Source organism: Tasmannia lanceolata, unplaced genomic scaffold, assembly GCF_043159265.1.
Source record: "Tasmannia lanceolata isolate RefF3 unplaced genomic scaffold, GAP_Taslan_0.1 ptg000003l, whole genome shotgun sequence".
NCBI classification, from domain to species: domain Eukaryota; kingdom Viridiplantae; phylum Streptophyta; class Magnoliopsida; order Canellales; family Winteraceae; genus Tasmannia; species Tasmannia lanceolata.
Window position 1 is genome coordinate 20,808,853 of NW_027518680.1, and position 72,089 is coordinate 20,880,941.

At 38.2% G+C, this 72,089-nt stretch overlaps 1 protein-coding gene and 1 pseudogene across 1 annotated transcript in view; one reads left to right on the plus strand and one right to left on the minus strand.

Moving 5' to 3' along the window:
* Positions 1-21,778: 21,778 nt before the first annotated feature.
* Positions 21,779-54,088, plus strand: LOC143867019 (aspartate aminotransferase, cytoplasmic-like; annotated as a pseudogene).
* Positions 54,089-70,276: 16,188 nt separating this feature from the next.
* Positions 70,277-72,089, minus strand: part of LOC143861861 (rho guanine nucleotide exchange factor 8-like) — a 4,798-nt gene continuing 2,985 nt past the window's right edge. Inside the window, exons 6-7 of the mRNA XM_077372816.1 lie at positions 71,091-71,411; positions 70,277-70,979 (exon numbers count right to left, since the gene is read on the minus strand). Coding sequence (XP_077228931.1) covers positions 70,545-70,979; positions 71,091-71,411 — 756 coding nt within the window. The 3' untranslated portion in view covers positions 70,277-70,544. The remainder of the gene's footprint in view (positions 70,980-71,090; positions 71,412-72,089) is intronic.

Consider the following 72,089-nt stretch of genomic DNA (forward strand, 5'->3'; position numbering starts at 1 on the left):
TTTTCTAGCTTTACACTCTCCAAACTTCCCATGCAGAAATCTTTGACAAAGAGCCTGACGCATGTCGGGGATGTCTGCCGGGCCAAATTCCCAAGGGGCACTGCAATAAAGATGGTCGATGAATTGTAGAACAAACAATCCATAGTCAAAGCTGTATGATAAATAATGGAAAAAGCAGTGGGAAAACTTTTACTAAATTTACAATTAAACAACGTTACAACAAATTTTCTATTCTGACTAACCCATTGTCTTGCTGTGGGCAATCACTCCTCTGTTCATACGGAAACTCATCTATATTCATACCACGATCCTTGAAATACTGCTTTATGCAGTCTATCTGAAAAAGAAATTAAGGTGTGATACGGTGTTATACAAATAAATTAGGGTGTCAATCAAACGGTGTTATACAAAAGGTGTTTTACTTACGGTCGGTGTTGCCAGTTCCTCAAATTTGAATCCCATCTCTGAATTGAACTCGACGAAGGATTTTTGGACCAAGTCAACCCCGAGAAGAGCCCAGTGCATGTTTTGACATAACGGGAATAAGATCATATCCAACTGGGTCAGATCTTCATCCCCAAGAGCATCGGCTAAAACCTTCTTCCCGTCCGCCCAGACCTCCTGCTTCCTTCTTATATCCATCCACTCACGGCCAACCGTTAGATACCCCTGAACAACCGTGTATGCAGATATTAAGTTGGAAAGAAATGAACATGCATATGTAGAGAAACCCTCTTACATGGAGTGACGAACTGACTAATGCAATTCGGTTCTGACTGGTTAAACGGTAGTTGGAGTGAATGGCCTTTACGCATATGTCTACTATCTGTTAAAAAAGGATTCGAATTTAATTCAAAACTACTATTGGTGCTATTGCGAACCAAATTTGAAGAGAGGAGTGCAATGCCACTTACAGAGGTTGCAAGGTACCCTATAAGGCTCCAGAGTTCGTACAAGTCCTCCACAATTACCCTAGTGCCATCATCGCAGGTAATGACTTCCAAGCTGCATAATCATAGAGCTGTTAAAATTGCAACACAGTCGCATTACCGTGAGAAATAAGTCTATGTGCTACAACCTTGCATTTACGTACTTTTTATTAGACTTTATGAGCTTCTGAATAGCTGCGCTTCGCCTGCCCATCCCTCCCTTCTTCGTTCTGGGGGCTCGCTTCCCCTTCTTGGGGGCTGCCTTCATCTCCTGCTAATCGGTTTGAGGTTCCACGTCAAAAGGTGATTGTTTGAACCTGCTCGTGGCCCTGGTCCTTCTCCGTTTCACTTCCTTTTCAATACTACCCATAGGAGGTGCTTCGGCCTGCTTCATCTTCAGAGGGCTGTCCTTAGTGTTAATAATGAATGGTGTACTCTCAACCTCTAGAGGACTGTCATTAATGGTGACAGCCACCGTTTCCAAGACATCTGGAATTTGTAGAGGACTGTCAGTAATGGTGGGAGCCACCTTTTTCAACATATCTTCAATCTCCTTCCCCACTACATCTTCCAATACACCAACTCGAGCGTCCTCCAACACATCACCATCCTTCTCCTCCAAAACGCTGCCACCCTCCTTCCCCATTACACCAACTATTTCCTCCTCCAATGCACCAACTCTTTCTTCTATTACTTCTTCACTCCCTCCATCTCTTTTAGGAAAGCTTCCCTCACTTTCCTAAATTCTTCAGTCTCCCTCCTAAAGGAAGCTTTCTCTTCTTCAAAATTCTCCCTCTCTTTTCTCAGCTCCTCTTTTCTTTTTTCTACTTGTTCCCTCTCCTTTGCTACCTCCTCCGTCTCCACCAACTTCTCCTCCTTGTCTTCCTTATGTCCTCCCTCTCCTTCCTTGTCTCCTCCCTCCTTTCTCCTCTCTCCTTCCTTAACTCATCTCTCTCTTTTCTTAGCTCATCTCTCTCCTTTTTTGTTTCGTCCTCTCTCTCATGAGGATCGTTAAAGTCACCACCACCAATTGGCTTGTCTTCTCTCTCATTTTCTCGTCTCTCGGGTGGGTTGGCAAATGCAGGGGTCGTAGGGGAGCACGTCGGCGATAGAAGAACCTCTATCGAACCCAACTCATCATCCTCCTGCCATACAAAAAGAGTAAATAATAAAAGGATAGTAAGGGGAGAAATAAGCGATGAAATACAGTGATTACAATATAAAGTGCATTACTTGGTAGCTTGAGGGCAGGTACCGTAATTCCTCCCCATCCGGAGTTAATGAGAGGACCACCTGATGATTTCAATAACCTATTATCATTGTCTAACCTCATTTAAAAATAACAATTAATAAACAATCTATGCTGGTTATGTCTCACCTCATGTCCATCGATGCGTCTTTTTTCGATCGATTGATAATTCGGCGACTCCTCTTCTGACCCTGACTTAGTATTCCAGTCCCACTTCAGGAGACGTGGTTGGGCTTCTGGATTCTTTGGAACCCATAATTTGGTATGCTCATAGAGCCACACCTGCATAATACACCTAATCGTCATATAACTAGTGAACATATAATAAACTATATATAATGATTTAAAGAAGCTGAAATGACACCATACCTGAATTACCAAAGAGCAGCCGCCGAGGTATTTTCCAGATGACAGGTACTCAACTAACCAGTCATATACTGCGTAGCCCCAGGCATAGTCGCCTATCTTCTGCAGGTCCTCTATGTAGGGCCAGAACATCTGGTTTGCCCGATGTGCGGTTTGCGTGAAGAGGACCGTCGCAAATAGGTGAAGGAGAACATACTTCACCATTGCGTCGATCGACACTTGGTCTTCCCTGTTCACTACCGTCATAATCTTCTTCTGAATCTCCGGTGCCATCGCAGATGCTTTGGGAAACACCCAATCCGGCACAAGAGGAGGGGGATTCCTCTTGTCAGTAGGAATTACCCTAGCTATGTTTACTCTTTGTCCTCTCAGTGAGAGGCCTAGCGCCAATGCAACATCTGTCGCTTCAAAGGGAACTGTGATGCTCCCTAAAATAAAGGACTTCGTATGTGCATTCCAATTAGAATGCAGTGCTCTGATTAGGGGCTTGTGCATCACCACATCTTCTAAATTCATCAAATCCTTGAAGGGAGTCATCTTCAGAGCATTCTTATGCCATTCCCTCAGCTTCATCCTCCCCATGCCAGCTATAAAACATGCAGGCGAACATCGTGCCAGCACGTTTTTAACCTGCATGATAGGTTAAGTCATCAATGAACATAAAAGAACTACTAATACATCAAATAGTAAACTACAATAGAGTACACTTACATGTTTCTTCCCTCCCTTAGCCATATAACAAATCAACAAATATATCGAGGTCTGTACAAACATCATCAAAAAGTTATAAACAGCCCACATTAAAGAAACAAATGAATGAATGAATTCAAGATACAAATAAATAAATTCATTCAAATTATGTTGCCTTCTAACTAGACTGAATTCATTCACGATACAAAGAAATGAAAAAAAGCCCACATTAGAGATTAAAAGAACTGAACTGAATTCATTGCCAACATAATCAGTAAACATAACCCACATCAGAAATCAGCACATCTAAACAAACATATGAAAATGACAAATAGAAGAACAAGAAGAAGAAAGATGGGTTTTTTTGGTTTCATACCAGAGGTATAAACAAATAATCTATTAGTTTGCCTGTTCGTATTGTGATCTAATTTTAGAAAACTCACAAGTAATTCAAATGGATAATCTAACGGCAAGGCTTATAAGTTTAAACAAGAGTTATCCTATCATACAGAGGGGTTATCCTATTATAGACAAAGCTTATCCAATTATACATAAGGGATGCCAAGTTATACATATGGGATGCCAAGTTATACTGAGGTTATCCAATTCTATACTGAGGTTTATTCTATAATGAGGTTATCTATACAGAGGTTATCCAATTCTATATTGAGGTTATCCAATTTATACTGAGGTTATCAATTTATATACAAGGGTTATCCAATTCTATACAGAGGTTATCCAATTTATACTGAGGTTATCAATTTATATACAAGGGTTATCCAATTCTATACTGAGGTTTATTCTGTACTGAGCTTATCTAGACTGAAGTTATCCAAATATACAGAGGTTATCCAATTTTTACTGAGGTCATCAATTTATAAACAAGGGTTATCCAATTCTATACTGAGGTTATCAATTGAAATTCCACTTAACAACCCAGGAGGGGGTGAATTGGGTTTCTTTTCAAATTTTAAGAATTTTGAAAACTTAGATTGCACTAGTTTTAGATTGAATAGAAACTCAAAAATAGTATTTAAAACAATAGTAAAAAGCTTACCACAAGAGAAGAGGTGAAGAGACAATGAAGCTTTGACACAATGACTTTTATAGTGGTTCGGTCTTAGCTCAAGACCTACTCCACTCTTCTCAAGTTACTCTCCTTGAGGATTCCACTATTTTCTCCAAGGAACTTAAATACGGCGTTCCTTCCGCCTTGTACAAATCGAGCTTCACGCTCCAAGGGTCTTCTACGGCGCCCTTTGTGCCAAATACAAAGAAGATGAAATGAAAAAGCTTGCTTGCCTCTAGATAGGCTAATTTAAAGTAAAGCTCACTCACTCTCACAAGAACAAGATGAACAAATGAAGGTCCTAAAGTCTCTCAAGAATAATCTAAGGTAAATGGCACAAGAGAGAGATGGAGAGTGAAAATCTTCAAGAGAAGGAGAATGAATGCCTTTTTGTGCTTGAAATAAACAAGAGGGGGGTGAATTGAATTTTAACACTAAATTATCCCTTTTAAAAATTACTTGTGAACTTAATTGGAATTTTCTTCACTTAATTAAATATTTGGTTAGTGCAAATAATTAGAAACAAAATGAAATGCCAAACCAAAAATTAATAATGGAAATGCAAGACAAGAAAGAACACACCGATGTATAGTGGTTCGGGCAAAGCCCTGCTCCACTCTTCTTAAGATCGTCCTTAAGGATTTCCACTATTGGAGACCTCCACGATGCCCGGCTCCGAGGCGGTTACACTTCCAAGGGATATTAAATGAGGATGCCCTTACACCTTTACAAAGACTCTCCTTCTCCGCCGAGTTCTAAGCGGTTGCTCTCTAGGGAATTAAAATAAGGAATGCCCTAGCCACCTATACAAGAAGTGAAGATTGAATAGCTTGGCTTCTTCTTGAAAGCTTGATGCTCTTTGTAGATCCTTGATTGCTCTTCAATGATGGTAGTTGCAAGTGAAAGCTCTAAGAATCCCAACTCAATAAATTTGCAAGTGCAAGGCAAGTTTGGGAAAAATCAAATCTTAAGCACAAAATGGGTTGCAAGTTTTCTTCAATGCTTAAGGAGGTTTTCAAATCATCAAGAGAGAGAAAATGAATCCTCTAGATGTTGTATATATAGCCTCACCAAAGAATATGACCGTTTGGGGGTGTTGATATAAAAAATCACAAGTTAATTTAAATCCCAACGGCTAGTTTTTGGTCTGTCGCGAGGTTCTCGGAGTTCAAAGAAATGTTCTCGGAGTTCCGAGACAATGGCCTGAAGAAATCAAATTTCTACTGGACCATTTCTCGGAGTTCCGAGAAAATGTCCAGACGCTACTGGACCTTTTCTCGGAGTTCCGAGCTCGGAGCTCCGAGAAAAATCTCGGAGTTCCGAGAAGCCTAAAAATCTGTATATTTTGAGATTTTATTTCTTGTTTGATTTTTGGCTTTTGGAACTCAAGTCCTATGATTATTTTGGAATGCTTATGAGGGTCCCAACATGTTGGTCCACCACATAACCATTCACTAATCCATTTTAAGTTATTAAGTGTTCTTTGAAAAACAATTTGAAAATACTTTGCCTTGACTTGGAAATCTAAAGAGACAGGATGTACAATGATACCTATGTAGGTTTCAACTTCTCTTTAGTCTAGGTCCTCAATTGATCTTCCATCTTGTGTATGCTTGCTTGAGAGATAATGTGAGCTCCACTTAGCTCCTTTGACTCTTGTGTTGGTACATCTTCAAGCATGACCATGTTGTGTGTTGGTTTCTTCAATGTTCAATCCTATCTTAAACACAACACTTCAAAGCAAATTGATTAGTATTCAAAAAACACAATCAATTATGTTTAGAATCATCAAAACAAGATTGGAGAGTAGACCCTTGGGCTTACAATCTCCCCCTTTTTTATGATGACAAACAAAATTGATTATGAGGTGTGTGTGGAGTGACATAGTAGGCAAGTGAATACTGGAACTCCCCCTTAATATATGCACGCAGATAAATGATAGAAGTTATAAGCATGTGGTGCATATAGTCAATTGAATAGATAATCAATTTCAAACCTTCTCCCCCTTTTGTCATCGACAGAAAGGGTGTAAAAAAAATTTAGGAGTAGATAACTCCCCCTAAATCAATGCTTATGGTATAGAAATATATAGCCAAGTAATGCACATATACCTGTTCATGATCAAGATGTTGACAAATGTCAAATTGTTAGGTATTTTTAATTAAAGTGAAGATACCTCTCCAACTTAGAAAACTAAGAAGGCTAAGAGTATCAATTGAGTGATTTTTAAGATTAATATTTGACATCTCATTCATGCAGATACTACCAAACAAAGATGATATGTATAAATACTATATAGATAAGCTGGTGAAAGGCACAAAGTATTTATTTGGCAATTTCTTTGACTTGATCCGCACTCCAAATGTTTAAGGCACTTCGGATATAACAAATTCTATCATCACTAAGGGGTTTTGTAAAGATATCCGCTAATTGATCTTCAGTGTTGATATATTTTAAGCAAATATCCCCTTTTTGTGAGTGATCTCTGATGAAGTGGTGCCTTATCTCAATGTGTTTTGTTCTTGAGTGTTGTATGGGGTTCTTTGTTAAGCTTATAGCACTAGTATTATCACATTGGATGGGAATATTTTCCATTTTGATTGCATAGTCCATGAATGTGCTTTTCATCCATAGGACTTGAGCACAGCAAGCTCCAGCTGCCACATATTCTGCTTCTGTTGTGGACAGAGCTACTGAATTTTGCTTCTTGCTAAACCATGAAACAAGTGATTTACCCAAGAATTGGCAAGTCCCACTAGTGCTTTTCCTATCTACTCTACATCCAGCAAAGTCTGCATCTGAATATCCGATGAGAGTGAAGGAAGATGATCTTTCATACCACAGTCCTAGACTTTGGGTTCCTCTTAAGTACTTGAAGATCTTCTTAACTGCTGATAGGTGAGACTCTTTAAGATCCGATTGAAATCGAGCACAGAGACAGACAGTAAACATAATGTCTGGTCTGCTGGCTGTCAAATAGAGCAAACTACCTATCATACCCCTATACAATTTCTGATCCACAGATTTTCCAAATTCATCCTTTTCAAGCTTAGCAGTAGTACTCATGGGAATTCTTGATATCTTACTGCTATCCATGCCATACTTCTTTAATAACTCCTTTGTATATTTTTCTTGATTTAAAAATATTCCATTTTTGTATTGTTTAATTTGGAGTCCTAAGAAATAGGTTAACTCACCCATCATGCTCATTTCAAATTCATTTTTCATTAAGGTTGCAAATTCATCACACAATTTTTGATTAGTTGAGCCACTGATGGTATCATCCACATAGATCTGAACAAGGAGGATATCTTGATTTTCTCTTTTGATAAACAATGTTTTATCCACCTTTCCCATCTCAAATCCTTTTTCAACCAAGAAAGTGCAAAGCCTCTCATACCAAGCTCTAGGAGCTTGCTTTAATCCATATAAAGCTTTATCAAGCCTGAAGACATGATTTGGATGTTTGAAGTCTTCAAAACCTGGAGGTTGCTCAACATACACTTCCTCTTGGATATAGCCATTTAGGAAGGCACTTTTGACATCCATTTGATATAATTTAAATCCTTTATGGGATGCATATGCCAAGAGTATCCTAATAGCCTCCATACGGGCAACAGGAGCAAATGTCTCATCATAGTCTATTCCCTCCTCCTGATTGTACCCTTGGGCTACCAGCCTAGCTTTATTTTTAGTGATAATTACATTTTCATCCAATTTATTTTTATACACCCATCTCGTGCCAATGACTGGATGATCACTAGGTCTAGGCACTAGCCTCCACACCTTGTTCCTTTCGAATTGACTTAACTCTTCTTGCATAGCCATCAACCAATATTCATCCTTTTCAGCTTCTTTGATGGATTTAGGTTCTAATTCGGATAGGAACGTCAAATTGTTACTCACACTACGATAGTATGATCTAGTTCTCACTGGCGATGTGGCATCACCTAAAATTTGGGATTCAGGATGATCTACCAATGTTCTCCTATCCCTAGGCAATGAGTCATCATTTTCATTTTCTACTTCCTCACTAGGTAATGTATGACTTGTAGATGCATGAGGAGAAGCACTCAATTTTGGAAAAAGATGTTCAATGGGTTCATCCTCATCATGTGGCATTTCTTGAGGTGTTGGCTCTCTTTCATCAAATGTCACATGCATGGATTCTTCTACAACTAGGGTTCTTCGATTAAATACTCTATATGCCTTGCTATGTGACGAATACCCTAAGAATACTCCATCATCCGACTTTTTATCAAATTTGTGTAAATTTTCTTTAATGTTCAAAATGAAGCATTTACATCCAAACACTCTAAAATAGCTTATATTTGGTTTCAAGTTTTTCCAAAGCTCATAAGGTGTTTTCTTAGAAATTGACCTTAAATATACCCTGTTTATGATATAGCAAGCGGTGCTAACCGCTTCCGCCCAAAAATATCTAGGGAGATCATTTTCATGCAACATAGTTCTAGCCATTTCTTGGAGAGTTCGATTCTTTTTTTCTACTACTCCATTTTGTTGAGGTGTTCTAGATGCGGAAAAATTATGTTTTATGCCATGTTCATTACAGTAAGTGTCAAAATGTATATTTTCAAATTCCGTTCCATGATCACTTCTAATATAAGAGATAGCAACACCTTTTTCATTTTGTATTTGATTGCACAATGTAAGGAAGTTTCCATAAGTTTCATCTTTGTGTGCTAGAAATATGACCCAAGTAAACCGTGAGTAGTCATCCACAACTACGAACACATACCTCTTTCCACCTAGGCTACTTGTCTTCATTGGTCCAAAAAGATCCATATGAAGTAGCTCCAAGGGGTAGGAAGTTGAAATCATATTTTTAGGTGCAAATGAGCTTTTCAATTGTTTTCCTAATTGACAAGTTCTACAAATGTGATTTTTGATGTATTTGAACTTAGGCAATCCTCTAACACTTTCTTTTGAGGAGAGGGTCGAAATGAGATCCATTCCGGCGTGACCCAACCTCCTATGCCATAGTCAAGAATCCTCACTAATGGCATTAAGACAAGTCACATTTTGGAGTCTAAGATCATCTAGTCCAATTGTGTAAATGTTATTGTCTCTAGAACCTATGAATTTTACTTCTCCATCTATCTTATTTTTAACAATGCATTTATCGGGATTGAAGACAACTTCAAAACCATTATCACATAATTGACTAATGCTAATAAGATTATGGGATAAGCCATCAACAAATAGTACATCATGTATGGGAGAGGTAAAGTTACCTATGGTGCCTTCACCTTTGACTTTTCCTTTCTTATCATCTCCAAAGGTAACGTCTCCACCATCCTTGAGTGATAGGGATGCGAATTGAGTAAGGTCTCCGGTCATATGTCTAGAGCATCCACTATCAAGGTACCATGTGTTCTTCTTGTTATGGCTTTTAAGGCATACCTACATATGAATAGGCAAGTGAGATCCTTTGGGTACCCAAATCTTCCTAATCTTGCTATGTTCATTTGTTTTTACTTTAGAGTTCAATTTAATTTTATCTTGTTTAGCATGCATGCAAGCAACTTTATAATGACCTTCTAAACCACAATAAAAGCAAGTTTTGGTACTATTATAAGAAGCCTTTAAAATTTTGTTTTTATAGTTGGATATTGTAGTATTCCATTTAAGACCAAGTCCACTTTTCTCATGTGGCATTCTTTGAATAGCTGCCGATCGCTTCTCATTACCGTCCCTGTGAGAACACCTTGATTTATTTTTATTTATTTTTACTTTTTTTTCTATGTGTTCTGTTTCAAGTTGGAATTGAATTGGTCGCTTCTCTCGATTTGATTTTTATTATTTGGGCACTCTGCATTATCTCGTTTGGTTAAAAGGGGCTTCAATCACTTGTTTTGATTTGCATTTCTTTTTGTCTATTTGGGGCTTTGATGACATTATAAGAATGAAGGAGTTACTTTTTGAATTGTCTCTTCGTTGGGTCTGGTAAGAGAACGTGTGTTGTAATCCCTGCAATTTGTCCCCCTCTCTTTATTAATCTTTTCAATTCATAAGACAAAGTGCAGGAATGACATTTTACTGATTCTCTTGCTCTAAATCTCATTTCAATTTCTGTTTTGTGTTCCTGAGCCATGCCAACTAAAGATTCAACCTCCAATTTAGTCCCATTTCAATTTCTTGTACAAAATGCATCCCTGAACTATGCAACCATAAGAACTGATTTTCTAATCTTGCTTTTGTACTCAAGAGTATCTAGAAGTGTAGGCCGTATTTGGATTATTAAGATCCTTTTACTCCTTTGTAACCCTCTTATTAATTCTTGTGAGAATCACCATCCAATATGTTTTGGCATGCTACAAATTTGCTTGATCTAAATCTTTCATGCACTTTCAATTTATTTTTGGAAATTCTCAGGCATAGTTGTAAGTATAATTTCTTGTGATCGAAGCAGCATTTGGCCTAGAAGTTTACTCTCTTGGTTTTAATCACGATGCAAGTCATGTATATGTCTATAAGAGTCTTCATTGGATAAGCTTGCTTAATTGGCAACCATATTTTTATCCTCTCATCCGTTTGCATTGGCCTTATGAATGCATGAATCAAATCCTTGGATTTTCATATCAAATGCAATTTCTTAGTTCCGAATCAATTCATTTGATGGGTATCCTTGTGGGCGGAAAGGAAGGAATTCAATTAGACTCATCCTTGGACTTCAATTCTTCCTTGAAGTGCCTCTTGATTGTGTCTCATTTCTTAGAATTGCAGACCCACTTACTGGGTTATTGGCCGTTAAGCATCTCGATATTCGCTTTCTTCATGGATGTAGTCTGTCTTCACTTTCGAGATCATTTCTTGCGCGTTCCTTGGGATCCTTTTTGAGTTTCGGGATTCTCTCGATTTTGGGAACGCTTTGTCGGGTTAGGCAACGATGGAACGTTTCTTGAGCCAGCCTCTTCCCTTCCTGCCTTAGAGTTTTCGCAGGTTAAGGGATTCTCTCCTCTTAGAGTGTTTAGCCAGTTAGAACCCTTCTCAGGGCAATGATAAGGTTACTTGGAGCCCGTCTTTATGTTTTGTGGAGAAAAATCTTTGTAAACTCCTTAGGTTGTGTTCCAAGAGTCCTTAGGTTCATATATATAGAGGGGAGAAAAATACACAATTTTTTCGCTCCCCAACGGTCCTCTCGGACTCCGGGCTCGGAGCTCTGAGTCTATTTTTTTTGAACCTGGAACAATTCTCGGAGCTCCGAGAAGCCTACGACAGCAGATATTTTCTTATATTTTTGCTGTTTTTGTTTGGGCTTTTAGAACTTTGATTTATCAAATTAAATGGAATGTCATGAGGGTCCAACAATGTTGAGACACCACTATGAACATTCACTAACCAATTAAATTCTATCTAGGTTGATTTTAACTCTCTCCTTTGTGCCATAGACCTAGATTAAACATGAAGGACCATTTACATTCTAAATTTACTTGGTCTTCAATCTTGTTGGCACCTTGTAGAGGCCTTGACATGTCTTCACTCAGCTCCACTGATGCTTGAGCCAAGCTTGAACTTTTGAGTTGATTATCATTCTTGTTAGGCTAGAGTTCAACCTTGTCTTTGAATACCTTTGAGATGGTGATGCCTTCTTCATGCCTTTGATTTCACTTTGAGCTTGAATGATTTACCATTTGTCATGCACTCTTGAGGATGCTATGCTGTGAACATTATAACTTTGCCAATGGAAATTATTAGTGTAATATTTTATAACAGATTGAGTTTGTTAATCATCAAAACATTTCAATAGGAGTACTTGTTGAACCCTTGGGCTAATAATCTCTTCCTTTTTCATGATGACAAACATAATTTGTTTTAGGGTAGGAGCTCCCCCTTTAGGGATGAATAAAACAATTTGGGCTCCTCCTAAGAGTTTGATTTAATTGAACATTTAAGGCATTAAATTAAATGATTGAAATTTGATTGCAACATTATAAGCATAGTGCTTTGCTCCCCCTTAATATATGCATGATGTTATGACTTGGGAGCTCAAATATTCTCCCCCTTTTGTCATCACCAAAAAGGTGGAACAAAAGGAAAGAGTGTAGGTGAGAGCCAATGAGACAGGTGAAGTGCAACGCAATAGAGAAAGCAGGCATAAGACAAGGTATGCAGGAAAAAAAAAGAACAGAGAAGCACACCGCACAGTAAACCAAAGAGATAAATATATATAGATGATGTGAAATGGCATACAAAAAAGGTGCATATAACCAGTCAAGGGACATAGCATTCATGACACATCATAACAGCGACAGAAGTAGATAAACCGAATACATCCCAAAAAAAAGATCCAACTAACTAGAAAAGCATCTAGCTAATAGGATTCATACAACCAACAGATAATAGAAACAGATAGATAAGCCTAAATCAGAGCAAAATGGGATCCATCATCAGAGAACGAGAGCCATCTACTGCTGCGGAGGAGGCGGTGGCTGATGAGAAGAACTGGCTGGCGCCTGGTCCCACTGGTCACCGGAGAGGTAGCGATAATAGGCGGCCCACTGGTCATCAACATGGGTAGTCAAGGTCTGGAAGCGAGTCGAAATCTCAGAGTCGACATGGGTAGACAGCCGCTCAAACTGTGAGGCCATGGATCGCTCAAGAGCCTCTTGTATGTGAGCCAAATCCTGACGAGTGCAGAACTGAGAGGTATCCTGTGATGGCTCGGGTGCTGGTGCAGCCGGGGCCTCTGCTTCGTAGCCGCCTCCATCGTCAGAATCAATATCAATCGCTGCTTGATTGAGAGCCATGCGGTTAAAGGTCTGAACATCAAATGGGGCAGTTGGAGTCATGGTCATCTCTCCATCCAAGATGATGCCAAAGTGGCAGAAGACACGAGTGAGAATCATGCCATATGGCAAGGAAGAGCGGTAACGGCCAGGGGTCTGAAACATGTAGCGAAACATGATATAAGGCAGACAGAGCTGGCGGCCCTCTAGGATGCTGTAGATAATATAGGCCTCTAAGGGCCGAAGGGCTTCACGCATCCCAGCACGAGGGATGAAGATGTGGTACATGAAGTTGTGAAGCATGCGCGCAACCGGAATGAGGTCGGCAGATTGTACGGGCATATTAGGGTAGTAGCGCTGGGTGATCCGACCATAGACAGTGTCATAATCAATATCATCAAGTGAGTGTGTCCCATCTTCCGGCCAAAAATAGTGTAAGTGGCCCTCATGGCTAATCCCAAGAAGTGTGGCAAAGGTATGATAGTTGAGTTTGAGGACTGTTTTCTTGATCTTGGATTCTATTTTGAAGAAGGAAGGGGAAATGGTGAGATTGGCATAGAAGAGACGCACCAATCGAGGGTAAATAGGTTCGTTGAGGTGAAGGATGGGTGTCCAATGAATGGCATCAAATTTTGCCTTTAAATCAAAATTTTGAAGGACATGGTGATCAATGTACCTGCCGGTGAGGATGCCCCTAGTGCCGACGTCGGCTCAGAGTTTCTTGGCCTTATCCCCAGTGAAAAATGAGTTGGGCACAACCTCAGCCGCCACAGCCTTGGCCTTCGCCTTCTTCCGTGAAGGCCCTTCATCCTCGGGAATTTCGCTCCTGGCCCGATTCTTGGAGCTCCGAGAAAAATCTCGGAGTTCCGAGAACACGTATTTTTTTTCTACTGGACCTAATCTCGGAGTTCCGAGAAATTTTCTCGGAGCTCCGAGGACAACCTGGACGAGATCTCGGAGTTCCGAGAAATTGTCTCGGAGTTCCAAGAACCGTTCCAGGTTCCCTCTGTCCATTTTCTCGGAGTTTCGAGACAAAATCTCGGAGTTCCGAGAATTTTATTTTTTATTTTTGAATGGAAGGAGAATATAGTTACATATGATGTTTCAAATTGCAAGTGAAACCATGATCCAATGCATGAATCACACATACGACTTACCGAAGGTTTAGATGATGGCACATGGCCAAAGTTTTAGATATCTTAATTAAGGGTGATGGTACCGACTCCCCCTTGAAATGAAGTGGGCTATGAGTACCAATTGAGTGAGTTTTAGAGTTAGGGTTGGATCATCTAAAACCATGTAGTCACTATCAAAACAAGAGATATATATGGATATATATAAGGAGAATTTTGTCTTCTATTCATGCTTCATGTGCAAACTCTTTCACTTAATCCAAACTCCAAATGTTGAGTCCACTCCTAAGGTCACAAAATCAATCCTCATTAAGGGGTTTTGTGAAGATATCCGCCAATTGTTCATTGGTGTAGATGTACTTAATTTCAATATCCCATTTTTGAGAATGATCTCTTAAGAAATGATGCCTTACCTCTATGTGCTTAGTTCTAGAATGTTGAATTAGATCTTTTGTCAAGTTGATGGCACTTGTATTATCACAACGGATTGGAACATTACTAAATGCAAGATTGTAGTCCATGAGAGTGTTCTTCATCCATAGAATTTGTGCACAACAAGCGCCGGCCGCAATGTATTCTGCTTCAGTAGTACACAAGGCTACCAGGTTTTATTTTTTGCTAAACCAAGACACTAGAGACCTTCCAAGAAATTGACAAGTGCCACTTGTGCTTTTTCTATCAATTCTACAACCGGCAAAGTCGGCGTCTGAAAATCCTACTAGGTTGAATTCATTCGAGCGTTCATACCATAAACCTAAAGAAGGAGTTCCTTTGAGATATTTGAATACCCTCTTAACGGCACTCAAATGAGACTCTTTAGGAGCCGATTGAAACCTAGCACAAATACATACGTTAAACATTATATCTGGCCGACTAGCGGTTAAATATAATAGACTACCTATCATTCCTCTAAACTTTTTCTCATCAACCGGTTTGTCAATTTCATCATTTTCTAATTTGGTGGAAGTACTCATAGAAGTTGGCTTGATTTGTGAGCTATCCATGCCAAATTTATTAAGGAGTTCCTTAGTATACTTCTCTTGGTTAATGAAAATTCCATTTTTACATTGTTTGATTTGAAGTCCTAGGAAATACGTAAGCTCTCCCATCATACTCATCTCAAACTCTTTTTGCATGGATTGTGCGAATTCTTCACACATCTTATCATTGGTAACACCAAATATTATGTCATCTACATAGACTTGAACAATAAGCATATCTTTCCCTTTTCTTTTATTGAACAAGGTTTTGTCAACCGTGCCCATTTGAAAGCCACTCTCTAATAGGAAGGAGCTAAGCCTCTCATACCAAGCTCTAAGAGCTTGCTTTAGACCATACAAGGCTTTGTCCAACCTATATACGTGATTAGGGTATTTGAAATCCTCAAAACCGGGAGGTTGTTCAATATAAACTTCCTCCATAATATACCCATTTAGGAATGCACTCTTTACATCCATTTGATACAACTTAAAGTTTTTATGGGATGCAAATGCAAGTAGCATCCTTCTGGCTTCCAATCTAGCAACCGGAGCAAAGGTCTCATCATAATCCATACCTTCCTCCTCTTGGTTGTAACCTTGGGCTACCAATCTAGCTTTATTCCTTTGAATATCTCCATGCTCATCGAGTTTGTTTCTAAACACCCATTTAGTCCCAATAACCGGGTGATCACTAGGCCTAGGAACTAACCTCCATACTTGGTTTCTCTCGAATTGGTTTAGTTCATCTTGCATAGCAATCATCCAAAATTCATCCTTTTCAGCTTCTTTTATGGACTTGGGTTCTATTTGGGAGATAAAGGCCGTGTTGGCACAAACATTCCTATAGTGAGATCTTGTCTTAACTCCTTGTGAGGTTTCACCTATGATTTGAGTTGAAGGGTGACTAGACATGATTCTACTATGTTTGGGAAGACCTTCAACTTGAAGTTCTTCTATAGGTTAACCTTCTAAATCAAGATTTTCTAAGGGTTGAACAATAGACTCTACTTGGCTATGAGGCTCTAGAGGATTGACACCATCATCATCTTCATTAATAACTTTAGGAGGTTCAAATGACTCATCAAATTTGACATGCACGGATTCTTCCACAACTTGAGTTCTTTTGTTGTAGACTCTATAGGCTTTACTATGGGTTGAATAACCTAAGAAGATACCTTCATCGGATTTTGAATCAAACTTGTGCAAGGTGTCTTTCATGTTTAATATAAAACATTTACAACCGAAAACTTTGAAGTAGCTAACTTTGGGGGGTGTTCCACTCCATAATTCATAAGGTGTTTTGTTAAGGTGAGGTCTAATGAGCACTCTATTTAAAAGATAGCAAGCCGTGTGAACGGCTTCCGTCCAAAAGTTTCTTGGAATATTGTGCTCATTTAACATGGTTCTAGCCATTTCAATAAGTGATCTATTTTTCCTTTTAACTACCCCATTTTGTTGGGGAGTTCTTGGAACCAAGAAATTGTGCTTGATTCCATTTTCATTACAAAAGGTATCAAACTCAATGTTCTCAAACTCGGTTCCATGATCACTTCTAATTTCATTTATGAAAACCCCTTGTTCATTTTGAATTCGCTTGCACAAGTTGACAAATTTCTTGAAAGTCTCATCTTTACTAGTTAAAAACAATACCCAAGTGAACCTAGAGTAGTCATCAATAATCACATATACATATCTACTGCCTCCTCTACTACTAGTCTTCATGGGACCAAATAGGTCCATGTGAAGGAGTTGTAGTGGACAAGAGGTAGATAATACATTTATGGGTTTAAAAGAGTCTTTAGCATGTTTTCCATGAATGCAAGCATTACAAACTTTATCTCTAATGTATTTGAGTTTAGGTAACTCTCTCACAAGATTCTTAGAAGATAATCTTGAAATCAAATCCATATGAGCATGACCAAGTCTCCTATGCCATAACCAAGGGTTATCATCCATGGCGGAGAGACATTGGATGTTTTGATTTTCAAGGTCTTCTAATGCTAATGAATACATATTGCCATCTCTATATGCAACAAATTCAATTTCATTATTCTTAGCATTCAAAATCTTACAACTATCTTTTTCAAAAAGAACTTTGTGACCAAGATCACATAGTTGACTAATGCTTATTAAATTAAATGAAAGACCGTCAACGAGCAAAACATGTTCAACCTTAATGTCCTTAATTTTAATGGTACCTTCACCGATGATTTTGCTTCTTGTATTATCTCCAAAGGTGACATTTCCTTGATGACTCATGGTGACAAAGGCGAACTTGGTTACATCTCCCGTCATGTGCCTTGAGCAACCGCTATCCAAGAACCACTTGTCCTTTGCGGGTTTTCATTTCAAGCACACCTAGAAGAATCAAAGCTCATGTTGAAGTTTTAGGTACCCACTTTTTCTTGGGTCCTTCAAGGTTAGCAACATCATAAAGCTCATCTTTTTTAACCCACATAAATTTAGATGCTCTTGATTTGTTAACATTGCATGCAAACCTTAAGTGTCCTGTTCTACCACAATAGTGACAAGTAGGAATAAACGCACTAGTGTTAGCATGGATGTGAGAGGAATTCATCATAAACTTATTTTTGAATGAGGCTTTTCCTTTAGAAAGGGGTTGGTAACCAAGACCATTTTTTTCTACAGAGACAAGCTTATTTTCAAGAATTTCATCTAGTTTGTTTTTGCCACATGAGAATTTTTAAAATGTTAAATCAAGTTCTTTGCATTTTAAAACAAGTTTCTCATTTTCCTCTTTCAAGCTTTTGTTTTCAAAGATTAATTTGTCTACTTCTTCATTTAAAGCTTTGTTTTCCAAAATCAATTTTTCACTTGTATTGATTTGTAAATCGAATTCCTTTTTCAAGAACCCAAAATCCCTAGTTATATCTTATAAGGACTTTTTCATTGTTTTATTTTTGGCAAGTTGTAAATCCAAATTTTCATGAAGTTTTTCACAAGCAAATATTAGTTCATCATTAGAGAATTCATGAGATATATCATCAACATCATTTACCTCGGATACGGAGATATCTTGTGTCACATTGGCGAGTCCCATGAAGCAAAGCTCATCTTCATCCTTTCCATTTGATTCATTTCCGAATGAAGCACTCACTTCATCCCAAGCCGCCGCACACAAGGCCTTTTTGCCATTTCTTCTATTCTTCCTATCCTTGTCATTGTTGTTGATGAGTGGGCAATTTGGTCGTACATGACCAACCTTGTTGCACTTATAGCATCTCCTTGAATCTCTTGGTGAAGAGAGCAAGATCATCGTGTGTGTCTTCTTCACTCTCTTCCTCTTCACTCTCAACTCTTGCTTTGAAAGCTATTCCTTTCCTTTTTGTATCTTCCTTTTGTTTGTTTAAGGTTTCTCTTCCTTTTAAAATCATTTCAAAAGTTATTAAGGAACCTATTAAGTCTTCTAAGCCCATTTTTTATACGTCTTTTGCTTCTTCAATGGCGGTGACCTTGGGATCCCAATCTTTAGGTAATGACCTAAGTATTTTGGTAACTAAGTCCTTGCTAGACAATTGTTTACCTAATGATCTCAACCCATTTGTTATGTTTGTGAACCTAGTATGCATTTCGGCAATGGTTTCATTTGGGTCCATCATGAATAGTTCATATTCTCTAAAGAGAAGATTCATCTTGGACTCTTTCACTTGATTTGTCCCTTCATGAGCTATTTCTAACATATCCCAAATCTCCTTAGCGATTTCAAGAGTAGAAACTCGATTGACCTCCTCGGGAGATAAGGCACAAATTAAGGCATTCATTGCTTTTGCATTGATAGTGGACTCTTTTATTTTATTTTCATCCCATAGTTCCATATCAACACTAGGTTCATTATATCCATTTTGGATATTTCTCCAAACATCAAAATCTAAAGATTTTAAAAACACTTTCATTCTAGCTTTCCAATATGGATAGTTTGAGCCATTGAAGAAGGGAGGTCTAGTAGTGGATTGCCCCTCATTGCTATGAGAAAAGGTTGCCATTTGGATCTTTCCCTTGTAGGTTTTCAAAGAGAAATCCTATGTAAGAGCCTATGCTCTGATACCAAGTGAAATTCCACTTAGCAACCCAAGAGGGGGTGAATTGGGTTTCTTTTCAAATTTTAAGGATTTTGAAAACTTAGATTGCACTAGTTTTAGATTGAATAGAAACTCAAAAATAGTATTTAAAACATTAGTAAAAAGCTTACCACAAGAGAAGAGGTGAAGAGACAATGAAGCTTTGACACAATGATTTTTATAGTGGTTCGGTCTTAGCTCAAGACCTACTCCACTCTTCTCAAGTTACTCTCCTTGAGGATTCCACTATCTTCTCCAAGGAACTTAAATACGGCGTTCCTTCCGCCTTGTACAAATCGAGCTTCACGCTCCAAGGGTCTTCTACGGCGCCCTTTGTGCCAAATACAAAGAAGATGAAATGAAAAAGCTTGCTTGCCTCTAGATAGGCTAATTTAAAGTAAAGCTCACTCACTCTCACAAGAACAAGATGAACAAATGAAGGTCCTAAAGTCTCTCAAGAATAATCTAAGGTAAATGGCACAAGAGAGAGATGGAGAGTGAAAATCTTCAAGAGAAGGAGAATGAATGCCTTTTTGTGCTCTTGAAATCTTTGTAAACTCCTTAGGTTGTGTTCCAAGAGTCCCTAGGTTCATATATATAGAGGGAAGAAAAATACACAATTTTTTCGCTCCCCAACGGTCTTCTCGGACTCCGGGCTCGGAGCTCTGAGTCTATTTTTTTTGAACCTGGAACAATTCTCGGAGCTCTGAGAAGCCTACGACAGCAGATATTTTCTTATATTTTTGCTGTTTTTGTTTGGGCTTTTGGAACTTTGATTTATCAAGTTAAATGGAATGTCATGAGGGTCCAACAATGTTGAGACACCACTATGAACATTCACTAACCAATTAAATTCTATCTAGGTTGATTTTAACTCTCTCCTTTGTGCCATAGACCTAGATTAAACATGAAGGACCATTTACATTCTAAATTTACTTGGTCTTCAATCTTGTTGGCACCTTGTAGAGGCCTTGACATGTCTTCACTCAGCTCCACTGATGCTTGAGCCAAGCTTGAACTTTTGAGTTGATTATCATTCTTGTTAGGCTAGAGTTCAACCTTGTCTTTGAATACCTTTGAGATGGTGATGCCTTCTTCATGCCTTTGATTTCACTTTGAGCTTGAATGATTTACCATTTGTCATGCACTCTTGAGGATGCTATGCTGTGAACATTATAACTTTGCCAATGGAAATCATTAGTGTAAAAAACCTTTATTTTATAACAGATTGAGTTTGTTAATCATCAAAACATTTCAATAGGAGTACTTGTTGAACCCTTGGGCTAACATCAATTTATCCTATTATAGACAAGGGTTATCCAATTCTGCATAAGGGATTCAAAGTTAAACATATGGGATGCTAAGTTATACATATGGTATGCCAAGTTCAAAGAGGGCATATCATCTGGTATTAAGTATAAAGAAGGGTTATCCTATCATACAGAGGGGTTATCCTATTATAGACAAGGGTTATCCAATTGTACATAAGGGATTCTAAGTTAAACATATAGGATGCCAAGTTATACATATGGTATGCCAACTTCAAAGAGGGACTATCATCTGGTATTAAGTATAAACAGGGGTTATCCTATCATAGAGAGGGGGTTATCCTATTATGGACAAGGGTTATCCAATTCTACATAAGGGATGGCAGGTTATACATATGGGATGCCAAGTTATATATAGGGGATACAAATTACAAAGATGGCATATCATCTGCTTATTAACTTTAAGTACGGCTTATCAACTGGTTATTAAGTATAAACAAGGGTTATCCTATTATACAGAGGTTATCAATTTTAGACTAAGGTATCCAACTACATACTGATCTTTATTCTATACTGAGGCTATCCAATTCTATACAGAGGTTACCCAATTTATACTGAGGTTATCAATTTAGAAACAAGGGTTATCCAATTCTTTACTGAGGTTATCAATTTATACCATAACAACTTCTTCACAACACACCAACAAAATGAAACAAAAAATTTAAATATCAGTTATTAGTTTTAAAATAGGTTTGAGATCATAAGAAAAACAACTTTTCCAAATATAAATGGGAATTATCCAATATTTACATGAGGTATCAATTCTAAACAACGGATTATCAATGTCAAAAAAAACTTTCACTTACTTATTTATGGCGGGAAACTAAATGCCGGAAGGAAGCGGACGGTGACGGTGACGGCAGGGGCGAAGGCAAGGGTTTTGGAGGAAGAACAAAACAAGTGGAAGTTTTGATTTTGAAGGAAGAAGAAAATGAGTGGTTGGAAGAAGAAGAAAATGACGGCGACACAATGGTTTTGGAGGAAGAAGAAAACGAGGGCTTCAAAACATATAAAACAGAATCTAAATCTCGCCCCTTTTATTTCGCCCACCACGGTTTTGAGGAAGAAGAAAACGAGGGGTTTTCGGTGGTGGCAAAATAATAAAGGGAAGTAAAAAACAAAATGTAAGATGGCTTGGAAAGAAGAAGAAGATGGCTTGGAAAGGAAAAAGAGGGAAAAATAAGGTGTTCAAGAAACCTCTAAAAATGGAGGTAAAAAATGGCTTGGAAAGAAGAAGAAGATGAAAACAGATGGCTTGGAAAGAAGATGGCTCTAAAAATGGCTGTAAAAAGAAGAAGAAGAAGATGGCTGCAAAACTTGCTTGGAAAAAAAAGAGGATGAACATAGGGTTTACTTGAGGGAGTTTGTAAAAACCATTTCGATTTGACAAGGGGTATTTGTGTCATTTTTTCAGGCGGCAATTGGGTTTCAACACCACTTGGACATGCGCAAATTCGCTGACTTCACTTGGACATTTTCCCATTTTTCCGACATCACATGGAAATTTTTCCTATTTTTAACTACGATTTTGAATATTTTAGTCTTATAGATGCTATTTAAAACTTACTATTAGATGCTATTTTAGCCGTACTATTAGTTTCATCAAGTTAAGTTTTATGATACTTAATTTACACATGTCTTTGTGTCTTAATTTCCAAATCCATATCCTAGAATTTTGGAAAATGTCGTTTCATATCTCCTTTCCTGTGTTCGTGTTTGTATCCGTATTTAGGTATTATAAATGAGTAGCCTCATTATTGGATTATACCTTCTATTCATCTCATGGTTGGAGTGGTTGACTTGTTTTATAAGATTCCTGACCCCTCAACAATCAGAACACACACACACACACATTTGGGTCGGTCTTTTAAATCTTTAATTTTCCATCTTTGTGTTTTCACTACTAATCTACTCATTGTACTTCTGTCACTCTTCTTGCCATATCTACTATAAAAACATTACAAGTCCGTAGGTTTTTTTATTTTTCTGGACTGTCATGTTACATGTTTCTCTTATTTCGGTTATCTTTCTTTTAATTATTTCCATACTTATTTCCATAATCGTTCAACTGGCCACGTAGAATTAGACAAGTTGTGAGTTGGAAAGTTTATTATCACAGGAAAAATTTCCTCACACCTTCCTCCCATTGATACTTCTAGTTTGTTTTAGAAAGAGGTATAGAATCATTTTTCAGCAGTGTTTGGTCAAGTCTGAGCTTTCAAACTCACTGTTGTTTCTGTTTAAGAACTGAACGCTGGCAATTTAGAGTGGTCATTTTTCATTAAAATACATCAAAATATGCCCCCCTCCCAAAAAAAATAAAAATCATTGAACTCCCAATTTTAAAGCTTACCTAGGAACTTTGGTGAGCATTCTATTTTGTATTTTCTCTATTTTCTTCTTGTTTTCAGATGTCCTCAGCAATGTAATTCCTACAATAACTCTTTGTTGTAGGTCTGCAAGACAGCTGATGTTGCCATTAGGGTCGAGAGCCAGTTAACTTGTGATCAGGCCCATGTATTCCAGCCCTCCAATTCACAGTGCATCAATTGTGGCCACAATTCTCAATGACAGGTATACATCTAATCTAAGGTAACAAGGACTATATTTTTTTGAAAACAGTGCCACTTAGGAAATGCATGTCAGACCATGTTATAACATGCTGACATGGTTACTTGGCCAATGCATAAGTTTATATGTTAATTTCTATAATTGTTTTGATATTTTTAATAGTTTATTGTGCTTCTATTATATGAATACATTTTTATCTTTCACAGGCAAATATTTTATGTAATGGCTTATCTTTCATAAAAAATATCTCAGAGGTATATTAAATCATGTTGTTGGCAAGTATCACATTCTATGAAATTGATTATTGTCGAACTATGTTGAACTCCAAAATGTACAACATTGCTCTGGAAAACAAAAAAACTACCATTGTTCATTGCATGTAAAAACAATTTAAAGTGATTGTAGAAGTTGATCAATTTTCAATCTGATAAAATTCAAGGTTATATTCATTGTTAAATTCACCGGGATGGTTTCTAAATTTGGTTCTTGTCAGTTCTGCCTATAATCACTGTTTTTTTTTTTTTTTGAATGGTAAAGATAATTTCATTAGCTCAAGAAGGACAAGACGATCCCAAAATTACAACAGGGAAAGAAGGAAACAAAATAGAGGAAAAGAATCTAAAACTAAGGAGAAAGCAAATTGAAAAGCTCAATACTCTCCCTAGAAACTCCTTCTTTGGCCAACCTATCTGCCTCGCCATTAGTTGATCGCCTTACATGGTTAAAAGAAATAGATGCAATCCCAATGCTATCCTTAATTTCATCAAACAGGACGGTGAATCTCCAAGGGACCAAAGTTGAACCCCTTAGCCATCTAATGATGTTTAAGGAGTCTCCTTCCACCACCACCTTATTTAGCCTGTAATCACTGTTACTTGAAAGCAGGAGGAACCATATGATTGCATTAGCTGGAAATGAGGAGATTTTCAAATACATAAAGTATATGAAGAATAAAATAAGAAAAATATGAAGTGGCTAAATACATAAGATTTCTAAAAAATGAAACGAATATTTATATATTCTTTATGAAAAAGTATTTTCATGCATCTGACAGTTATCATATTTATTTTTTGTAATTTACCTGTTTGTTGATTTGATGCCATTGATCTCCATGCGAAAACTTATCTGTGCCGAGTCTGCAGGAACATGTATCATGAATAGACGATTGAGTTGAAAGCTATGGCTGACCGGATTATTAGCATGCGTCAACAGCTTTTCGATGCTTTACATGCCAGAGGTATGCAACTCAGTCATCTCTATTTTCCCTTCCACTCTTTCAAAGTAGTCTTGGGCCAAAACTTCCATATTAGATATCACAACAAACAATCAGGGAAGGGATTCTTAAGAGGAACCCCAGAGCACCACTTGTCCATCCAGAATCTAACGCTATCTCCTCTATGCACTCAAATGCTTGTGCCTTCCAGTAATTTTTGCTTAGTCTTCAATATGTCTCTCCACAGGATCAAGGCATAGCTTCTGTATTTATGATCTAAAATCCAATTCACAAAGCTTGTCTCATACTTACTCTCTATAGCTTTAATATAGCTTTATTCCAGAATTGATCTCTTTCCTCCCCAAACCTCCATAGGCACTTGCCAAGAAGAGCGGTGTTGATGAGTCTCAAGTTCATAATTCCCAATCCACCAAATTTGATAGGCCTGCAAACATATTCTTTACACACAATGTGAATCTTCCTCTTCTCATTGATCCCCTCGACATAGAAAATTTCTTTCGATCTTTTCAATTCGCTTGATCACAGAGATGGGGCATGCTAACAATGAAAGTGGTAGATGGGTATATTTGCCAGAACTTCTTTACCAAGAATGATTCTACCATCTAAAGACATAAGATTTCATCTTCAAGTAGATAATCTTTTCACAACTCGTTCGACAATAGTGTCCCAAGCTCTCTTCTTTGGATGACCATCACCTAACAGAAGACTGAGATACGATGCAGGTGAGTATTCCATAAAACACCTAAGAAGGCCTCCCGACCAGTTTGGACTTTAGGAAGTTTGACCTTTGCCCTGTAATAACGTCATAGTATCTAAGCACTGCATTAAGCTTTAGCACTTTCTCTCTCAGCCTTGCTGAAGATAAGGGTGTTATCTGCAAACTATAAGTGGGTTACTTCACCTTCGGATGATCGATAGACAGATTTCAATGAGGCGACCTCTGCTTCCCTTTTTCTATCATTCCGCTTAGAGTTTCTCCAACTATTAGGTAGAGGAAGGGGGAGAGAGAGAGAGGGGGGTCTCCTTGAAAAAGAACACAAGAGGATTTGAAGTATCCTTTTAGGGAGCCATTTACTAGAATTGAGAACTGTTAGAGTATGGAGATCTCACTGTTAGATCATCTTGGTTGCAGATTAGGAAAGTAGGTTAGACGAGGCAACCAAAATAAATTAGGATATTTGATTTGATTTGATTTGATTTGATGGTAGGCTAGATTAAGTAACTAGATTATATTAGGATTATCTTCCCAAATCTTGCCATATCTCTTTCTATGTTTATCTTCTTGAGTGTTCTATATAAACACTCATTGGGCTTCATTGTAATACATCCAAGAAAGCAAAGATTAGTGAAATTTCTAATTTTATCATGTATCAAAGCGGGTCGATCGGACCACACACTAAGCACATCATTAAGGAGCCTGTCATCCTGCGGATGGCAGATCTAGCCGTCCGCCGGACACCAACACCGTTGCAAGCCCAAACCTCTTTTTTTTCTCAACCAGAAGCCTCTCCTCTATTTCTTTCTCATACACTAAGTAGAAGATAACCATGTTGTGCCTCCTTCCGTGCTATCCCCTTTCTGTCCTAGCCCTTTTCAATTCGGATCTTCATGAATTTTTTGTTCTTTCCCAAATCAGTAATGATGACACTTGGTGAGAATTAAAATCATGGCATGCTAAGAGCCAAAGATCTCTCATCGGCAAGAAGGTGATAATTAGCCCTGATGAGCACATTTATGTGTGAATTGTAGGTAGAAAACACTTGCATTTTTCTCATTTAAAGCGGTACTACTAAGGTATTTTGCTTGTTTTTGGTGTTTCAGGGACATTTCAGGATTTTCTTAGAAAATAGAGCTAAAGAGATGAAATTTCAAAGAAAATTGCTATTCACACCTTTGCCTCTCTTAGATGTTCACACCAATGGGCCGATTGTGGGTGTTATAAAGTGGATGACTTGGATCAGCTATGGACATGATTTAGAGGGTGCACTTGATTTCCATCGTGGCCCCATCATATGTACGGTTTAGATCATTATATGGCAATGGGTTAGGGGCGCTAATAATTACCCTACAAATGAGTGGTTTGGATCACCCTACAGAGAGGATTTGAGGAGCACGAATTGCTCACTTTGCAGCCCATCACTTGAACAATTTGGATCAGGCCATTATGTGGGCCATACACAAAAGTAGGGAAGAAAAATGGCTGAATATATTATTTCCCTATTGAGGTGCAAGTGGGACCCACCCTTGCCTTTAAAAAATAGATTTTCTAACCTAAGAATGGGTTGTACCCTTTCTTTTGGATGGTTTGGATTAACTCTTGACGTGCAATTTTGTATTGTTTGTAGCACTAAATCCATGCACTAACATAGAAATCACAAGGTCTGCATGGATTTGATGACGTCAACATGCATGGAAATAGTAGCAAAAGACAATGACCGAACATACAAGGCAAGAAAAAGGACTTGCTATGTTTGGATGGGTTGGATGACATGCACATGCCTATGCTACAAGTGGCAATAAAAAAAAAAGGTGTACACGAATGAGAATACCATGGGATGCTTTGCATCATCCATCTAATAGAAAAAGGTAAGGAGTGCTGTTATTAAGATGAGAAGGTCAACATGGAAATAGGGGCTACCAAAAGGAGGGATGTATTTTGAGTTAATACCGTGGGGCCCACTTCGGATTTAAGCATTGATTTGTTTTTCGGTGGGGACAAGTCAATTTCATTAGGTGGAGGGGTTGTTTTAAGAAAGCAAAAACCAGACGTTTCTTTTGGCAACGTATCTTTCAGAGACAATTCAGCCGAATTGACAATAAAGGATATCCAGCTAATTTAAAATAATTTCCAAGATGAAATAGTTGCTGAAAATTATGAAATATACATTGGGAATTTTTAGATGAGTGGCGAACTATTTTTGGCAGTTGCATATATTCGGTAACACTTGTGGCTGTTTGGGTGTGTGGTGTTGTGTCCATTAAAAACACATAGCAAATAAAGTTTCTAGGAAACTTACTAATTTGAAGGACTAACCTCCATATATTTTTAGCTGCTTCGGTCATTCAAGTGGGCCATATCATGGTGTCAACACAATTCGTTCAAGTAACTAAGGGTGGCCAATATATAAGGATATTACTCTGAAAAGAAGAGAGTCTGCCATTACTTTAACAACTACATACTCTCAATTCTCTCTTTGTCTCAAGCTCTCTCTCCAATTCTGTCTTCTTCTCAATCTCTCTCTCTCTCTCTCTCTCTCTCTCTTCCCTTAGTAGCTCTCTCTCCCATACTCTTGCTCTCTCTCTCTCTCTATGCTTTTGCTTGTTCTTTCTTTCTACTATCTCTTATTCTTTCTTGCTCTCTTTTCAAGCTCTTTTTCTTTTCTTTCTCTCAATCAAGGAACGATTCAACCGTCCGAGATCCTAATCCAAGGCGACACCAAGGAAAGAAGGAGGGCGATCAAGGATTCAACCATTGTTCGAAGGAGAAAAAGACTAAGTTTACTTTACTTTTGTTCTTTATTTTCAAGTTCAATTCCAAGTTATAATTCGATGTACTTTTATTTTGAAGTTCAATATTAAAGAGAGTACTTGTGTTATTTTGCTTGTTTAAGTTCTTATATGACATCTCTTCTCTTTTCTATCTCTTTTATTTTTGTTTTTCTTCACTTCTTCATGAACAACTAAATCCTAATTACTTAGGGTTTAGTTGAAGCCATGTGAAAGGAGAAATATTTATAATTAAATCAATCTACTCAATTGAAAAATTGTGTAGGATTTTGTGTTTGGAAAATCCCAATCATTCATGCCATTGGCTTTCCCCTTTCGTATGAATGATTGTTGATTAACAAATATAAGGTTCTATATAATCAATGTAAATTGGAGAGTGGATTCGATTAAGTACTTATAAGGAATGATATCCCTTTGATCTTATTCCTTATTGACTAGTTAATCGAATTTTCAACCCAATTCAAGAGTTGTTTTAATTAATCAATTTAATCCAAACCCATGGTGGATTCTAACCCTAAGTAATCTTTTATATTGAATTAAGATTTTTACACTATTCCAAATTACTTTTGCAATTTTTCAATTTACTTAAGCCCTTAGAATTTGGTTTTCTAAATTAGATTAGATAAGTAGTTAATAAAGATCATTAGAATTTTGGTACACTTTGCCTAAATTAGGATTTTAAATAAAAAAAATCTTAGTTGAATTTGATTCTTAGATTGAATAGAATATACGCTTATATATAGTGTTGGCTCCGAGGTCTAAGTCCACGGAAATCTTGAGTCCATTCCAGGCAACATTATATCATAGCTAGTATTCTAATCGGAAAAGAATAGGATTGACAACTAGATTTCTCTTCCCTGAGTTCGACCCGTATTTACAGGATCCGTGCACTTGCGGTTATTTAATTTCTCAATCAAACCCATCCTTGTTTTAATTCCCTTGCATCCATGTTCTACCCTTGGTATAGTGTTTACCTCTTAAAATTGATACGGGCACCCCTTTTCATTCTAATTTTATTGCCTTCAATTTGGTCTCATCTTTCTGAAAACACGTCTCACCGTGTAGTCATTGAAATACCCCTCCCCAATATTTGATATATGCACACTCTTTTTCACATCTCGTCCAAAGTTTCAAAGTTTCTTGTTGTCATTGCCTCATAATTCTAAGTCGCTAATTGTCACTCTCTTCATTTTCGTTTTCTCCCATATTCTCATTTTTCAAACCTTCATTTTTATTTCAATTGAGGTACCTTTTCTTAAGGTGCGTGCCCGAGAGAGTAGTTTCAAATTCCCATGAGGCTCGGTATTCTAAAATTGATCCATGTTGTCTTGCCCATCATGGCCCTTTCTTGCCTATCGAGGCCGATTCTTGCCCATTCCGGCATTGGTCCATAGTAACCCATTCTTACTCGCCCATCGAGGCTTGAGTTTTATCTAGTCATTGAGGCTATGATCCATTGGCTCTTATAAGCCCTATTCACGGCGCACTTTCCTTCACAATCACTCGTCTTCAGCATCTCGGCAACATGTGTCAATCACTAGGCATTGTTTGGCAGTGTGCATCAAGTAGGCAATTTTTTTTCTGGGAATATTTAATTGTAATTTCTTGGAATTTTTTCATTGTAATCAAACATATGTCAATTTTTCAATTCACATACGTTCGAGGGGGCCCTCACTATTAGATCATCTTGGTTGAAGATTAGGAAAGTAGCTTAGATGAGGCAACCAAAATAAATTAGGATATTTGATTTGTTTTGTTTTGGTGGTAGGCTAGATTAACTAGATTAGATTAGAATTGTCTTCCGAAATCTTGCCATATCTCTTTTTATGTTTATCTTCTTGAGTGTTCTATATAAACACTCATTGGGCTTCATTGTAATACATCAAAGAAATCAAAGATTAGTGAAATTTCTGATTTTATCAAAAACCATGCTGAGGATATGCACCTTCTTATCCAACTACGCCACCGATCTCCACCCATTGAGTAGTCAAGGCATTCTCATTCTACTGTCTTAAGCTTTTCCCATATCTAGCTTACAAACTATTCCTTTCCTCCCGGTCTTAGAATAGTAGTCAACAACCTCATTAGTGATTAGCGCACTATTCAAGATCTACCGTCCTTGAAAAAAGGCAGTTTGATTAGAAGAGATGACTTTAGGCATGACCTTCTTCAATCTATCTGCCAAAACTTTCGCTAGCACTATATATAGACAAACAACAAAGCTCAGCAGCCTAAATTCTCTGATTCCCTGATTTTATCCAGTCCATTAACTTTTGGGATCAGCACAACGAAGGTAGCTCTCGTGCCTTTTTTTAGAACCAATCCTTTGTGAAATTACTTAAAGAAATTGCAAATGTCCTTCACCACGTCTCAACAACTTTGGAAGAAAGCAAGGCAAAACCCCTTTGGCCCCCGGAGCTTGATCTCGACTCCAGTTCTCTAAGAGCATAAGGGCTCTATGAGAATAGGCTGGCTCTAATCTCCTCCTCAAGAAATGGTTTTTCTAGGATTATGCAATCAACTTCTTCAATAGATTCAAATCCAACCCCATCCGTTCTAAGGAGATCCTTATTCTCAAGACGAGTAAAGACCATGGCAGTACTCTACAATCTCCTTGATGATGGTTCATTATCCTCACATCGGGTCCCATTGATCTGAAGGGCGCTAATCCTATTCATTCTTCTTCTTGCACCGGCAATTTCTTGAAAATAAGGTGGTGTTATCCTCCTTTTTCAGCCACTTGAATCTAGACTGTTGCCTCCAATAAATTTCATCCTGTATGATTAATCGGTTATACTACTCCGTAAACTACTCCCTTAAATAGCCTAGCTCTGATATATCCTCTAGACTTGCTTCATCAAATTCCTTGGCTTGACAAATTTTCTGAAGAATTCTAGAGGTCACACAGTCTTGCCTTTCTTTCGTTTCACCAGCTGTAGACACCCCATTTTGTTTTGTTTTAATCAACAAATAAATTAGTGTGTTAAATCCATGTGAGAACCCCCTCTATCATTGATTTATATGTTTTAGGTCATTAATATCTTGATCTGACTTTACGGATCATCAATCGGGACAAAATAAGCTAGGGTCACTTCATAGCCCGGACCCTGATTCCATTCCGAGACCCGATTTCCGTAAATCGTTAGATCAATGGCAGATCATGACCTGGGTCTAACCATCCAAAACCACCTAACCTCTCCTCTCATCCTAACCATTCAAACCTCACCTAACCTCACCTAACCTCTCCTCCCATCATAACCATCCAAACCTCACCTAACCTCACCTAACCTCACCTAACATCACCTAACCTCACCTAACCTTACCTAACCTCACCTAACCTCACCTAACCTCCTATCCCATTCTCCTATAAATACCCTCTCATCTCACCAAAGAAAAGAAGGAAAAAAAAGAAAAGAGGAGAGAACCCCTCTCTTAGAAAATTCAAGCCCTCTCTCTAGACCAAATCCCTCTTCTCCATAAGTTTGCATGGAATATCGTCTACAAAAAGGTATGTCTTTTGGAATTTTATTTTCTTTTCTATATTTGTAGGATTGAGTGTTGTTTTGCGTATATTTTGGTTGATGTCATGTTTAATTTTGTACTAGTTTGGCCTTGGTCATGTTCTCACTTATGCTAAATATGATTAATGTGTTAGGGTCATTAGAACCTATTTGCAATGGGATGTTGAAATCATTGGCTTGTTAGGGAATTTAGATTTCTTTTGGGAAAACAATTCATTAAAAATTTTGAACATTTACAAGAAAGAAAACTTGAATTTTACATGAATTATCAAAACCCATTTAATTTGGCTTACAAAACCTCCATCTTTCAATTGATAACAACAGCCCCCACTCCAATTTGATAACAACAGCCCCCACTCAATCTCAAGAACCCAATATCCATACCCCACCTTGCCAAGTAGATAAAAACAACCCCTTTTTCAAACATCCCATTTGAATCTAATCTCAGGCCCATTCAAGCCATTTTTCATATTCACCGTCTTTTAATCACTAAAAAAATAAGAACTATCAAAAGAAAACATGGGGGTGCCAATATCATTCCCGTCATAGTGCTAGCTGTTAGACTTTAAACAGATTTTTCGACCTCTAAACAACAGAATCGTGGGAAATGGTTAACTACAAAGTCGTAGATATTTTCGTGCCGTTTCCAACGAGTATTCGTGCTAGATCAGACAGCGAGCGGTTAAAAAGTTAAGTCCAAAATGGTTGCGGCACACCTTTAGGCATTTCCAGTTTAATGTTGCTGTCCTTTTGTTTGCAACACAAATTCGAACCTCTAAATCACAGATTTACAAACAATGGAGAACTACAAAGTTGTAGCCCTATAAAAGATCTTTCCAACGCATGTTTGTACGTTGAATTTGGCCAAGCGGTTAAAGAGTTACGACAGTTTTAGTGGGCTGCATTTGTCAGATCTTTTAATGGTCAATGGTTTGTCGAATTTGTGCAATTGTCAAAACTTGGTTGTGTTAACGTCATTTTCCAAACCAAAATCGAAAGACATTAATCTAAAGTACATCCAACCTAAAATTAACAAAACTAAAATTCACCCATTTAAAATCCACTGATAAAAATCCGTTAAAAGCCATTAACCAAAAGACCACTAAAAATTTCAAATGAAACTAAAACCTTCTAAATAAACAACTTTAAAAGCTACCAAACACACTAAATACCTTCAGATAATAAAAGCTTCAAGAAAACTCTAAAAGTTTCCACAAACCCAAAAGAATTCGAGATTCCCAAGAGCCGGTGGATTCAAAATTCCTTTAGGAACCCTTAGAGCCCAATTTAGGAACACTGGTGTCGTGTCGTGTCGTGTCCTAAGTTTTAGGGAGTCTTAGGTTTTAGGGAGTCCTAGAGTTAGGAGTCCGGCCTCATCACGGACGCTTGCTATGTATAGCAACCGTGCCATAGGTCTAGTTACACTAGTCACCCAATCTTTCCCTAGGACAAGCCTAGTAAACTAGGATGTAAGGCAAACCTGCATTAGTCTAAGGGACCATTTGCATTTAGATGAGAATCATATAGCATCTTAGATGAAATCCTAAGATAATAAAATCTTCAACTTGAATTAAATAACTTCTCCTAAAACTGTTGAAACAGTCAATCCCGTCTAGGTCGGTGTCTTAGTTGAGTTAGGCATATGTAACTTAGCTTAGGTGCACCGAACTACGTCGACTCTGATCCCAGTGAGGCTTGGGTACGTAGGCAGCTTGGATGTCTGACGGCATACCACCCGCGAGTCGGCACCACAACAAATTGTGGTGTTTTATATATTAATTTTCTTGTAAATGCTTAATTAAATCACTTAGGATTTTCCATGAAATTAGAATTCTAGGAGAACTGTCACTTAGATTGAATCCAGACAAATTAATAAATCAAGATACACATCTAGGATTCACATTGAAATTAGATTCTAGGATGCATGTCACTTAGTTCGCACATTAACATAGAGTTGAATGAGCCATTTAAAATAAATTTAAAAGAGTTAGCTTTTGGAATCGAAGACCGATTATCGGGCAGGAATGGTGCATGTGGCGGATAACTCCCCATACCTTCCATTCTCGTAACCAGGTAGCGAGTCTAGATTTCTGGTTAATTACGGGTCCTGGATCCCACATCTAGGTGGCGACTCTGTCAGTCTCTTTCGTGTGGAATTCGGATTGCCTTAGTGATCCCAAGTTCACAGGAAAGATTAATTCAAATCAACATTAAAATGCACACGCCAATCGCGTGGATACGAGAGACCAAAAGAGAGAAGGCGCGGCGGCTCGCGCCCCGCCCCTCTCGCGGGATCGGGTACCACAGTCTGGCGACTCTGCTGGGGACCACCTAACTTCATTAAAATTTCAAAAGATAATTCATTTGAATTTAATTTAACTGGCTCATAAAAACTCTATACTTGTTAGATTAGTTTGTCTCGTTTTATTTTCTCATCACATTTTACTCGAACTTAATTTAACAAAACCTGAAGGCATCATAGATTGCGCGAACTTATTGCACACACTTACATCACTTGCATCTAAACCCTTGCATTTCACATGCACACACGTCCTATTTTAGGAACCCGGAGTGTTATCTAGCATGGTTGACTGGGATTTCATCACCTGGTGCCTCTGTGCTAGAGAAGCATTCCACCCTTAGCCTAGTACCTTTATGGTACGTAAACGGATCTCTTGTTCACGTACTGATACGCCGGACACTGGTACAGTATATCGAACAGGGATTCGCGCTAAGGGAACTCTTGGCCTTACCCCTAGATTAACCCACACATGCATGTAGTATACGAACACATGTGCATCATGTGTGTGAGCCTAGTTTAGGATATCCTACCCATTGGTGTCTAGATTAGGCCGTGGTCCATCTTCCAATGGTCACGATCGGTCCTTAGATACACGAACAAAGTCATGAGTCGAGATTCTCTCTCCACTCCGATAGATTAGGATTAAGGTTGATGCCTTCAGGTAACACTGATAAAATGTGAAAAAAAAAAAAATTCCCTTTGGGTTAGGATATAAATCCCATCATTTCCAAAGATCTCATAGGATTAGTCATTCATGATCTATCCGTTGAAAGCAATCTTATGCTATCTCATCTAATCTTTTGATCGTGCGTCTTTCGTTCTTCTGTCATACGATTCGATCGTATCTTCATGCCATCCCCTAACTGGCAGATGCAGAATCTCACAATCTTTCGATTATGCGTTCTCATGATCTGATCATGCCTGGTCCAGATAATCCAATCTTGCTTGTACCCCTGGTCTGTTCCTCCTCTAGGGGCTACCTTTTTCAAGATTATTTTGCTAAGTCCTTCAGAGTTCACTCTCAGAATCCTTGAGCTAGGGGCATTTCCCTATGCGAATCAGTCATCATTGTCCAAAGTTGAAAGTACCATTTATGAGCCAGCTTTCACCGAGCCTCCGAAGCTAGACAGTTGCGGCAGTTAAAGTTTTAGTCGTTTACTATTTTATTTTGAGTCAGCCATCATGGTCAGTACAATTGTTGAGTCCGGTTCTACAGTTCTAGGTTAATGCCTAGTCTAGGCAAGTTATCTTTTGTTTTTCTTTTAGAGTTGTGAATCCTGAACATGTTCAGGATAGGTTGTCAGATGTAGTATCTTTTTCTTTAAATAAAATTTCAGTCAGTTCCAAAAAGTTCACTTGTGTCTGTTCTTAAGTGTGCTTCTGATCTTAAAATAAGACTCCCTCCTCAAATGAGGACAAAATTGACGAAACTCCACTTGAGTCACAGCAATTACTTGAACGAGAGGAGGAGCGCCAATCCCAACCTTTCAAAGATGAAATTGAAATGATAAACACTGGCACTGAAACTTTGATTCAGTGAATGCCGATTGAAAATACATTACTCTCTAAAGAGTGTGAAGAATTGATAAAATTATTTCAAGAATAAGAAGATTGTTTAGAAAAGCTACAACCGATACCAGGGGCAAGACATAGATGGAAAGCTCAAAGAAAATGAAGAAAGTGAGAAGATATATGCTATACAAGGGGCATAGAGTGGAAACAACTTTCATATTTCCAATCAATGACCTTGGTTCTCAAATTCATAAAGCCAACAAATTCAAGATGAAAAGTTCAAGAGCAAACAATGAAAAGTGATCATCAGATATCGAGAGTACGAATCCATAGATGGAGGATGTCAAAGAACAAGTTTCGCTCTATGAAAGTCAAAAGCACGTATTAGAATCTTGAAAGAAGAAGATCCATTATCTCTTACCTGGAAATGCCGTCAAACTCCGCGAAAAAAAAAAAAAAAAAAAAAAAAAAAAAAAAAAAGAGAAAAAAAAATAATCAGTACCAGAGGGACTCTAGTAACCTAGATCGATTCCCAATCTGAACATCGAAAGGCCTCCTTTGGCCGATTAAATCCCAAAATCAAAACCCAATGTCAAAAGAATACCGATTTGCAAACCCTTCGAGCCTAAATCAAATTTTCTTGAAAACCCATCAAACTTGGGGCATTCCCCCGAACTACGCGAGACCTGATCCCTATACTGGGGTACGTAGGCAACTCGGTTGAACCGAGTTCGGTCGATTCAAAAAGGAAAAGAAATTCAATCCTTTCAAAAAAAAAAGAGAGGGACAAGTTCCAAAAGAAGAGAAGTTAATTGTTCCAGAAAGAAAAGAAAAAAGGAAAAAAAAAAATCAAACAATTTATCTTCAAACTAGGGGCATTCGCCCTGAACTACACACGACCTGATTCCTACCTTGGGATATGTAGGCGACCTGTTCACAGGTTCGGTCGAAATCTTTGTTGAGCCTTAAGCCATTCTTTGAAAAGCCCTATCCTACCTATAAAAGTCCTTCTGGTGTTCAGAACTAATGAGCTAGGTCCTGAGATACAATAAAAAAATGAAATGATGATGAATAAGAAAAATAACGGAGTTTGAAGATCTGCTAGACTGAAAACCTGAAAGGGCGGTCTAGGCAAAATTTAAGATCATTCCCCTGCTAAGTTGAAAACCCGAAAGGGCGGCTTAGGCAAAAGCTAAGGGGATAGCCTGCTGGATCGAAAACCTAGAAAGGTGGTTCAGGCAAAAGTTAAGGCTAGCGTGGTCCGCCAAGTTAAAAACCCTGAAGAGGTGACTTGGTCACGGTAAGAGAATCAGTATAAGAAGGCAACAGCCGGTATCAAGACTGAAGATCAACTGAAGTTCAAGCAAATTCAAGTGATATCCTCAAAACTGGGGGCATTGAAGCTAAGCAATCTTAGGGGTCGTAATTAAATTCTTGAGGCATTACTGTTTCGAGGAAGAAGTCCGGTGTTTACCAATTGAAAAACTATTCCTTGAAAGGATAGACTTACCAAACAAAACATTAACTAAGTCAGAAGCATCACTATGTTTGTCAGTATAGTCAGTCAATCTTTATTATTCTAAGTTCACTCCTTCAGGGCTGCTCAATCCTTTGAGTAGTGCCTTTCATCTAAGTTTTCTCTTTAGAAAGAGTCAATTGTCGTTCCTATGTCCAAATGATGTAACTGTCTTGGTGAAGGAGGCCAGGCCTAGGCAGCTCCCTGCAATTATACCTGAAAGAGCTCGAGAATTTAGTCAAACAACTTCATTTCAAAGAAGATCAGCTCAGAAAAATTCAGAAGTAGAAACATCAGAAAGCCCAGCTTCCGTAAAAAGATCATACCCCAGGAAGGCACCTTAAGCTTGGAAGAACCTCAGATGCAATGGTGGTTGAGCCAATTTCTCAGAAAGATGAACCATTCAAATTCATAATTCCCTTCCGGTTAGTTATCCTGGTCAAGAAATGTTTATCTAAACACCTGTCAAGAAGCAGATCCCGCTTTTCCATGTTAATATCCAAGAGAGTCGTTGTTCTAAATTACCAATCTCAAATGTCTTGTTCAAGGTTTCAGTTATCAAAATCCCCAGAAGACAAGACCAGCAGTCTCTTTGAGAAAAATCTTGTTGAAGTTTCATAAAAATGTTCCTAATCCATTCTTGCTAGTAATGGTTCTTCGTTCCAAAGGTTTGCCGTTTCATCATTCGTCAAAGTCCTAGTTTCCAACATCTTTGTCGGGCACGATCCATAATATCCCCGATTTCATTGAGTTCAAAAAAATAAAAAATTCATCAAATCCAATCTTACGTCAAATTCAAGTTCATGGAAAATCTCTAAATTCTTCGAGCCCGTTTGTGAACGGTACCTCTTTTCTCGAGCCCATTTGCAAATGGCCTCGTCTTCTCCTTGAGCCCGTTTGTGAACGGTGCCTCATCTCTCGAGTCCATTTGTGAATGGTTTCGTCTTCTCCTTGAGCCCATTTGTGAACGGTGCCTCATTTTCTGAGTTCATTTATGAATGGTCTCATGTCCTCCTTGAGCCCGTTTGTGGACGGTGCCTCATTTCTCAAAAAATCAAAAATTCATCAAATCCAATCCCCAATTCAAAAAATCCAATCCTACGTCAAATTCAAATTCATAAAAATCTCTAAATTTTTCATTGTTGAATTCATCAATCAAAGCTATCTTGTGTCGTCGAGCCCGTTTGTGAACGGTGCCTCATTTCTCGAGCCCATTTGTGAATGGTCTCGTCTTCCCCTTGAGCCCGTTTGCGGACGGTACATCATTTCCCAAAAATAAAAAATTCATCAAATCCAATCCCCGATTCAAACAAATCCAATCTTACGTCAAATTCAAGTTCATGAAAAATCTCATGTCCTCTTTGAGCCCTTTTGTGAAAGGTGCCTCATTTCTTGAGTCCATTTGTGAATGGTCTCGTCTTCTCCTTGAACCCGTTTGTGAACAGGTTTCTCATTCTCTGAGTCCATTTGTGAATGGTCTCATGTCCTCTTTGAGCCCGTTTGTGAACGGTGCCTCTTTTCTCGAGGCCATTTGTGAATGGTCTCATCTTCTCCTTGAGCCCATTTGCGGACGGTACCTCATTTTCCAAAAATAAAAAAAAATTATCAAATCCAAATCCTTAATTAAATAAAAAATAAAAAATCCAATCCTACGTCAAATTCAAGTTCATAAAAAATCTCTAAATTCTTCGAGCCCGTTTGTGAACGGGGCCGCCTCATTTCTCGAGTCCATTTGTGAATGGTCTCGTCTTCTTCTTGAACCCGTTTGTGAACGGTGTCTCATTTTTTGAGTCCATTTGTGAATGGTCTCATGTCCTCCTTGAGCCCGTTTGTGAATGGTGCCTCATTTCTCTAGTCCATTGGTGAATGGTCTCGTCTTCTCCTTGAACCCGTTTGTGAACGGTGTCTCATTTTCTGAGTCCATTTGTGAATGGTCTCATGTCCTCTTTGAGCCCTCTTGTGAAAGGTGCCTCATTTCTCGAGTCCATTTGTGAATGGTCTCGTCTTCTCCTTGAACCCGTTTGTGAACGGTGCCTCATTTCTCGAATCCATTTGTGAATGGTCTCGTCTTCTCCTTGAGCCCGTTTGTGAACGGTGCCTCATTTCTCGAGTCCATTTGTGAATGGTCTCGTCTTCTCCTTGAGCCCGTTTGTGAATGGTGCCTCTTTTCTCGAATCCATTTGTGAATGGTATCGTCCTCCTTGAGCCCGTTTGTGAACGGTGCCTCATTTCTCGAGTCCATTTGTGAATGGTCTTGTCTTCTCCTTGAGCCCGTTTGTGAACGGTGCCTCATTTCTTGAGTCCATTTGTGAATGGTCTTGTCTTCTCCTTGAGCCCGTTTGTGAACGGTGCCTCATTTCTCGAGTCCATCTGTGAATGGTTTTCTATCCTCCTTGAGGCCGTTTGTGAACGGTGCCTCATTATCCAAGTCCATTTGGGAATGCTTCTTATCCTCGTTGAACCCGCTTGTGAGCGGCGTCTCATCTCCTTCTAAAAACTGTTTGAGAGCGATCTTTGTCCTTTCCCTTCAGAATCCATTCGAAAATGATATCTCATTCTCTAATTGCCCGTTTGTGAACGGCGCCGCATCGAGTTTTTATTATTATTCAAGTTCTAGGGTTTCATCTAAGGTTTTGCATTATGTTAAGGTGCGTTGTATCTAGAGAGTCCTTTGTCGATTAAAACTACGCAAAATGGTTCTGTCATTTTTAACTTTGGTATTCAATGACTACGTCATCTCTACCAAAGAGGGGCATCTGTAGACACCCCATTTTGTTTTGTTTTAATCAACAAATAAATTAGTGTGTTAAATCCATGTGAGAACCCCCTCTATCATTGATTTATATGTTTTAGGTCATTAATATCTTGATCTGACTTTACGGATCATCAATCGGGACAAAATAAGCTAGGGTCACTTCATAGCCCGGACCCTGATTCCATTCCGAGACCCGATTTCCGTAAATCGTTAGATCAATGGCAGATCATGACCTGGGTCTAACCATCCAAAACCACCTAACCTCTCCTCTCATCCTAACCATTCAAACCTCACCTAACCTCACCTAACCTCTCCTCCCATCATAACCATCCAAACCTCACCTAACCTCACCTAACCTCACCTAACATCACCTAACCTCACCTAACCTTACCTAACCTCACCTAACCTCACCTAACCTCCTATCCCATTCTCCTATAAATACCCTCTCATCTCACCAAAGAAAAGAAGGAAAAAAAAGAAAAGAGGAGAGAACCCCTCTCTTAGAAAATTCAAGCCCTCTCTCTAGACCAAATCCCTCTTCTCCATAAGTTTGCATGGAATATCGTCTACAAAAAGGTATGTCTTTTGGAATTTTATTTTCTTTTCTATATTTGTAGGATTGAGTGTTGTTTTGCGTATATTTTGGTTGATGTCATGTTTAATTTTGTACTAGTTTGGCCTTGGTCATGTTCTCACTTATGCTAAATATGATTAATGTGTTAGGGTCATTAGAACCTATTTGCAATGGGATGTTGAAATCATTGGCTTGTTAGGGAATTTAGATTTCTTTTGGGAAAACAATTCATTAAAAATTTTGAACATTTACAAGAAAGAAAACTTGAATTTTACATGAATTATCAAAACCCATTTAATTTGGCTTACAAAACCTCCATCTTTCAATTGATAACAACAGCCCCCACTCCAATTTGATAACAACAGCCCCCACTCAATCTCAAGAACCCAATATCCATACCCCACCTTGCCAAGTAGATAAAAACAACCCCTTTTTCAAACATCCCATTTGAATCTAATCTCAGGCCCATTCAAGCCATTTTTCATATTCACCGTCTTTTAATCACTAAAAAAATAAGAACTATCAAAAGAAAACATGGGGGTGCCAATATCATTCCCGTCATAGTGCTAGCTGTTAGACTTTAAACAGATTTTTCGACCTCTAAACAACAGAATCGTGGGAAATGGTTAACTACAAAGTCGTAGATATTTTCGTGCCGTTTCCAACGAGTATTCGTGCTAGATCAGACAGCGAGCGGTTAAAAAGTTAAGTCCAAAATGGTTGCGGCACACCTTTAGGCATTTCCAGTTTAATGTTGCTGTCCTTTTGTTTGCAACACAAATTCGAACCTCTAAATCACAGATTTACAAACAATGGAGAACTACAAAGTTGTAGCCCTATAAAAGATCTTTCCAACGCATGTTTGTACGTTGAATTTGGCCAAGCGGTTAAAGAGTTACGACAGTTTTAGTGGGCTGCATTTGTCAGATCTTTTAATGGTCAATGGTTTGTCGAATTTGTGCAATTGTCAAAACTTGGTTGTGTTAACGTCATTTTCCAAACCAAAATCGAAAGACATTAATCTAAAGTACATCCAACCTAAAATTAACAAAACTAAAATTCACCCATTTAAAATCCACTGATAAAAATCCGTTAAAAGCCATTAACCAAAAGACCACTAAAAATTTCAAATGAAACTAAAACCTTCTAAATAAACAACTTTAAAAGCTACCAAACACACTAAATACCTTCAGATAATAAAAGCTTCAAGAAAACTCTAAAAGTTTCCACAAACCCAAAAGAATTCGAGATTCCCAAGAGCCGGTGGATTCAAAATTCCTTTAGGAACCCTTAGAGCCCAATTTAGGAACACTGGTGTCGTGTCGTGTCGTGTCCTAAGTTTTAGGGAGTCTTAGGTTTTAGGGAGTCCTAGAGTTAGGAGTCCGGCCTCATCACGGACGCTTGCTATGTATAGCAACCGTGCCATAGGTCTAGTTACACTAGTCACCCAATCTTTCCCTAGGACAAGCCTAGTAAACTAGGATGTAAGGCAAACCTGCATTAGTCTAAGGGACCATTTGCATTTAGATGAGAATCATATAGCATCTTAGATGAAATCCTAAGATAATAAAATCTTCAACTTGAATTAAATAACTTCTCCTAAAACTGTTGAAACAGTCAATCCCGTCTAGGTCGGTGTCTTAGTTGAGTTAGGCATATGTAACTTAGCTTAGGTGCACCGAACTACGTCGACTCTGATCCCAGTGAGGCTTGGGTACGTAGGCAGCTTGGATGTCTGACGGCATACCACCCGCGAGTCGGCACCACAACAAATTGTGGTGTTTTATATATTAATTTTCTTGTAAATGCTTAATTAAATCACTTAGGATTTTCCATGAAATTAGAATTCTAGGAGAACTGTCACTTAGATTGAATCCAGACAAATTAATAAATCAAGATACACATCTAGGATTCACATTGAAATTAGATTCTAGGATGCATGTCACTTAGTTCGCACATTAACATAGAGTTGAATGAGCCATTTAAAATAAATTTAAAAGAGTTAGCTTTTGGAATCGAAGACCGATTATCGGGCAGGAATGGTGCATGTGGCGGATAACTCCCCATACCTTCCATTCTCGTAACCAGGTAGCGAGTCTAGATTTCTGGTTAATTACGGGTCCTGGATCCCACATCTAGGTGGCGACTCTGTCAGTCTCTTTCGTGTGGAATTCGGATTGCCTTAGTGATCCCAAGTTCACAGGAAAGATTAATTCAAATCAACATTAAAATGCACACGCCAATCGCGTGGATACGAGAGACCAAAAGAGAGAAGGCGCGGCGGCTCGCGCCCCGCCCCTCTCGCGGGATCGGGTACCACACCAGCCATGCGGGAAATTTCCTTTCTTCACTCCTTAAGTTTCTTTTCGACATCACGGAGATTTTGCCAAGTTCAGAGTCGATTCTTAAATCTTTTATGCATTGGCTAAACTCATCCTTCTACGTGGAGAACAATGTACGTGGGTGACTCATTTGATTGAGTGAAATTCCACTTAGCAACCCAAGAGGGGGTGAATTGGGTGTCTTTTCAAAATTTAAAGATTTTGAATACTTTGATTGCATTAGTTTTAGATTGAATAGGAAATTAAAAATAGGATTCAAAGCAAGAGTAAAATGCTTACCACAAGAGAAGAAGTGAAGAGACAAAGAAGCTTTGACACAAGGATTTTTATAGTGGTTCGGTCTTAGCTCAAGACCTACTCCACTCTTCTCAAGTTGCTCTCCTTGAGGATTCCACTATCTTCTCTAAGGAAATTAAATACGGCGTTCCTTCCGCCTTGTACAAATCGAGCTTCGAGCTCCAAGGGTGTTCTACGGCGCCCTTTGTGCCAAATACAAAGAAGATGAAAGGTTTTAGCTTGCTTGCCTTTAGATAGGCTAATTACATGTAAAACTCACTCACTCTCACAAGAAAAAAGATCACCAAATGAAAAATCCTAAAATCTCTCAAGAATAATCTAAGGTAAAGGCACAAGAGAGAGATGGAGAGTGAAAATCTAGAGGAGAAGGAGAATGAATGCTTTTTAGTACTCTTAGAATATTTTGTAAACTCCTTAGATAGTTCCCCAAAACTCTCAAGGTTCATATAAATAGAGGGGAGAAAATATGCCTTTTTTAAGCTCCCCAATGGTCTTCTCGGAGCTCCGAGCGAGCCGTAGGCCCATTATTATTTTTAACCTGGAACCATTCTCGGAGTTCCGAGAAGCCTGTGCACAATAGTTTTTCCTTATATTTTTTGCTGATTTTGTTTGGGCTTTTGGAAGTTTATTTTATCAAGTTAAATGGAATGTCATGAGGGTCCAACAATGTTGGGACACCACTATGAACATTCACAAACCCATTAAGTTCTATTTAGATTGATTTTAACTCTCCTTTTGTGCCATAGACCTAGACTATACGTGAAGGACCATTTACATTCTAATTTTACTTGGTCTTCAATCTTGTTGGCACCTTGTAGAGGCTTTGACATGTCTTCACTCAACTCCATTGATGCTTGAGTCAAGCTTGAACTTTTGAGTTGATTGCCATCATTGTTGGGCATAAGTTCAACCTTGTCTTTGAATACCTTTGACTTGCCTTTGTGTTGGTCTTCTTTTGTCTTTGACTTGCCTTTGTAATGGTGATGCCTTTTTCATGCCTTTGAGCTTGAATGATTTGTCATTTGTCGTTCAATCTCGAGGATGCTAAAGCTATGAACACAATAACTTTGTCAATGAAAATCATTAGTGTATAAAACATTTTTTTATAACAAATTGAGTTTGTTAATCATCAAAACATTTCAATGGGAGTACTTGTTGAACCCTTGGGCTAACAATCTCCCTATTTTTGATGATGACAAAGACAATTTGCTTTAGGGTAGGAGCTCCCCCTTGAGAGATGAATAGAACAATTTATGCTCCCCTTAAGTGATTGATTTCATTGAACATTTAAAGCATTAATTTTAATGATGAAAATTGGTTGCAAAATTCTAAGCATGGAGCTTTGCTCCCCCTCAATATATGCATATTATTATGACTTGGGAGCTCAAATATTCTCCCCTTTTTGTCATCACCAAAAAGGTGGAACAAAAGGTAAGAGGGTATGTGAGAGCCAATGAGACAACTAAGGTGCAATGCAAGAAAGAAAGCAGTTATAAGACAAGGTATGCGAGCAAAAAAAATAGAACGGATAAGCACACCACACTGCAAACGAAAGATATATATATATATATATATATATATATAGATGATGTGAAATGGCATACATAGAAGTGCATACAACTAGTCAAAGGACATAGCGTCCACGACACATCAGAACAGCGACAGAAATATAAACTAATACAGCCCAAAAAAAATCCAACCGATCATCAAAGCAGCCACCTAAATAGGATCCATATGAACAACCAACGATCCGAATACAACCTAGTGAAATACAAACATATAGATGAGCCTAAGAGATAAGAGAAGTCTGATCAAAATGATGTCCAGTATCAGAGAACTAAAGCCATCTACTGCTCTGGAGGCGGCGGTGGCTGATGAGAAGAACTGTCCGGCTGCTAGCCCCATTGGCCACTGGAGAGGTAATGGCAATACGCGGCCCACTGGTCATCAACATGGGTAGTGAGAGTCTAAAAGCGAGAGGAGATCTCAGATTCGACATGAGTAGACAGCCGCTCAAACTGTGAGGCCATGGACCGCTCAATGGCCTCCTGCATGTGAGCCAAATCTTGGCGAGTGTAGAACTGAGAAGTATCCTGTGAGGGCGGGGGTACCTGTGCAGCCTGGGCCTCGGCGTCGTCTCCCGCTCCATCGTTAGAACCAGCATCATCAGAGACAATGTCAACTATTGCTTGATTAAGGGCCATGCGGTTAAATGTCTGATCATCGAACGGGGCAGTAGGAGTCATGGTCATCTCTCCATTGAAGATGACTCCAAACTGGCAGAAGACACGGGTGAGAATCATGCCATAGGGCAAGGAAGAGCGGTAGCGGCCAGGGGTCTGAACCATATAGCGAAACATAATATAAGGTAGACAAAGCTGGCGACCCTCTAAGATGCAGTAGATAATATAGGCCTCTAAGGGTCTTAGGGCTTCACGCATCCCAGCACGAGGGATGAAGATGTGGTACATGAAATTAAGGAGCATGAGCGCAACCGGAATGAGGTCGGTGGCTTGCACGGGCATATTAGGTTTGTAGCGCCGTGTAATCTGACCATAGACAGTGTCATGATCAATATCATCAAGGGAATAAGTCCCATCTTCCGGCCAAAAATAGTGTTGGAAGCCCTCATGGCTAATCCCAAGAAGTGTGGCAAAGGTGTGATAGTTGATTTTGATGAGAGTTTTTTTTACCTTGGATTCGATTTTGATGTAGGAAGGGGAAATGGAGAGATTGGCGTAGAAGAGACGTACCAAACGAGGGTAAATGGGCTCGTTGATATGAAGGATGGGCGTCCAATGGAGGGCATCAAACTTGGCTTGTAAATCAAAATAGAGAAGGACAGGGGGATCAATGAACCTACCGGTGAGGACGCCCCTAGTGCTGACATCGGCCCAGAGTTTCTTGGCCTTAACCCCAGTAAAATAGAAGTTGGGCACAACCTCGGCCACCACACCCTTGGCCTTTGCCTTCTTCCGTAAAGGCCCTTCTTCATTGGGAATGTCCTCGGGAACGTATTCGGGATCTGCAACTTGGGAGGAGCCTCCAATGTTGAGATTTTTGGTTTTAGGAGGCATGGTGAGAGGAAACCTAGGATGGAGGATGAGTGAAGAAATGAAGTGAAACAACCCTAAATGTGAAGAAAAACAAGGAGATAAGAGAGGAAAAGAGAAGGAAAGAGAGAAAGATGGAAACAAAATGCAAAAGGAAGAAGAGAGAGTGGTGAGAAAATGGGGATTTAGTAAAAAAGGGCAAAATCCTAGGGTTTGGATGGTGAAAAACGAGTTTGCAAGGGAGAAAATAGGGTTTTGGAGGAAGAAACAAGGTGGTGATGGAAAAATGAGGGTTTGGAAGGGAGAAGAGAGTGGATGATGGTTAGAGTGAAGTGAAAAATGAGAAAAAAAGGAACCAAGAGAGTTAGGGTTTGAAGAGAGGTGGAAGGAAGAGGGAAAGGAGAGAAAAAAAATAAACAAAATGAACTGGGTCCAGGGTTTTCAACGGCCCTGGCCCGATTCTTGGAGCTCCGAGAATAATCTCGGAGTTCCGAGAACACGATTTTTTATTTTATTTTCTTCTGTCGTAAGTCTTGGAGTTTCGAGAAATTTTCTCGGAGCTCCGAGGACCTACTAGAAGAAATCTCGGAGCTCCGAGAACGTTTCCAGGTTCCCTCTGCCCATTTTTCTCGGAGTTTCAAGAGTGTTTTTTTTTTGTATTAATAGGAAGCACTTAATGGATGTAAATGTATAGGTGACACATTTACATAGGCTTATAAGTGACATTTCAAAGGCATTTACTCATAACATTTTAGACAAATACACATAGGGTCCCTCTTAACACGCATAATACGATACACACATACACATAGATAGATATGTATATAGGTGACTTGCAAATTCAAACTATGATCCAATGCATGAAACACACATATGACTTACCGAACGCTTAGATGACGGCACAGGGCCAAAGGATTAGGTGTCTTAATTAAGGGTGACGGTACCGACTCCCCCCTTTGAACAAAGTGGGCTATGGGCACCAATTGAGTGAGTTCTAGACTTAAGGTTTGATCATCTTACACCATGTAGTCACTATCAAAACAAGATATATATATATATATATATATATATATATACATATAGATATATACAAAGAGAATATTGTCTTCTATTCATGCTCCATGTGCAAACTCTTTGACTTGATCCAAACTCTAAATGTTGAATCCACTCCTAAGGTCACAAAATCTATCCTCATTAAGGGGTTCTGTGAAGATATCTGCCAATTGTTCATTGGTGTGGATGTACGTAATTTTAATATTCCCTTTTTGAGAATGATCTCTTAAGAAATGATGCCTTACTTCTATGTGCTTGGTTCTAGAATTTTGAATTGGATTCTTTGTCAAGTTGATGGCAATTGTATTATCACAATGGATTGGAACATTACTAAATGCAAGATTGTAGTCCATGAGAGTGTTCTTCATCCATAGGATTTGTGCACAACAAGCTCCGGCCGCAATATATTCAGCTTCGGAAGTAGATAAGGCTACGGAGTTTTGTTTCTTGCTAAACTAAGACACTAGAGACCTTCCTAGAAATTGACAAGTGCCACTTGTGCTTTTTCGATCAATTCTACAACCGGCAAAGTCGGCATCCGAAAATCTTACTAGGTTGAATTCATTCAATCGTTCATACCATAAACCTAGAGAAGGAGTTCCTTTGAGATATTTAAATATCCTCTTAACGGCACTCAAATGAGACTCTTTAGGAGCCGATTGAAACCTAGCACAAATACACACGCTAAACATTATATCCGGCCGACTAGCGGTCAAATATAATAGACTACCTATCATTCCTCTAAACTTCTTCTCATCAACCGGTTTGCCAATTTCATCATTTTCTAATTTGGTGGAAGTGCTCATAGGAGTTGGCTTGATTTGTGAGCTATCCATGCTAAATTTCTTAAGGAGTTTCCTAGTATACTTCTCTTGGTTGATGAAAATTCTATTTTTACATTGTTTGATTTGAAGTCCTAGAAAAATGTAAGCTCTCCCATCATACTCATCTCAAACTCTTTTTGCATGGTTTGTGCGAATTCTTCACACATCTTATCATTAGTAGTACCAAATATTGTATCATCTACATAGATTTGAACAATAAGCATATATTTTTCTTTTTTTTAATGAACAAGGTTTTGTCAACCGTGCCCATTTGAAAGCCACTATCTAATAGGAAGGAGCTAAGCCTCTCATACCAAGCTCTAGGAGCTTGCTTTAGACCATACAAGGCTTTGTCCAACCTATATATGTGATTAGGGTATTTGAAATCCTCAAAATCGAGAGGTTGTTCAACATAAACTTCCTCCATAATATACCCATTTAATAATGCACTCTTCACATCCATTTGATACAACTTAAAGTTTTTATGGGATGCAAATGCAAGTAGCATCCTTATGGCTTCCAATCTAGCAACCGGAGCAAAGGTTTCATCATAATCGATATCTTCCTCTTGGTTGTAACCTTGGGCTACCAATCTAGCTTTATTCCTTTGAATATCTCCATGCTCATCGAGTTTGTTTCTAAACACCCATTTAGTCCCAATAACCGGGTGATCACTAGGCCTATGAACTAACCTCCATACTTGGTTTCTCTCAAATTGGTTTAGTTCCTCTTGCATAGCAACCATCCAAAATTCATCATTTTCGGTTTCTTTTATGGACTTGGGTTCTATTTGGGAGATAAAGGCAATGTTGGCACAAACATTCCTATAGTGAGATCTTGTCTTGACTCCTTATGAGGTTTCACCTATGATTTGAGTAGAAGGGTGACTAGACATGATTTTACTATGTTTGATAAGACCTTCTACTTCAAGCTCTTCTATAGGTTGACCTTCTAAATTAAGATTTTCTAAGGGTTGAACAATGGATTCTACTTGACTATGTGGCTCTAGAAGATTGGCACCATCATCATCTTCATTAATGACTTTAGGAGGTTCAAATGACTCATCAAATTTGACATGCACGGATTCTTCAACAATTTGAGTTCTTTTGTTATAGACTCTATAAGCTTTACTATGGGTTGAATAGCCTAAGTAGATACCTTCATCGGATTTTGAATCAAACTTGTGCAAGGTGTCTTTCATGTTTAATATAAAACATTTACAACCGAAAACTTTGAAATAGCTAACTTTGGAGGGTGTTCCACTCCATAGTTCATAAGGTGTTTTGTTAAGGTGAGGTCTAATGAACACTCTATTTAAAAATAGCAAGCCGTGTGAACGGCTTCCGCCCAAAAGTTTCTTGGAACATTGTGCTCATTGAACATGATTCTAGCCATTTCAATAAGTGATCTATTTTTCCTTTCAACTACCCCATTTTGTTGGGGAGTTATTGGAGCCGAGAAATTGTGCTTGATTCCATTTTTATTACAAAAGGTATCAAACTCAATGTTCTCAAACTCGGTTCCATGATCACTTCTAATTTTATTTATGAAAATCCGTTGTTCATTTTGAATTCTCTTGCACAAGTCGACAAATTTCTTAAAGGTTTCATCTTTACTAGTTAAAAATAACACCCAAGTAAACCTAGAGTAGTCATCAACAATTACATATACATATCTAGTTCCTCCTCTACTACGAGTCTTCATGGGACCAAATAGGTCCATGTGAAGGAGTTGTATTGGATAAGAGGTAGATATACACTTATGGGTTTAAAAGATTCTTTAGCATGTTTTCCATGAATGCAAGCACTATAAACTTTATCTCTAATGTATTTGAGTTTAGGTAACTCTCTCACAAGATTCTTAGAAGACAATCTTGAAATCAAATCCATATGAGCATGACCAAGTCTCCTATGCCATAACCAAGAGTTATCATCCATGGTGGAGAGACATTGGATGTTTTGATTTTGAAGGTCTTCAAATGCTAATGAATACATATTACCATATCTATATGCAACAAATTCAACTTCATTATTCTTAGCATTCAAAATCTTACATCTATTTTTTTCAAAAAGAACTTTGTGACTAAGATCACATAGTTGACTAATGCTTATCAAATTAAATGAAAGACCACCAACAAGCAAAACATGTTCAACTTTAATATCTTTAATTTTGATGGTACCTTCACCGATGATATTGCTTCTTGTCTCATCCCCAAATGTGACATTTCCTTGATGGCTCATGATGACGAAGGCGAACTTGGTTACGTCTCCCGTCATGTGCCTTGAGCAACCACTATCCAAGAACCACTTGTCATTTGAGGGTTTTTCTTTCAAGCACACCTACAAGAATCAAAGCTCATGTTGAAGTTCTAGGTACCCACTTTTTCTTTGGTCCTTCAAAGTTAGCAACATCATAAAGCTCATCTTTTCTAACCCAAATAAACTTAGATGCTTTTGATTTCTTAACATTGCATGCAAACCTTAAGTGTCATACTCTACCACAATAGTGACAAGTAGGGACAAATGCACTAGTGCTAGCATGCATGTGAGAAGAATACATTACAAACTTATTCTTGAATGAGGCTTCTCCTTTAGAAAGGGGTTGGTATCCAAGACCAACTTTTTCTAGAGAGACAAGCTTATTTTCAAGAATTTCATCTAGTTTAATTTTTCAACATGAGAATTTTCTAAACGTTAAATCAACTTCTTTGCATTTCAAAACAAGTTTCTCATTCTCCTCTTTCAAGCTTTTGTTTTCGAAAATTAATCTGTCTACTTCTTCATTTAAGGCTATGTTTTCCACAATCAATTTTTCACTTGTGTTGGTTTGCAAATCAAGTTCTTTTTTCAAGAGCCCAAAATCCCTAGTTATATCTTGCAAGGATTTTTTCATGGTTTTATTTTTGGCAAGTTGTAAATCCAAATTTTCATGAAGTTTTTCACAAGCAATTAATAGTACATCATTAGAGAATTCATAAGACATATCATCAACATCATTTACCTCAGATACAGAGACGTCTTGTGTCACATCGGCGAGTCCCATGAAGCAAAGGTCATCTTCATATTTTCCGTTGGATTCATTTCCAGATGAAGCACTTCCTTCATCCTAAGCCGCCGCACACAAAGTCTTTTTGCCACTTCTTCTATTATTCTTATTCTTGTCATTGTTGTTGATGAGTGGGCAATTTGGCCTTATATGACCAACCTTGTTGCACTTATAGCATCTCATCTCCTCTTTGTTTGAAGGCCTATTTCTTCCTTGGCTAGAGTTGCCTCCTCTCTTGAACTTAAGAAATTTCTTGAATCTCTTTGTGAAGAGAGCAAAATCATCATCTTGTATGTCTTCTTCACTCTCAACTCTTGCTTTAAAAGCTATTCCTTTCTTTTTTATATCATCCTTCTGTTTGTTTAGGGTTTCTCTTCCTTTTAAAATTATTTCAAAAGTTATCAAAGAACCTATTAAGTCTTCTAAGCCCATTCTTGATAAGTCTTTTGCTTCTTCAATGGCGGTGACCTTGCGATCCCAATCTTTAGGTAAAGACCTAAGTATTTTGGTAACTAATTCCTTGTTGGACAATTGTTTACCTAATGATTTCAAACCATTTGTTATGTTTGTGAACCTAGTATGCATTTCGGCAATGGTTTCATTAGGGTCCATCATGAATAGTTCATACTCTCTATAGAGAAGATTCATCTTGGACTCTTTCACTTGATTTGTCCCTTCATGAGCTACCTCTAGCATATCCCAAATCTCCTTAGCGGTTTCAAGAGTAGACACTCGATTGAACTCCTCGGGAGATAAGGCACAAATCAAGGCATTCATTACTTTTGCATTGATAGTGGACTCTTTTCTTTCATTTTCATCCCATAGGTCCATTTTAGTACTAGGTTCTTTATATCCACTTTGGATGCTTCTCCAAACATCAAAATTTAAAGATTTCAAAAATACTTTCATTCTAGCTTTCCAATATGGATAGTTTGAGCTATTGCATAAGGGAGGTCTAGTAGTGGATTGTCCCTCATTGCTATGAGAAAAGGTTGCCATTTAGATTTTTTCCTTATAGGTTTTCAAAGAAAAGTCCTATGTAAGAGCCTATGCTCTAATACCAAATGAAATTCCTCTTAGCAACTCAAGAGGGGGTGAATTGGGTGTCTTTTCAAATTTTAAGGATTTTGAAAACTTTGATTGCACTAGTTTTAGCTTGAATAAGAAATTAAAAATATGATTCAAAGCAAGAGTAAAATGCTTACCACAAGAGAAGAAGTGAAGAGACAAAGAAGCTTTGACAAAAAGATTTTTATAGTGGTTCGGTCTTAGCTCAAGACCTACTTCACTCTTCTCAAGTTGCTCTCCTTGAGGATTCCACTATCTTCTCCAAGGAACTTAAATATTGCATTCCTTCCGCCTTGTACAAATCGAGCTTCGAGCTCCAAGGGTCTTCTACGGTGCCCTTTGTGCCAAATATAAAGAAAATGAAAGGTTTTAGCTTGCTTGCCTCTAGATAGGCTAATTACATGTAAAGCTCACTCACTCTCACAAGAAAAAGATCACCAAATGAAAAATCCTAAAATCTCTCAAGAATAATCTAAGGTAAAGGCACAAGAGAGAGATGGAGAGTGAAAATCTTGAGGAGAAGGAGAATGAATGCTTTTTAGTGCTCTTAGAATATTTTGTAAACTCCTTAGATAGTTCCCCAAAAGTCCCAAGGTTCATATAAATAGAGGGGAGAAAATATGCCTTTTTTAAGCTCCCCAACGGTCTTCTCGGAGTCCGGGCTCGGAGCTCCGAGCAAGCCGTAGGCCCATTATTATTTTTAACCTGGAACCATTCTCGGAGCTCAGAGAATTCCGAGAATATTCTCGGAGTTCCGAGAAGCCTGTGCACAGCAGTTTTTTCTTATATTTTTTGCTGATATTGTTTGGGCTTTTAGAACTTTATTTTATCAAGTTAAATGGAATGTCATGAGGGTCCAACAATATTGGGACACTACTATAAATATTCACAAACCCATTAAGTTCTACTTAGATTGATTTTAACTCTCCTTTGTGCCATAGACCTAGACTATACATGAAGGACCATTTACATTCTAATTTTACTTGGTCTTCAATCTTGTAGGTACCTTGTAGAGGCTTTGACATGTCTTCACTCAACTCCATTGATGCTTGAGTCAAGCTTGAACTTTTGAGTTGATTGCCATCATTGTTGGGCATGAGTTCAACCTTGTCTTTGAATACCTCATTTGTGTTGGTCTTCTTTTGTCTTTGACTTGCCTTTGTGATGGTGATGCCTTTTTCATGCCTTTGAGCTTGAATGATTTGTCATTTGTCATTCAATCTCGAGGATGCTAAAGCTATGAACACAATAACTTTGCCAATGAAAATCATTAGTGTAGAAAACCTTTTTTTATAACAAATTGAGTTTGTTAATCATCAAAACATTTCAATGGGAGTACTTGTTGTACCCTTGGGCTAACATACCCTGATGATGATACCAATTATTTTCTTTTAATGGTTTGGCAGGTACACTAGGTGATTGGAGTCACATTATCAAACAAATCGGCATGTTTACTTTCACCGGATTAAACACAGAGCAAGTTGCCTTCATGACCAGAGGATACTATATTTACATGACATCTGATGGGTAACACACTTGCACTTTTGCTTCTCTGATTTATTTCTGAAGCTTTTGATGCCTCATTTTTTAACGGGAATATGATTTTTTTCCCCGAATATGTGTTTGTTTAAAATATACCAGACAGTGAGATAATGCTTACTCGCACTAACATTGCACAAACATACATGGGACCAGCTTGAGTTGTATGAACCATTCATGTGGTGGGCTACACCTTCAATTTCAAAATTCAAAATTAACCATTCCAACCTTATCTTCAATGGGTTCTTGGGACATTCAATCTTGATCGTTGCATGATTTATACTGGAAGCCATGTTACACGTATTCATCTGAAAGGGCAAAGTACCTGGGTGAGACGTTTGTCCGATTCTGATTTTTCAGGATTCGCTGTGACACTTCCAGACCTCATTTATCTATATTTTTTTTTCAATAATATCACCCCAACTTTACTATTACGTTTTGAGTTTCATCTATCTTAGTATTAATATTTTTATATTAAAGAAGACATTATATTTACTTAATCTAGTTAAATTTTTAATATATTATTTGTTATCCTATATTATTAAATTTAAGAATTGGGTAAAAAAATTTTCAAATCCGCATATCTTTCTTCTTTTTACGCCGACACTGTAAGATTCTGACCTTCTTTCTTGTATTGATGCAACATAGACTATCAGCATGCATTATATTCAACTCTCTATTTTGGTCACTGATCTTCAAAACTTAATGTTGCACTTTTGCAGGAGGATTAGCATGGTGGGTCTGAGTTCGATTGAGGACAGTCCCTCACCTCACCGATGCCATTCACGCAGCAGTCACCTGATTGGTCGGATGAAACCTCAGATTTTCCTTCTTATCAAGACTATTTTGATCGTCTTAGGATTTAAGATGCAGCCTTATGTTCTTCAATTTCTCATGTCCTTTTTTGTTTAGCCATAATAATCATCCGAGGTCTAGATACTGAGATTTGATCAGAAAATCGAAAACCTAAGAAACGCAGGCAGAAAATTGAGAATTTTCTGAAGTTACATATGAAAATTGTATGAATGTGATATGATAGACCATATTATTTCTGAACCGAATTCAAGAATGCATGAAGGAGTTAGAGATGAAAAAATAAAATGTAGTTTCTAATTGTATTCCATCCTGGCCTGATTCTGAGAAAATGAATGAAATTATGGTAAACATTCATTTCATTTCATTGGCTAGTAATTGTTTAGGACAGGGGGCCTTAATTTAGTTTAGTGGCCTTTAATTCAGTTTAGACGTGGCTTGAATGACAACTTTTGTTAAGAATGCTTCTTTAATTTCTGTGTGACAAGTAGGGGTGCAATGATACATTGTTGGAGCAAAAAACAGAACAAACTGATCAGGTACACATTACATCAGGAAGAGTAAGACAGCTGAGAAACAAAGCCCAGCCAAGATCGATGACTGACTATGTTCCTAAGTAGATGGAAGCTTATTCAAGAAGAAAAGATTGTGAATGTTAGTTAGAATCATAGTTAGTTAGTTAGTGTTTGTTGTAACTAGAGTTAGTTTACAGTTGTAATCAGTTTAGTATAAAGACATCTGTTCTGTAATTGAAGAGGACAACAAAGAATTTTCTCTGTCTATTTCGTTTCCTCTTCTTCTCCTTCCTCTTCTTCTTCTTATCAAAATTCTTGAAAAAACAGAGTATCGCCATTACTCTGAAACCAAGAAGCATCATTGGTGCTTTCATTGTTCTACTCTCATGGCTGACGGTACACGAGCTCGCCAAAATTCCCAATCTGATGCCGCAACAGATGAATTAAATGCGCAACTAGCAACCTTGCAACGCAAATGCGCGAGGATTTTATGGCTTTTCTTCTCCCAATGCAACCGAAATTAGACAAATTATCGTCAGAATTTGAATCCAGCGAAAGTCAATTCACTCAATTCGCTTACAATCCCTTAGCAAATCAAGAAGAATTACTTACCAATGTTCTTCCTAACATTCCCCTGAAGAATCTAAAGCTTGATTTTCCAAGATTTAGTGGAGGAGATCCCTCTTCCTGGCTTTTCAAAGTTACTCAATTCTTTTCTTTTCATCGGACACCAGAGAATCAAAAACTTCTGATGACTTCTTTTCACATGTAAGGATCTGCTGCAAATTGGTTTCAATGGATGTCAAACAGTAATCAGTTGAGATCCTTTCGCCGATCCACAAGGTGCGATTAGTAAAATTACTTCAAACAGGCTCTGTTCTTGAATATCAAACTGAATTTGAGGAATTATCAAATCAAGTATATGGTCTTTCAGATAATTTCTTGAAAAGTTGCTTTATTTCAGGTCTTAAACCGGAAATCCGTTGAGAAGTTTTGGCTCATCAGCCATCGGGGTTACATCAGGCTATAGGTCTTGCAAGATTGCAGGAAGACAAAATAACAGAAACTCGTATCTCTGTTAGACAATGGAATTCTAAAATTGTTTCGCAACCTTCTCTTTTAGGACCAAATCCTAATTTTTCAAACCCAAAAACCTTGCAAAGTTCTTCTACTCAGTTCTATAATCCAACGTTACCTACAAAACACCTTCCTCTTCTACCAACCCAAATACTGCAAAATTTCCAATCAAGAAACTCTCATTTGCTGAAATGCAGCAATGAAGAGAAAAAGGGATTTGTTTTAACTGTGATGAACGTTTTCAACCTGGACATAAGTGCAAAAATAAAATGTCCCTTTTACTCCTTGACGCTGACATTGGAGAAGATGTAGAGAAATTTTTTCAGAGGAGCTTGAAATTCCATTCCCTTCTCTTGACTCTACGACAGATCCTACTATCACTTTTTATGCATAAATTAATGGGTCTTAATGTGTCAAGAACACTCCGATTGGAAGGCGTCATTGCGAATCATGTTCTGCAAGTGTTGGTTGATGGAGGTAGTACTCATAGTTTTATCCAAGAAAGGGTTGCTAAATTTCTGGGTTTACCTATTACTCATTCTCTTCATTTTAAAGTTCAAGTGGGTAATGGACAACTTCTGAGTTGCCAAGGGATGTGCTCCAAAATTCAAATTGCCATCCAAAATCAATCGTTTGTTACGGATTTCTTCATCATTGCGTTACAGGGAGCTGATGTTATTTTTGGTGGTCAGTGGTTACAGGAATTGGGTCCTATCACGACCGATTACAATTCCTTAACCATGGATTTTATGTGGAAAGGGAAATCAGTTCACTGCCAAGGAATTCATGAGCATAAATCGGATTTTATTTCACCAAATCAATTGAACAAATTGGCAGATAATGGTGGTTTATCATCTTGCTTCATGCTATTCTCATCTACAGCTATTAATTCCATGGAACAACAGGCGAATGCTCCATTTCAACAAGTACTTCCTGTGTTACAACCGATTCTACAGCAATTTCAAGAGGTATTTGCTGAACCCTCTTCCTTAGCTCCTTCTAGATCTACTGATCATCGAATTTCATTAGAGCCAAATTCCGAACCTGTCAATATTAAGCCTTATAGATACCCGCATTTTCAAAAATCAGAGATTGAAAAGTTGATTAAAGAAATACTGGATTCGGGGATTATTCAGCCTAGCACTAGTCCTTTTAGCTCCCCTGTTTTATTGGTAAAAAAAAGAAGGCAGTTGGAGATTTTGTGTCGATTATAGAGGTTTGAATGCTATAACCATTCGAGACAGGTTTCCTATTCCAACGGTTGACGAATTACTTGACGAATTACATGGCTCTAAGGTGTTCTCCGAATTAGACTTAAGAGCAAGGTATCACCAAATTAGAATGGATCCAATTGATATACCAAAAACTGCTTTTCGAACACATGATGGACACTTTGAGTTCCTTGTCATGCCTTTTGGCTTAACCAATGCTCCTTCCATTTTCCAAGCTACTATGAACCGGGTTTTTAAACCTTTTTTGCGTAAATTTGTCATTATATTCGTTGATGACATTTTGGTATTTAGTCAGTCCACTCCTGACCATTTCATTCACCTAACTCATGTTTTGCGAAAACTCAAAAACCATTCTTTCTATGCTAAGTTCAGTAAATGTACGTTTGGCCAACATACTATTGAATACTTGGGTCATATTATATCAGAAAAGGGAGTTCAACCTGATCACAAGAAAATTGAAACTGTGCTTACATGGCCAGTGCCAAAAACCTTGAAACAACTGTGAGGGTTCTTGGGTCTGACAGGCTACTATCGGAAGTTTGTAAAGGGTTACGCTTCAATTGCGGCTCCTTTAATAGAGTTACTCAAGAAAAATGGTTTTTCATGGACAGAATGGGCTCAACTTGCATTTGAGAATTTAAAGCAAGCAATGACAAAAGCACCAGTATTGACATTACCAAATTTCTCATTACCTTTCTACTTGGAAACAGATGCTTCTGGAGTAGGAGTTGGAGCTGTGTTGTTGCAACAAGGGCATCCTATAGCATATTTCAGTAAAAAATTATGTCCTAGAATGAAGAAAGCTTCAATTTACATAAGAGAGTTATATGCTATTATAGCTGCTGTAGCAAAATGGAGACAGTATTTGTTAGGGAGCAAATTTTATATTCATACGGATCAGAAAAGTTTACGAGGGCTAATGGATCAAGTGATTCAGACCCCAGAACAGCAACACTACCTTTCTAAACTGTTGGGATATCACTATGAAATTGCTTACAAGCCGGGTAAAGATAATGCTGCAGCTGATGCTCTTTCACGAGTACCAGTGGAAGATACTCTTTCACTCTCACTGCAGTTGATGGTTCTTTCTACTCCTCAGTTTGAGTTTTTGACTACTCTAAGGCAGGAATTAGACAGGGATGATGAGTCTCAGCAGATATTTCGCAAGCTACAGCAACAGCCTGAGAATTCTCTGAATTGGACTGCAAAAAATGGGCTTCTTTATTTTAAGGGGAAGCTGTTCTTACCTAGTAATTCTACCCTCAAAAACAGGATGATTAGCGAGTTTCACTCTACACATGTTGGGGGACATGCGGGTATTCACATGACCTATATTCGTTTAGCAACCAATTTTTTTTGGAAGTCAATGAAATCTGATGTTCACAAATTTGTTCTTCATTGTCTGATTTGCCAACAAATCAAAAGTCCTAATGTTCCATCCTATGGTGTTCTCGAACCCTTGTCCATTCCAGAACAAGTTTGGGAAGATTTAAGCTTAGATTTTATCACTCATTTACCGACTTCTCATGGTTTTTCTGTCATTCTGGTGGTTGTTGACAGATTTTCTAAGAGTGCTCATTTTGGAGCTTTAACCAAACACTATAATGCCAGTAAAGTTGCTTCATTGTTTATGGACATTGTCTGTAAACACCATGGCATTCTTCATTGGTTAGTGATCGAGATTCTGTGTTCTTAAGTCAATTTTGGAAAACATTGTTTCAATTACAGGGTACAGAATTACGAATGAGTTCCGCATACCATCCTCAAACTGCTGGTCAAACAGAAGTCATAAATCGCTGTTTGGAACAGTATTTGAGAGCTTTTACTTCAGAATTTCCGACTAAATAGTCTAACTACTTGGGTTGGGCAGATTATCATTATAATACAGCATTTCATTCCTCCCTGGGTAGATCTCCATTTGAAGCAGTATTTGGGCGACTTCCCCCTAACTTACCAGCGTATTGTAGAGGAAGTACAAAATTAGAAGCATTGGATCAAGATTTGGGAACCAGAGATGAGCTTTTGCAGAGTCTCAAAGAACACCTTACTTCAGCTCAAATCAGAATGAAAGCTAAAACTGATGCCCATAGAACTGAATTACATTTTCAAGAGGATGATTGGGCCTTATTAAAATTGCAACCATATAGACAAGTTACAGTGGGACATAGGCCTAATCACAAGCTGGGAAAGAAATTTTTTGGTCCCTTTCAGATAATTAAGAAGATTGGCTCCGTCGCTTACAAACTTAAATTGCCTGAGGGTTCACAAATACACACCGTCTTTCATATATCTGTTTTGAAACCATTCAAAGGAGATCCTTCCTCTGTTGTAACACAACTGGAATTACCATTGATTAGCATTAACAATCGTCCGGTCCTCGAACCTTTAGCTATTGTGAGTGAAAGAGAAGTCCTGCGGCATGGTAAATGGGTGAAACAATGGAAGCAATTGCCATTGGAAGAGGCTTCTTGGGAAGATGCTGAGGAATTTCACATCTCATTTCCTGCTTTTCACCTTGAGGACAAGGTGGTTGTTAATGGGGGTGGTAATGATACATTGTTGGAGCAAAATACAAAACAAACTGATCAGGTACACATTACATCAGGAAGAGTAAGTGAAATACCCCAAATGCCCTAAACTCTTTTAATTCGACTGAAACAGCGTTAGAAATAGAGAGAGAAGGGTTTGACGGTGGAAGAAAAAAGGGGAAGAGATTTTTGCAGGAAATTTGTGGAAAATCATCGGATGTTTGGTGTTGGAAGTAAGATTTAGGTCCTAATCTTTGATTATCTCCTAGAATAGGATTTCTTATTTTTTTAGGGCTTAATGAATTAGGGAATTTTGCCTATTTTTGTCGCCAAATCTTTTTCGATAGATTTTTACTGGCTTGGTTAGATCCGTTGGAATCGTCTCCTCGCGAGCTTTCCAACGAGTCCGCCCTTAGGCATTTCCATCAAGTGGTTAGGAAATCATAACCTTTAAGGATTTTTGGGGAGAAAAATTATACTTTTAGGGAATTTCTGATTTAGACTTTGGGCTGTAAAATGTAACCCTTTTGAGTGTGTTATAGATTGTTATAGTTATGTAGGAGTATATTTTAATTCATAAATAATTCTTTATGCAGGTGATTAAATAATTGTTTGTAGAATTGGGCAGTGCTTGTATTGTAAGTATTTAGCCTAACTTTAGCGACCTTCATATGCAAAATTTTGAAAAGATTTGTCAATAAAATTATTCTTCGAAACAATTATTTGAACAGCTGATTTTGTTACTTTGGGTATATTGATTTAGAAAATTCATGAGGTCCACATTTTTATAACGCCCTCATGTCTGGCTCATGATGGTTGGTGTGTCTGTACCCCTGCCAATGGGATGATACGTTGGCCCTCTTATGTCAAAGAAGGTTAAACAAGTGACCCTATCGACTTGTATCTGATATCTGTTGTTTTTGCAGTTCTGTTTTTGCCTCCTAGCACATGAGCATCGTTTTGTTACTATGCATTTTCTGATACGCACTGTTATTCTGATTCTGATTTTGCATTTCTCTTTATATAGACTCAGTAAATTCCAAAAATATGATTTTGCTTTGTTTTCAGCATACTTAGGTTTAGTTTTAGTTGAGCTATATTACTTGCTGGCTTTCGAGCTCATTGTGAATTATAACATTTTAGGTTCCGAGGCTAGTCGTGACGGGCGATCCACCCAGTGCTTGTGGGATTTTCTGGACTAGGACTATATGTGAGCTTTTGCTTTTGTTGTTTTGGGGTTTTTGGGGAAATATGTAGATATATTTAAACTAGTATGGTGTGTATGGTTTCGAAGTTTGTAAATAAGAATATTGGTGGTTGTTTGTATACAATGACGTCGAAGTTTTAGTTTCTTTGAATACTACCCAAGTAAATTTTGAATGTCTTTGATGTTATATTGATGTTGTATAAGAAAGCCTTGCATGCCTGTGAGGTTTTATTTTGCAGGTACGCGGCGTTTGTCGTGCCTTTGGTTCGGGGGCGTGACAGTAAGACAGCTGAGAAACAAAGCCCAGACAAGATGGATGACTGACTATGTTCCTAAGTAGATGGAAGCTTATTCAAGAAGAAAAGATTGTGGATGTTAGTTAGAATCATAGTTAGTTAGTTAGTGTTTGTTGTAACTAGAGTTAGTTAACAGTTGTAATCAATTTAGTATAAAGACATTTGTTCTGTAATTGAAGAGGGCAATAAAGAATTTTCTGTCAATTTTGTTTCATCTTCTTCTCCTTCCTCTTCTTCTTCTTATCAAAATTCTTGAAAAAACTGAGTATCGCCATTACTCTGAAACCAAGAAGCATCATGCAACTTGGGTCGGGTTCAAAGCTAATCATAGGGCTTTAGCCCGATTTCGGCTTGGGATGGGTTGGCATTTCCTCGGGTTGGGTCGAGTTTGTGTTGAAAAAATCTAACTTGATTTGATTTTTGGTTGGGTAAGTTGAGGTCTTGGCCAACCCAACCCAAACCCGATCTCGTCCCCTAATTTTATTGCAATCTGGAAAAGCTTAGCCTTAAGGCTTTTTTTTATTGTATTTTGTTTTTTTTTTTTGCCCCAAAAAGTGCAAGTTAATTAATGGAAAGGGATTTGCTAAGCAAATTCGCAGAAAGCCATTTTGCAGCTCATTTTTGGGAGAGAACAGCCACCTCAAATGAATTGAATGAATAAGATAAAATCTACTAAGAAGTGAGCCTGTATGGCTGTTCTCTCCTGCAAGCGAAATGGCTTTTCGTGAAATTGCCTAGAAAATCCCCGGGAGTAGGGTTGGTTTCGCAAAAGCAGGGATAACTTATGTGTTTTGCATGACATTTGGGTGTCACATCAACAAAACTCTTTGGTTGCAAATATAACATTGCAATCCCTGGGGATTACAGGGATTTCTCCTGGTTAATCATTGCATGTCTTTTGATGTGTCACACCCCGCCCTCATAAAATCTCAGCCAACACCCAAAAAAAGTTTCTATTTTGCTTGGATTTCTTGAAAATGATGCTTCATCTCTCCTTGTCTCTTCCCTTTGTCTCTCTTCTCTCTCTATATTGATAATGACACTCCTTACCACCACTCTACGAGGTTGACAACCAAACACTACTTACCACTATTGTATGCTTGTCTCCTCCATGTTGACTACTTACACCACTATTCTCCATGTGAAAAGGATAGCATTGTGTATTTGTGATTCCTTATATAAGGAAGCAATGGTGCAACAGTGGAGATTGAGTTTTCTCCTTCTATGACCCTCTCCTTATTTATTTTGTTGATGGGACAGAACTGATATTTATGTATGCCGCCTCCCTCCATCATCTATTTTATAAAGGGATTTGCTGGGGACCATCGCAAAAGGGATTTTGTCACGCCCCGAGCACGGGTCCGCTACAGCGTCACATGCCCGTGGTTCATCCACACGAACACGCAAGGCCAAACACGTATAATAACACCTGTCCAATAAAACAAATATGCAGAGCAACTAAATTTCCAATCCATTCAACCATAAAAGGTTCCACAATGTGAATCAATATAATCCGCCTCAAATGACGTTCAAGCCACAATGAAATACCAAATCCATAATCTGTCTCTACTAAATACTGTATGAAATATAAATTAATCTAAAAATGCCAAAACTAACTAAATCCACGCTCTTCCCATTTCCTCGTTCCGCGTCCATATTGATTCCTTGTTATTTGAAAAAAAAAAAAACATACGTGGAATGAGCTAAGCCCATAGAGTGAACAAGTGTCCTATTACAGATGGATCAAGGGTGTAACATAACATTCAACTTTAAAATCATTACACTTTTCCAAGATCCATAAAGAGAGCAATACATCAAGAATAATTCATAAATTTCATGATTGGCATATAAATGTTAACTGTTTAGACTACCATACCAAAACCACTGTCACCACTCTTGTGACGAAGACATGTTTCTAGTTTCACTCACCTACTAGAAGAGGTCAACGGACGGTCTTACGATGTGATGGCCAGTTTTCGCATCACATACTAGCGTAACTTTCCAGTTTCACATCCCCTACCGGGTAAGATCTCCAGTTTCACATCCCCTACCGTGTAAGGTTTCCATAATCAGTCTAAAAATCACAAATACACTTCCACATTGTCATGCAGCTTAAATACACTACATCCTAGCCATTTGAAGAAAAAAAATAATACATGTATTGGATGCAAACCATAGTTGTAAATTCCGTTTCGGTCGCCATTTCGTTTTGGCCACCGAAACGAAATTTCGGTGGGATTTCGGTCATTTTGGTGCATTTCGGTCGAAACTTTTCGTTCATACAAAAAATATATTAAATAATATGAGAAAAATCCAAACAAATAAAAAATCAATAGAAAAATATGAAAAACTAATAAATAGTCCAAAATATGTGTCCCAAAGGGCCAAAAGGCATATTCATTACTTAAACACATAAAGTCTTGCACAAGTCCAACTGATAGTCTGATACATAGGAAAACATAAAAAAAAAGGAGATACATGAAAGTGAAACATAAACAATAGCTGGTAGCAACAACTCTCAGTCATCATAACCCGGATGATCATACTGAATGTCTTCTTCGTCGCCGTCGTCGCCGCCGTCATCACCACCTGGACCACCAATAGGGACATCTTCTTCAAGAGGCATGAGAAAGTCGTCGTTGTCGTCCCCGGCCCCAACCACAGTAGTAGGTGCTTCAAGATTTTCCCACCCAATGTCTTCCGGCGTGAATATGACATCTTCTTCTTCTGCAACCCAATCCATCATGACATCCAAATGGTCTATGCTCAAAAGGTCACTAGTGGTAGATGATTTCCTCAACAAGTCCCTGAAAAGGAAAACATTAAGTTTCATGTCAAAGGTTAAACTTAAAAGCTTAAAGTGATGAGGTGAGAGTTGAAAACATTATATTACGTTGTATACCTTTCTCGAAACTTAAGATTGTAATGGACAAACACCAAGTCATCTAATCTCTGGTGCTCCAACCTATTTATCTTTGCAGAGTGAATGTGTTCGAAGGTGCTCCAATTCCTTTCACACCCAGTCGTACTACAGGTCTAACTGAGGATTCTGATCGCAAAGGTCTGTAATTCTTCTACGTCACCTCCGAATTGATTCCACCATGCAACTGTAAAGTAACAAATAGTAAAGTATTATTTGTTGAGAAAGTGAAAGTTAAAATGAATTATACTTAATTAAACAAACAACTCAAATATACCTGGTCCCAACTTCGTTCGGTTGCGGATTGCAAGCTTCATTCCAAAGATACCCTTAGCCTCTCGATAATCCTTAATCTGATTGGTGATGAGGTCTTGTGTAGCTTCATCAGGTACCAGTCGAGTGATGCATGCCAACAAGCCTCCGGTTACTTCACTGTGCCTAGAGAAGGTAGGACTGAAAAAGAGAGCAGGGTTAAGAAAATATCCTGCTGCATGGAGGGGATTGTGGAGTTGCCTATCCCATCTTTGGTCGATGATCCTCCAGATGGGCATGTAATCTGATTTTCTCTTCAACCTCTCCTTGATGTTCTCTTTGGCCTTATCCATGGCCTCATATAGGTAACCCATCACCGGTTTGTCCTGCCGATCTACCAAACGCAGCACTCTCACTAAAGGCTCGCTGATGTTTAGAATGTACTTGCATTGGTCCCAAAAAGATTTATCCAACACAGTACTAACTGCCCTTTCACTCAGTGGGTGTTGGACAAACCTACTAGTACTATACTCATCAGACACAAACATCTGCTGAAGTGCTTTCCGATTCAACACCAGACTTTGTATGCTAATGAAATTTGTAGCAAATCTGGTTGCAGCAGGGCGGCACAACTCCTTCCCACCTGTGAACTTCTTCCTTATCAAATTCAAGAGGCTTCCATGGTTGTAGATGAGCTTTGTAATCGTCCGAGCTCTCTCAATTGTGGTTGCTATGTGAGAAAATATAGTCGGTTTGCACAGATGCTCCAAGATGAGATCTAAGCAATGAGCTGCGCACTGAGTCCAGAAGAATGTACCAAACGCGGCTTCTAGTCTTTTCCGAGCAGCTTTGTAACTTGGCTCACTGTCAGTTACAAATTGCACCACATATTCCGGATTCACCTCTCCGACAATCTTTTCAAAGATATTGTATAATTCATCGGCATTCTTCACTATGCCAGATGCATCAACGGATTTGAGGAATATGACTTCTTTAGGGCAGTACACCAAAAAGTTGATTAGGCAACGTTGTTTGGTGTCTGTCCATCCATCTACCATAATGCTACAGCCAGTGTATCTCCATGACATCTTAATCTCCTCCAAGTAGTTGTTTACCTCATCCACTGTATTCTTCAAAATGGAACCTCTTAAAGCATGATAAGTAGGTGCCTTGTAACCCGAACCCACGGCATTCACAGCATCAAACATAGGTTGCCAGAAAGGTGAATTGGCAACGTTGAAAGGGAGATTGGCATCGTAGCAAAGCATGCCAACCGCCATGTCTGCTCTATCCATTGTTTCTTTGGTAGCCAAAGCACTTTTAATGCTTGGCTGGGCTCCATTGGTTGTTCGTGGTGCAAAGAAATTCCTGATCCCTCCTGTGATTCCCTTCTTCTTCCTTTTTGTACCACTCGGTTCTACAAGAACTTCCTTACCTCTTCGTTGAGGCAATTGTGTGCCAATGTCTTCTTCATCCTGCTCTTCTTCTTCGTCTGGTGTGCCATAAAAACCTCCAACCTCTGCTCTGGATAGGCTCATCCTAGTCCTTTCTTTTCTCTTTGCATCTAAAAGTTGCTTCATTCGATATTTTACATCTTCAGTCACTTTTTTGCATGATGCTACTTCACCAGGAACAGCCGCTAAATGTTCTTTCAAGCGGGTTATACCTCCACCCGATATGACTTTGCCACAGAATATGCAAGTTATTTTATTTTTTTTGACCCAGAACCAATGTACCGTAAGCCCATGCCGGGTCATCCGATTTAGCGGGTGCCGAACCAATAGAGGATGCTCCTGCAGAAGGTCCCGAGCCCGATCCACTCATTCTGAAATGAAGTAGAAGAAGGGGGAAAATGAATTATAAGAAAGAAAATTGAAACAAATTACAAAAAAATGAAGTAGAAGGGGACAAATGAAGTAAGAAATAAAAGAAATGAAATGGAAAGAAATAAAGAGAACCTTGAGGTTGAACATGAGTTGAAGAGAAGAAGAAAAAATTAGCTAAGCTTTTGGAAATAGTTCTTGACTTCTTGTAGTGGTAAGTTGAATGTATGCCTTCCCTTTGCTCCAAAATAGACTTGGATTGAGTTGAAGAAGAGGGTAGACTTGTAGGAAATTTAGTAGAATAGATAATGTAAGTGAAAGTAGAGAAAGAAGGAGAATCACTTATGTGAAGGTGGAGGATAAGAAGGTAGGGAAAAGGCTATTTATAGAGTTTTTAATTGATTGAGCATTTAAAAATGACTAAAATACCCTTCCCAACAGCTATAAACGGTCACATTTTGAGGTTAAAATGGTCAAAAACCAAAAAGAGCCGTTCCAGGGGCATTTTTGTAAAATCTGCAAAATCCAGTCAAACTAGCCGTTATGCACGATTCCGACCGGAATGGAGAATTTCGTCCATTCCGGACGAAATTCCAGATTTCGGAAAATTTCGTCCGGAATGGAATGAAATTTCCATCGGAACGAAATTTTTGGAATTTCGTTCCGGAATTGGAACGAAACCGGTTCGTTTCGTCCATTCCGGACGAAACGAAATGGAATTTACAACTATGATGCAAACTAAGAGTAATGACTACAATATAAAAAACAATGACAAAAATGAAAAATATAAAGAAACTGAAATGACACTTATTCATCGATCACACCTTTAGGCCCAGTCCGGTTTGCAAGAAAAACATTTTGATGTTCATGGCTTTATTCTATGTTCAAGGGTTTCCCTTAGCTACCAACTCATTTTGATTCTTCTAAAGTTTTCGAGAAGCTCATTGTTGACCCCAGGCTTTGAAACTTCATCTCGCACGTTAATTATATTGCCTTGGAATTCCATAAGCTAGCATATGAGTTCTATCTATAGTTAGCAAAACTCCGTTTTAGCACGTTTTATTGGTTTGCCATTTAATACTCCGTTTAAAACTTTTACAGTGAAAAAAACTCAACTTTTTTTTTTTGAGGAAAATGTTTTAAACAAGTTTAAAGTGCGTTATAAACATATTAAGCATGCTTTTTTGGCCAACTTTCCAACTTTACCCCCACTATTTTTTGAAAATGACAAAATTTTAAACACATTTATTTGTGTTTCTATTTTTTTACTACGTTTTTTGAACCAATACCATATTAAACTTGATTTTTTCCCGTCCTCTTTTTTTTGTCATACCACGTTTCACTAACTATGGTTCTATCTATCTAAAAATTTGAAACCCTTATAAGTTCTTTTAATATATCTTTCAAAATCCTTCACAAACCCTTTAAAGGGGATTTAGTGTCCAAATAAAATAACATCATATTGCACCCAATTTTGGCTTTTTTGTCATGCTCCAATTTGATGATACAATCGTGATGCAACAAATGGAACAGTGTAAGCCCAATGGTTCCCACCTTAGCAATCTTTTATGTTTTGATGATTCCAAATACAAGTTGATTTGTGTTGTTATTTCTAATGTGTTTGACATTTAAGTGCATGTATTGGAGATTCAAGAAATCAAACACCAACATCAAAGACATGGCATGGATCAAGGGTTGAACTAATGGTGAAGATCATTTGGAGCCAAAGGAACATGAAGGCTTGAACCAATCTAGAAGACCTTGCAAGCCAAAGAATCAAAGAGAAGATCCATGGAAGAAGACAAAGACATGAAGAGCTTCAAAGTTGAAGAAATGAGTCAAAGTCTTGTGTTTAGAATATATTATCTAATCCCTATTGGTATACCACTTAGAGGCACTAAAACGTGTTAATTAGGGTCCTTAAACATGAGAATATAAGTGGTGAGACAAGCCTAGCAAACACACTCCAAAGATTGGATATCATATGGAACAAAATGTGAAATGGCAGGGCCAGTCGACTGCCTCTCGTTCAATCGACTGAACACTTTTCAAAGTACAAGTTGTTTTGTGAACAGTATGTGGTCCAGCATAGGACCAGTCGACTGGGGGTGTCCAATCGACTGGACTGCACTTGAAAAACTAGTTGTTAGGCTACACTGGCCAGTTGCGGAGAATGTTGCGAGAATTACCAAAATGCAATTCTAATGACGAGTTTTGGTTTTCCTATATATATATATATATATATGAGAAAACGGTTCCTACACATATGTGTAGATAAGTTATCTACACACTAGCTTAAAATACAGTGGGGGCCCACATTGTTTGGGTGATCCAAACCATTCATTTTTAAGGCCCTCACATAGATAGGGTGTCCATAAAAAATCAGATCCATGGGATCATCCTAACCATTCGAACTGTGGAGGCAAAAAATGGACTAATTTGTGAAGGTTTAAAGACATCCATTTTACCTCCACAAATCATAGGGTTGGGATGATCCTATGGATCTGATTTTTTGTAGACACCCTATCTATGTGAGGGCCTTTAAAATGGATGGCTTGGATCACCCAAACAATGTGGACCCCCACTGTATTTTAAGCTAGTGTGTAGAGAACTCTCTACACATATGTGTAGGAACCGTTTTCTCTGTATATATATATATATATATATATATATATATATATATATATATATATATATATATATATATATATATGAGAATAGAGTTCCTAAGGTGTCACCTCATGTAGCTTATATGAATATATATATATATATATATATATATATATATATATATATATATATATATATATATATATATATAAGCATTTGGACTAGACTCTTACATGCCTAAACATGTTCTAAACATAATTAAGAGTGGATTACACCCTTGTTCCTCTAATTGGATTATTCTAAAGGGATTAGAAGTAGGATTTTATAGTATATCTTTTTCTTTGTGTGAGGATTGTAGTGAGCTCAAACATGTATTATCCTTTGAGTGTTTTTCATTTTCTTTAAAAAGAAAATTGTAAAGGGTGAGTGTTGGTAGAGACACAGAGCCATCTCTCCAGAGGCAAGTGTAGGAGATGCAGAGCCTTTCTCCAGAGCGAGTGTCGAGGATGCAAAGCTATCCTTCATTGTAATTGGGTTGATTCCCCTCCGTTAAGGGAATCTGATTAGTGAAGCCTTCGAAGATCTCGAGGGAGTGGACGTAGGCCTTGGTGTGGATCCTTGGACCAAACCACTTAAAAATCTGATGCCCTCTTTCTATCTCTTCTCTATCCTTTGTGCGTTGCATTTTTATCTTCATGTGTGCTTGAATATTTTATTTGCCATTGTTTTTATAAGTCCACTTTGTTTTGACAAAAAGTTTTAATACCCAATTCACACCGCCCCCCGTCTCTTGCATTGCATTTTTATCTTCATGCGTTCAGGCCTACCTCCATACACGCATTGGGGTGGCTTTTCTCTGCCACTAGTGTAGTGGACCTCAAGCAGGTAGAATGGGTGCGATAAATGATTCACGCACTGAACGGAGTCATCTACAGAATAGCATGTGTACAAGGATATCGGTAAGGCTATTATGTAAATCAGGGCCCTTTATATGTCTTTCTACCTTAGGGGTCATATTGGTTTGTAGCCTCGCCTTATAGCATTGGTCTATCTCAGAGCGATCCACGGTTCATGATCGCTTATGGGTAGCATCAGGTCTTGTGGTAACCCATGGGATCAATAGGGATGCCCAACAAGTAATCCTCCACCTCTGTTAAAGAGGAAAGTCCTTTACAGTTTCGATCTCAACATATGCCTTTAAAATATGCTTGCCAAGACGATTTGATCAAGTGTTTATTAATAGGTTTTCGAAAGCAATTGTTTGTTTTTCAAAGAGGATTTTCAAATGCATTTGCAGGCCCAAGCAATTGTTAGTGTCCACCCCTGGTAGGGCCCAACCTAGCAAATAAGGATTAGAGGAAAGACGTACACATTGAATGTGGTTAGGGGTATTGGATGATCTGATAGTCATCTTTAGGATAATTTCCTGGTGGGGGTCACTTGCCCAATGCGATCGTAGTGTGACTACAATGAGGGAGGTCGCAATGGGGGCCATCTTGGGTTTTGTAGGATCGGTCGTCGGATCCCTACCTCGATCCCACTCATTACTTGCTTGACCCGTTATGATCCTTGGAGGATCAGGGTCCCAGATTTATAGCTTGCTAGAATGGATGAGATCCGTTGTAAGTAAGCCTAAACCTTCTTGGGACGTCTTTGATTGTTATGTATTTGAAACTGCCTTTGTTTTAAATTTGATCTCTCTCTCTCAACAAACTCATTGAAGAAATAATAGTCAGCATCAATAAAGATTAGTAGATGCAAGTCAACAAATGTAGTTCAAATACAAAAGAAAGCAGTAGCCAAATGACAGAACCCAATGACAATACTTCCCTATCTACAAAGGAAGGAACATAGCAGTCATAACTCACTAATTTTATGGGTCTGAAATATTTACATTTGGAATTTGATGCTTTCTTCTCATTCTTTTTCTTTATCTCTTTCATCTCTTCTTTTTCGTTCTCCTTTTTCTCTAGGACTCTTTCACTTTAATGGCGAGCTGTTGGGCTTCTCAGACCTCCCAAGTTCTCAAGCTTCTCTATGTATGAAAATTTCTTGTTGGTTACAATATTAGGAGGTTTGCTCTTGAACTTCCCATCATCTGAACCGGGCATGTCCTCTAAATTACCTGAATCTTTCTTGTCTGCGTCTTGATCCAAATGCCAACCCATAAAGTCTGAGAGAGTCATTGAAATGGGTCCATCCATTTGATTCAACTTCTCTATCTCCTCTCCTGAATTTGGAAACTTTACCGGTCCCTTCACCGGTGAATCGGATAATGAATACGGTCTATTCGATTCAGGCAGTGATGGATTTTGAGTGAGGGAATCGGCATAGAGGACATCTTCGATTCGAGAAATGACCGTGAAGGCTAAGCTTTCTAGTATCCTTGAGTAACTCTCTAGAACAGACTGTCCAACATCCTGCAAAATTCGGATCAATTAAGTTCAGTAAGTAAGTTTTAATGTGATTGTATTGAAAATTAGAAATAGTTGGGAAGCGAATTATGAGAATATAATGATAATTCTTCTTACTTTGTTGAATTGGATTTTGCTTATGTCAAGGGATGATTGAGGGATGCCTGGGAATCTATGCTTAAGAAGTATCAAGATGGTCTCTGCTCTTTCTTCAAAAAGCTCTCTCTTTTCCAAGCTCACAGCTGAACCCCAAGAAGATTTGCTGTCTTTGTTGGTCATCTTCCTCTTCCAAATGACGATGGATGCCTCAATTCGATTTTTGAGGTCAAGGATTTTGTGCTCTGTTGATAGATCCAGTGTTGAGAGGAATTGCTCGGGGTCAAAGTAATCGACTGTAATACTTCGGTAGATTGAGTCTCCGAGGCTCGCTCTTCCATTCTATCAAATAAAAATATGGATTATTGGATTAAATATCTCATTAAAAAGATAATTTACAGGGAAATTAAGTAACATTTATAATGTTTTTATAAGTACTATATGCATGAAAGTGTACCCCCATTTAAACAAACATATGAATCAAGAAGAAATGGAAGATAAAGTTCTAAATCAAAGAATGCAATCTGCCAAGTAGTGTGTTAAATGAAACCATCTGGGAATGACACTAAAGTTCTAATGATTCATGGAGTATGGATGGCCAATTTGCCCATTTAGGGGGAAAATATTCTAGTGAAGTGAGTTTAAAATTGATGTGGGAATTGAGGTTACACTATATCAACAAGATCATCTTAGCAATGCATGAATAGTAGAAGGCGTTGTTTAAAAACTCCCCGCTTCAATCATTGACTTGCCCAAGTGGACTCTCTTTACCTTGCCTTAGTTCTCATCCAAGTCCAAGTTTTGAAACATCGGTAGAATGCTGCAAAGATTACGTAGGGCATGAGACTAAGCTAGTAATGGTGGATGACCAAAAGCTATTGGCAATAGGAGAAATTGGACCAAAAAAGATCAAAATACTGTACATGGGTTAAGAATGGGTTAAGGTAAAGTTTCTAATTTAGAGGATGAGAGAACGTTATAGAGCAGACAACTTATAATTAACCCAGGACTCAATATGAC